The sequence below is a fragment of the Stegostoma tigrinum genome, chromosome 10 (genome assembly GCF_030684315.1).
Source record: "Stegostoma tigrinum isolate sSteTig4 chromosome 10, sSteTig4.hap1, whole genome shotgun sequence".
Classification (NCBI taxonomy): Eukaryota; Metazoa; Chordata; class Chondrichthyes; order Orectolobiformes; family Stegostomatidae; genus Stegostoma; species Stegostoma tigrinum.
Window position 1 is genome coordinate 29,008,683 of NC_081363.1, and position 60,948 is coordinate 29,069,630.

General features: G+C 42.9%; 1 long non-coding RNA gene across 4 annotated transcripts; it reads right to left on the reverse strand.

Moving 5' to 3' along the window:
- Positions 1 to 33,507: 33,507 nt before the first annotated feature.
- On the reverse strand, positions 33,508 to 57,173 carry LOC125455790 (uncharacterized). 4 transcript variants are annotated; one of them, XR_007248312.2, is made up of 6 exons: positions 53,976 to 54,727; positions 49,512 to 49,653; positions 48,028 to 48,149; positions 41,093 to 41,135; positions 39,988 to 40,102; positions 33,508 to 39,906 (listed from the first exon to the last, which is right to left on the reverse strand). It is a non-coding gene; the product is annotated as an uncharacterized LOC125455790 (long non-coding RNA). The 4 variants fall into 4 exon arrangements; XR_007248313.2 differs by lacking the exons at positions 49,512 to 49,653; positions 53,976 to 54,727 and adding an exon at positions 57,023 to 57,173; XR_007248314.1 differs by lacking the exons at positions 49,512 to 49,653; positions 53,976 to 54,727 and adding an exon at positions 56,619 to 56,793.
- Between the last annotated feature and the right edge of the window lie 3,775 nt (positions 57,174 to 60,948).

The following is a 60,948-nucleotide window of genomic DNA, read 5'->3' on the forward strand; positions in this document are numbered from 1 at the left end:
TGACAGAAAGCAAACTGCTTTCTTGACTAACAAAAACAAAGTGGCTGGAAAAGCTCAGCAGGTCTGTGAAGGAGAAAACAGAGTTAACTTTTCGGGTCCAGTGACCCTTCCTCAGAACCAAAACGTTATCTCTGTTTTCTCCTTCACAGATGCTGCCAGACCTGCTCAGCTTTTCCAGCAACTTTGTTTTTGTTCCTGATTTACAGCATCCACAGTTCTTTTGGTTTTTGTTTTATTGACTATGTGATAATTAGGTTTTACGAAATTACGATGGCCTGAAGTTTTCAAAATTACAATGTAAGCTAATTCTAGTTAATATCGGTGGAGTCTGGATATCTACTGCTTATCAGCTCAGAATGCACAGAATACATGCAAATAAGGAATAAGCACAATTCTCACTGAATGCAAATTCTTTCTGGGAATTTTCTAGCTGATCCTGGTGCTGAAGCAGGTTTCCGAGAACAGAACAAAGACTTTGTTACTCTATATTGAACGGAGTTAGAGAGAGCAGCAAGTTGAAGATGGGAAAGCCAATTGCCTGTGGATTGAATAAAATGCATCACTGCTGTTCTAGTGTTGCCAAAGCCTACCATACCATTGACTGGAAAAGGGTGATCTGAGGATTCTTTATCACCAGATATGCCATGATCTCATAGGTGGATGTCAGTCTTGAACATTGGATGGAATATAGCTGTTGGTGAATGCAACTCAAGAGATGAAATACCTGAGTGGAAAATTAGAGATTTTTCATAGCAAAGGCTGAGTTGGAAAGAGTGAGAGTGCAAACTGTTCCACAATTGTATGGGAGACAATGCAAGGGCTTGATCAAAGACAAATGCTTCTTGTATCAGTTATTTAAAGTGAACTGTATCTGTTCATTTGAAATATTTTTCACTTGTTAATGTTTGGCTTATGTTGGGCTTCGGTGGTTTTGAACAGTTCATGTTCCCAAACTGAAATCTTGTCTAGCAGTTTTCTTTCTGTCCAACTTATAGGCTCTGGAATTGGCTCCCAGGATAGCTTGTATCTAAAGTTGGCACATTAATGGTATGGGTTCCTGTGCGCAGTTGACTGCAGAATATAACCTTCAATATGCAGGAATCGTCAGAGTTAGAAAGGGATCAGATGGTGAAAAGTGCTGAGAAGCTCTCCCGTTTCTGATAACATCCACATTTCAATGAGGCTGTGATTTAGTGCAAACATCAGGCAGTCTTTTGAAACATAGAACTATACAGGACAGGAAAGGGCTCTTCGGCCCACAATGTTGTTCCAAACACGAAGCAAATTAAAGTAATCTCTTCTACTTGCCTTTGGCTCAATTCCCTCCATTCCTTGCATATTCACGTGCTTATCTAAAGGTCCCTTAAACACCCCTATCGTATCTGCCTCCACCACCACTCCTGGCAGCGCATTACAGAATCCTACCACTCTCTGTTTAAAAAACTTTCCCCTCATGTCTCCTTTGAACTTTCCCCCTCTCACCTTAAATGCATGCCTCCGAGTATTGGACATTTCAACTCTGGTAAGAAGATTCTGACTGTCAACCCCATATATGCATCTCATAATTTTACAGATATCTAACAAGTGTCCCCTCAGCCTCTGCCACCCCAGAGAAAACAGCTCAAGTTTTTCTAGCCTGCCCTTATAGCTCATACTCTCTATTCCAGGAAGCATCCTGGTAAACCTCTTCTGCACCCTCTCCAAAGCCTCCACATCCTTCCTGTAATGTGGCAATCAGAAGTGAAGGCAATACTCTCAGTGCAGCCTATCCAAAATCTTATAAAGCTGCAACATGACATCCTGACTCTTGTACTCAATTCCCCGACCAATAAAGGCAAGCATGCCATTGGCCTTCTTTGCCAACCTATCAACTTAAACAGCCACTCTCATGGGTTTTAAATGCCCAGACATTGACATTCAATTTTCTGTGTGGTTGGATTAACTCATTGACCAGTAATCAAATGTACCCTCCCCTTCCCAATGTGGTTCATACGGTTCTATGCAGTATTCCAACTTTGGGTTTGAAGCTCTAGGTTGAAGTCCCACCTGTCCCAGAGGTCTTTGAACAGGTTGCTTTCAAAAGACGCACTCCTCCCAATAAAATGCAAGGGAATCCGCCAAGAAATGAGTAGCAAAACGCCATTGTGCTAGAGTTTTAAAGAAGTGTTACAACCAATCCAATGTATTTTCTTCCTCAGGCTAGATTTTTTAAAAAAGCAAGATCAAATAAACTCAGAATTTTGGGAGGGGCCAAGGAGGCATGAGGCTTTTATCTTCATACCTTTGTCCTCCACTCCTAAAACTGACAAATTCTCAGCCAAAGTGACGTGAAATGTCACGATCACTGGTATATACTTAGTAACACCACGGTAGGAAATAGCAAACTTCAAATGAAGAGATTGATGTCATGTCTGGAGGTTAAGTACTTGAGAACCGCATAAATCACAATGGCTGTATGGTTACCTAAACATTGGGTGAGCAGAGATGCATGTTTATGCATGTGTTGAAAACAGTGATGCTAAAATATTGCTCTGAGGCCTTTATGATTGACTGAGCTTGTTTAAATGTCTCAGGCTAAAGAGAAGGCTTTTAAGTTTCCTCCATAATGTGTAGCAAGTTGAGTTATATAGGCATCAGTTAGGTACACTACTGGAATGTGATCTGTGTAATTACGAGCACAAGTTATTTATTTTGAAACTTGTCTTCATCTTGCCAATTTACTGTGTCCCTCGTCAGACACAACGAAATAAAAATGCTGGCCAAGGGATAAACAATGCCCGAAACTCTCCTATTCATCATTGAAATAGTTCTGTGGCACATTTTAAATCCACCTGAGAGGAAAGATAGAGCCTTGTTTAATAGCTCATGTGAAAGTTATCACCTCCAACAGGGCAATGCTCCTTTGGTGCTTCATTTGGAAGTCAGCCTAGACTGCTCAAATCAAGGGGCTAGGAATTAAAACTCATCATATTTCTGATTCCAGGAGGCAGGTGTACTGTTACTGGGCCACAGCTGGCACAGAGTTACAGTGTCAGTGTAACTGCAATGTGGAGTGGCTTATGGCATGTCCTGTTAGTTCAATTAAGAAGCCTTTGACATATCAATTGTGGTTGATGTAACTCTCTCTCTGGCAGGACTGCTCAAAACATCCGATCTTGGCAGCTCAGTAACTAATTAAATCTTACTTTCTGAATCCTCAACTTCACTAATTTCCCATGGTATCCATCACATTGTTCATTTGATTGCCTCCAGAAATAAAACTTTCGCCTTAATGAATGCTTTCTCAGAAAGACGTGACCGTGAAAATTTAAATACCAACTCTTTCCACAAATAATTTAATTAAAATGTTGCTTCATAATTGCTGAGGTATCCACCAGAAATGGTTTCCATTTTGGTAGAAATCTGTTGCATATCTGATAGTTCACTCATAATATTCATTCTATATGCAAACTGGCGGTGAAAATTGACTCTTGGAAAAGCTACAAAGTAGTCTTCACTATATTCCTCTCACACTGCGCATCCCATTTAACATAACTGATATTTTTTAGAGTCAATATATTGTAGAGCTGGAGGACGAGAGCAGGCCAGTCAGCATCAGAGGATCAGGAAAGTTGACTTTTCAGGTCGGAACCCTTCTTCAAAAATGGGGAGGGGGAAGGGAGCTGGGAAATAAATCGAGAGAGGAGGGGTGGGGCTGGGGAAGGTAGGTGGGATGGTGATAGGTGAGTGCAAATAAGGAGTGGTTGGGATTGGTCAGTGGGATTGGTAGTGTGGATAGGCAGGAGAGATGAAAGGGCTGTGTCAGGTCAAGTAGGCAGAGATGAGAGGGAGGGTTGGACATGGGATGAGACCAGGAGTGGGAGTGTTTTAAAACTGTTGAATTCCATGTTTAAGCTATTGGGCTGGAGGCTCCCGAGGTGGAATATGAGATGCTGCTCCTCCAATTTGGAGGTGGCATCATTGTGACACTGGAGGAGGGCCAGGATAGACATGTCACCCAGGGATAAGGAGGGGTTATTAAAATAATTGGCGACCAAAAGGTGTTGTTGTTTGGCATGTACAGACTGCAGATGCTCTACGAAAGCAGTCTCTGAGTCAACACTTTGTCTCACCGATATAGAGGAGGCCACATTGGGAGCAGTGGATGTAGTAGATCAAGTTGGTGGATGTGCCTCTGAACCTCTGTCGAATGTGGAAGGTTTGACTTGTGCCTTGGATGGAGGTGAAGGGGGAGGGGTAAGGGCAGGTGTAGCACTTCCTGCTTTTGCAGGGAAAGGTGCGGGGAGTGGGGGGTTAATGGGGAGTGTGGAGCAGACGAGGGAGTTACAGAGAGAACAGTCCCTACTCAAGGCAGATAGGATGGGGAGCGAAATATCTCTTTGGTTGTGGGGTCAGATTGTAGGTGGTGCAAGTGGCAGAAAATGACACATTGGATACAGAGATTGGTGGGGTGATATGTGAGGACAAAGGACTGTACTTTTGTTGGGGGGAGAGGGTGTGAGGGCACGAGTGCAGGAAATGCAAAAGATACGGTTGAGGGCATTTCTGATCGCCGGAGAGGGCAAGTTACAGTCCTTGAAATAGAACAACATCTGGAATGTTCAGGAGTGGAATGCTCCATCTTGGGAACAGACATGGCGGACAAAAATGTATTGAATCCAGAGGTTTGTGAGGTGATACATGAGGACAAGGGGGATTTTGTCTTTGCTTTTGTTGCGGGGAGGGGATGTGAGGGCAAGGGTGTAGGAAATGCAAAAGATGCCGTCAAGAGCAATTTCAACCACCGAAGGGGGATGTTGCGTTCCTTGAAAAACGAGGACATCTGGGATGTTCAGGAGTGGAACACCCCATCTTGGGAGCAGATACGGTGGAGGCAGGGGAATTGGGAGTAGGGGATCACATTCTAGGTGTAGTCTAGGTGGCAGTGGGAGTCAGTGGGCTTGAAATAGATGTCAGCTTTGAGACAGTCACCAGAGATGGAAATGGAAAGGTCCGTGAAGGAAGGGGAGGTATTGAAGGTATTGGAAATGATCCAGGTGAATTTGAGGTTGGGGTGAAAGGTGTTAGTAAAGCTGATGAACTGTTTAACCTCCTTGTGGGAGCACGAGGAAGCATCAATACGGTCACCAATTTCGCAGAGGAAGGGGTGGGGGATAGTGCCAGTGTAATAGCGAAAAGCAACCGTTCCACATATCCTACAAAGAGTTCTGCTCACAACCATATTATTTTTTAATACATCTTCCTGTGATCTTACAAATGGAAGCTGAGACTTAAATTTTATTTGACAATTTAATGTTCTTAAGACTCGTAATGCTTAAATGTCAGCATTATAAGGTTTCAAAAATAAACCAATATCTAAATAATGCACAATTAGGAAATCTTTTTCAGGAGTTTGAGGGGAAAGAAAGGACTGGAGTTAGCCAGTTGACCTCATTACCAAAAATATTTGCACTAATATTCCAGAATTTTATTTCAGCAAAAACTTCTAGCTGCTGGATAGATCATGAAGAACTGAATTTTTCTTCTCAAAAAGGCCAAGTCAACTGAAACTGAGTTGACAGTGAAACCTCTAAACATCAGTGGATTGGAATGGAAAGGGAATTGCGTTTTGAAACGAATTAATCCCAGTTTCTGCAGCCAACTTACAGCAAGCTCTTCTGCTCTCAGGTTCTGCCTCTTCTCCTCACAGGTCTGGCAGACAGCAGTTTATTTTTTAAATTTATAATTTCACACAGCGCAAAAAAGGCCCGTTGGCCCATCAAGTGCGCCGATATAACTGGAGGTAAAAGTGCACTAATCCCAACTTCCTGCACTTGTCCCATATCCTTTCAGGTGCTTTTCTGGAAGAAGGTTCTGATTGTAAATCTAACGACAAAACTGCAGGGATGGTCAGCTGACTTGAATTCTCCCGTCTCTATCTCCATGATAAGAAATTACTCCAATGTACTTATTTCACTCTCAAGTCCATATAGTACATGTTTTACAGCGCTTTGAATGAAAACAAGGCTTGGCTATTATTTGCCAAACCATGGCTAAAACCTATGTCTTTTAACAATGGAGGGAGTGAGGAGGCTGATCCCAACTCCACTTTAGCCAGAATGGGGATGAAAATGTAAACTGTTGGTGGTAGTCTGATCAGAAACTCAACTGGATTCACCACATAAACGCAGGGGCCACGAGAGCTGTTCAGACTATGAATACTTCGCAAGTAACTCATTTCCTGAACACCCAAAGCTGTCCACCATCTATAAGGCACAAGTCAGGAGTGTGATGGAATATTCCCCACTTGCCTTCACCTACCGTGCCATCTCGGAGTGTGTTTGGCATGGCTACACATAACTTAGTTATAATTTATCACCCATCAATTTGGTTTTCAAATTGTCTGCCATAAAGGCATCTTTCCTCAAGCACATCCGGAAAATTAAAATTCAAGCTGAACCAATTCACTGTGTTTCAGTGGCAATGGGGACTGGCCTTTGCATGTTTCAGCAGCTACACTTCTGCACAGGGCACACAGATTCGGGTGCAGCAAACATTTTAGAAGAAAAATAACATAGAATCCCTGCAGTGTGGAAACTGGCCCTTCGACCCAACATGTCCAGACTGACCGTCTCAGTATCCCACCTACACCCATTCCCCTAATCTACACACCCTTGAACACTATGGGCAATTTAGCATGGCCAATCCAACTACCCCGCACATCTCTGGACTGTGGAAGGAAGCCCACGCAGACACAGGGAGAATGTGCAAACTCTACACAGACAGTCATTCGAGGCTGAATTCGAACCCCCAGGTCAGTGTTGCTGTGAGGCTGCAGTGCTAACCACTGAGCCACCGTGCCACCTACATGTTAGGCTTTATCACAAGAGCATTTGAGTTTCAGAGCAAACAGGTCTCACAATGTCTCAGTGGTTAGCACTGCAGCCTCACAGCACCAGGGACCTGTGCTCGATTCCCCCTCACGTGACTGTGTGGATTTAGTCTGGCTGCTTTGGTTTCCTCCCACAGTCCAAAGACATGCAGATTAAGTGGATTGGCCATGCAAAATCGCCCATAGTTTCCAGGGATCATAGAATCCCTGCAGTGTGAAGTAAGCCCATTGAGTCCGCACCAACACATTGAAGAGCATTTCACCCAGGCCCACAAACACCCACTCCCTTCCCCTCCCTGCAACCCTGAATTTCCCATGGCCAATCAACCTTGCCTGGACACTATGGACAATTTGCATGGCCAATTCACCTAACCTGCAAATCTTTGGACTGTGGGAGGAAACCCATATGGGCACAGAGAGAATGTGTAAACAGACAGTTGTCTGAGGATGGAATTGAACCCAGGTCCCTGGCACTGTGAGGCAGTAGTGCTAACCACTGAACCACTATGATGTGCAGACTAGGTGGATTAACCATGGGAAATGCAGGGTTACAGGGATAGGATAAGAGGGTGGGTGCTGGTAGGATGCTCCTCAGAAGGCCAGTGTGGACTCAAAAGGCCCAATGGCCTGCTTCCACACTGTAGGGATTCTATGACTCTCATTGAACAATGGTGAGACAGCTCCTGGAATATTGTGTGCAGTTCTAATCCCTTTTGCCTTTGGAGGGATGTATTTGCCATAGAGGAAGTGCAGTAAGCATTCACCAGACTAGCACATGGGATAGTCAAACTGTCCAACAGGAAGGTTTGAGGAGACAAGGCCTGTATTTCTCTGGAGTTTAGAAGGATTAGGGACAATACCATAGAAACTTATAAAATTCTTAAAGGAATAGATAGAGTAAATGCAGAAAGGATGCTTCTCCATGCTACAAGATCTAGAGCCAAGTGTTAAAGTCTCAGAATAAAAAGCCAGCAATTTAGGATGGAAATGAGTAGGAAATCCTTCACCCGAGGTGGTGAACCTCTGGAATTCTCTCCCCCAAGGATTTTAGCATCTAGGTAATTAAGTAAATTCAAGACAGAGATTGATAAATTTCTAATTACTAATAAATTGAAGAGATCTGGAATAGCATGGGAATATGGCATTGAGGTAGCGGATCAGCATGATCTAGAATGGGACAGTAGGCTCAGGGGGTTAATGGCGTATTCTTTGTTCTCTGCTGGTGTATTTTTTAAATTAAGGAATTGTTTTCTTCCCCTCAGCAGGCTTTGTAAATGTTCTGAAGCAGCACATGACCAAGATTTAGTGTTACACAAGAAAGTGCTCCTGAGATGCTGCTTGGCCTGCTGTGTTCATCCAGCCTCACATTTTATTATCTAAGGTACTTTTCCAATTTCAAACAAGGGGGAAAGAAAACACAAACAGATATGATTCCTGCAGCCTAAGGGTTGGTATTTTGCATATCAATTGAATGTTCTCAGTTATTGAAATTCCTGCACGTTAAATACATCAAGGTTAAGCATTTTCTAGTTATTGACAGGACCTAATGCATTAAGGAGATTGCTATTTTTCCTAAGTGACACCATCAGTGTAATTGCATCTGGAGGCATCGCTGAAAGAAGTTTTATCATACAGAGTACATCATCAAATCTGTCCAAGTATATAACCTGTTACAAGGATAGTGGTATTGCAAGGCGAGACTCAATCAATCACCTGCTAATCTCTATTTCTTTTAAATGCCAGTACCTTACTAACAGGCCATTTACATTGAGCAAATCTTAACTTTGGTTTCACTATCAGTAACCAATTTTAATCTCTCCCAATTTGTTTCCATTAATGTCAATGGATACATTTACACACAGTTTTCTGTTTCTTCATTTGCAATGCATCCTTGATTTAAACTACATTCATAAAGCAGTTGGTGCAATTGTGAAAAAAAAATCACCACACAGTAGGATTGATTGGAAGTGATGATGGGAACTGCAGATGCTGGAGAATCCAAGATAACAAAGTGTGGAGCTGGATGAACACAGCAGGCCAAGCAGCATCTTAGGAGCACAAAAGCTGACATTTCGGGTCTAGACCCTTCATCAGAGACGGGGAATGGGGTGAGGGTTCTGGAATAAATAGGGAGAGAGGGGGAGGCGGACCGAAGATGGAGAGAAAAGAAAATAGGTGGAGAGGAGAGTATGGGTGGGGAGGTGGGGATGGAATAGGTCAGCCCAGGGAAGACGGACAGGTCAAGGAGGTGGGATGAGGTTAGTAGGTAGGAAATGGAGGTGCGGCTTGGGGTGGGAGGAACGGATGGGTGAGAGGAAGAACAGGTTAGGGAGGCAGAGACAGGCTGGGCTGGTTGTGTGGTGCAGTGGATGGAGGGGACAAGCTCGGCTGGTTTTGAGATGCAGTGGGGGGAGGGGAGATTTTGAAGCTGGTGAAGTCCACATTGATACCATTGGGCTGTAGGGTTCCCAAGCGGAATATGAGTTGCTGTTCCTGCAAGTTTCGGGTGGCATCATTGTGGCACTGCAGGAGGCCCATGATGGACATGTCATCTAAGGAATGGGAAGTGGAGTTGAAATGGTTTGCGACTGGGAGGTGCAGTTGTTTATTGCGAACCGAGCAGAGGTCTTCTGCAAAGCGGTCCCAAAGGCTCCGCTTGGTTTCCCCAATGTAGAGGAAGCCACACCAGGTACAATGGATACAGTATACCACATTGGCAGATGTGCAGGTGAACATCTGCTTAATATGGAAAGTCATCTTGGGGCCTGGGATAGGGGGTGAGGGAGGAGGTGTGGGGGAAAGTGTAGCATTTCCTGCGGTTGCAGGGGAAGGTGCCGGGTGTGGTGGGGTTGGAGGGGAGTGTGGAGCAGACAAGGGAGTCATGATCTAGGATTGATTGGAATTGAACATTATATCTGTATTCATTGCTTCATATGTTCAGCAATTGCTTTACGAAGGTAAATTAAATGAATGTTGAATTTCAACTGATGAAACAAAAAGGTCACAAAACAACATGGAAGAGAAGCAGAGATAGTAGGAACTGCAGATGCTGGGGAATCTGAGATAACAAGGTGTAGAGCTGGATGAACACAGCAGGCCAAGCAGCATCAGAGGAGCAGGAAAACTGATGTTTCAGGCCTAGACCCTTCCCGAAATGCCAACTTTCCTGCTCCTCTGATGCTGCTTGGCCTGCTGTGTTTTTCCAGCTACATACCTTATTATGGAATAGAAGCGGGCAGTTTTTAATTGGTAGTGCTTACAAAAAAGAACGAGTCCAAATTGAGCAGTCAGCAAAGATTTGTAACTTAGTGTGATATTTGATCAGTCCTGTTCTTTGGTGGGAATGAAAAATACCAACACAGTTGATCATTTTCTCTTTTAATATTTTGAGCTGGTACCTGAGCTACCCAGAACTACGATCACCTACTAAAAACACAACACAGAGCATGACTTGAACAAAGATCGAATGAATTCACACAACAAGTAGTTATATCTAATAAGATGAAACATCTGTATATTTTACAGTAGGATTTGATCTACTGTCAATATATTACAATCATAATGCCAGCACAATAATTCCTGAGGAACATAAAGGGGAGCTGAAATGAGATGAATGCTGCATTTGATGATGAAGATTCCGTCTGTACCCACCTTTGCTGTCATTCCACATTTCCTACACATCACTGTGTAAGGTTAAGGCATTACTAGAAAGAACATTACAACATTAGCAAACTAATTTCTGATTATATCTTGAACTGCATGTCAAATATAGAAGTTACAGCCTTTTTTAACAACTGTTCTTCCTTACGAAATGTTGTTTTAATCACTGTTGCAATTAACTCGCAAAATAACATTCAAGTAATTGGCCGATAATTTTGTGCTGAATATTTTACTTATTTCTTTCTTGTACACTATTAACAAACAAGAACTACAAACAGTACATCAGTCTCACCAGACGGTGGAGCTCACTGTACAGGCTCAACATACCCAGCATCAGGCTCAGCGAGTACAGTAAAGCACGCTTGTCGATAGTACATTTACAAAGGGTAAAACTAACATCGCCAGGAAACGTCACAGTGAATAAATCACTTCTAGCAATAGCAAAGCTTTGTCGTTGTGCAATACAGGACTTTTTTTGCAGTTTTGAACCATTTGTCAGCAGTTCAAACAAGTCTCCCAAATGCTAGAAAATCATTGATTGAAGTTCATTTTGGGCTCAAGTGTTGGGTTTAAAAATAAGTATTTGAATGTGGATTTTGCTGCTTTCCCACCCGAAAGAGTTACATTTAATTGGTTTTCCTGAGAACAAAGACAGAATTTTCCCTTCCCTGGTGTGGCGAGAAAGATGGTATGGTGACAAAATGACAAAATGAATGAATAAAATAACATCAAACAAATATCTTCCCAATTTCCCCTCAAAGCTTCAATTGCAATGCCAGAATCTTGCCCTTGAACAGTTCAACCTTACTTGTATTTGCATTAAAGCCCTGGCCTTGTTTACATCCCATGTCCAATTCTCCTCAGACTTGCCAAGAAACTAAATGCCACAAAATCCTGACAGGGAAAACAGAGTGAAACCTGGTGTCTAAGTGTGTAGCTGGATGAACACAGCAGGCCAAGCAGCATCTTAGGAACAGAAAAACTGACGTTTCAGGCTTAGACCCTTCATCAGAAAAGGGGGAGGAGGAGAGGGTTCTGAGATAAATAGAGAGAGAGGGGGAGGCGGATCGAAGATGGATAGAGGAGAAGATAGGTGGACAGGAGACGGACAACTTAAAGAGGCAGGGATGGAGACAGAAAAGATGAGTGTACGTGGGGAGGTAGGGAGGGGATAGGTCAGTCCGGGGAGGACGGACAGGTCAAGGGGACGGGATGAGGTTAGTAGGTAGGAAATGCGGGTGCAGCTTGAGGTGGGAGGAGGGAATAGGTGAGAGGAAGAACAGGTTAGGCAGGCGGGGACGAGCTGGGCTGGTTTTGGGATGCAGTGGGGGGACGGGACGAGCTGGGCTGGTTGTGTGGTGCAGTGGGGGGAGGGGACGAACTGGGCTGGTTTTGGGATGCAGTGGGGGAAGGGGAGATTTTGAAGCTGGTGAAATCCACATTGATACCATTGGGCTGTAGGGTTCCCAAGCGGAATATGAGTAGCTGTTCCTGCAACCTTCGGGTGGCATCATTGTGGCAGTGCAGGAGGCCCATGATGGACATGTCATCTAAGGAATGGGAAGTGGAGTTGAAATGGTTTGCGACTGGGAGGTGCAGTTGTTTATTGCGAACCGAGCGGAGGTGTTCTGCAAAGCGGTCCCCAAGGCTCCGCTTGGTTTCCCCAATGTAGAGGAAGCCACACTGGGTACAGTGGATGCAGTATACCACATTGGCAGATGTGCAGGTGAACATCTGCTTGATGTGTAAAGTCTTCTTGGGGCCTGGGATGGGGGTGAGGGAGGAGGTGTGGAGGCAAGTGTAGCACTTCCTCCAGCTTTTCATCACTTTATTTTGGAGCTGATAGAAACTAATGACTTGTGTCTTTTTGTCAGATGGCTTTGTGAACACAGAGAGCCAACCATCTCATGCATCTGCACAAGATATTTTTGTGCTAACATGGAGGCAAGCATCTTATACCTTGTTTTCCCAGTGCACATTCACTTCCGCGCTCACTTTGAGATTATCAGCCTCTGAGTGTTTCACATTGCTTTCCAACCACACTGTGGCTTTGACTTTGCAACACCTGTGATTCAACTTGTTTCTTTATCTCAGAGGGAGAAATGGGCAGTGGTGCAGGGACGGAGCACTGAACAGTCAACCTATTCATCATAGAAGAGGACGGACATGTCACTGTATGGCACCATGCTATGTCAACATCAGAGCTGCTTCATGTGGCAGCAACTTACATGGCAAACAGGCTACATGTGCTTCAGGTAAATGATGATCTATGACAGTGAAATGGGAAGAGCCCATTTGGAGTGAAGGGGGTCTACAGTCAGGGAGCTGGCTTATCTCATTACACTACAATGGATTGGTCACAGTTTTTTTCATTCATTCACAGGATGTGGATGTCATTGACCCAGGCAGCATTTATTTCCCATCCCTAATTGCCCAGAGGGCAACTCAGAGTCAACCACATTGCCGTAGGTCTGGAGTCACATGTAGACCATACCAGGTAAGGGTGGCACTTTCCTTCCCTAAACAACATTCCTGAACCAGATGGGTTTTTCCTGACAATCGACAATGGATTCACGGTCATCATTAGATTCTTATTTCCAGATATTTTATGCCATGGCGGGATTTGAACCCAGGTCCCCAGGATGTTATCTGGGTCTCTGGATTAACAGTCCAGCAATAATAACACTAGGTCAATGCCTCCCTAGTTGCACTAGCAAGTCAAGTGCAAGCAGTCCAGGGAATAAGGGCAGGCTTGTTGTGGTGCTGTTGAAACATCAGTCTGGGAATATTTTTAATACTCATTTATGGGATGTGGGCATTTCTGGCTGGAGCAGCATTTATTGCTGGTTCCTAGTTGCCCTTAAGAAGGTGGTGATAAGCTGCCTTCTCAAACTGCTACAGTCCAGAATGGGCCAGGTTCTCCTGCAATCGCTCTTGCTTCAAATCACTTTGATCTCTCAGCCAAAGCTAACAGGCTCAGAGTACTTCTATCTTGTGCCACCTTTTAGCGCAGACACAAAGTCAGACAGCTTGTCATGGCCACCAGCAGTGATCAGTCAAACGGGTTGTGAACATGCTATGTCAATCTCATACATGCACCATGTGCCAGCAGCATACCCAGCAATCACACTGTCTGAGCATCAAGCAAATGGCCATGTCTCTAAATCTAAATGGAATTAGTTCCTCAGTCAGCTCACAGGACATAGCCTTCAGTCAGGGGGTCCCAGCACAGTCAGTTAGGGGCAGCCTCCAATATCTGTCCAAGGTTCAGGCATGTTCAGTAATGGTCAGGGTCAGGGATTCTTACCTCTATTGTCTGGCAAGTGGGCCATGGTCAACATTTGGAACGCTGCACTAAGGATGGCTAGACTCTGTGCCTTCAATGTTGTAGTTACATCAAGACAGACATTCACTCACACACACAGTTGATGACAAACAGTGAATGTTTATTAACAAATGTGACAAACGTAAGTATGGTCAGTGTCACCCTTGCCACCAATGTGGCCTCAGAGTGTCTTCCTCCTTTCCCTCCTGTGTGTGTTAACGTGTGTCTCAAAGCAGCTCCCTGGGTTTTAAATGCAATAACCTACCCTAACTGTTTTTAGCCCTGAAGAATTTGATGGGACATGTTTAATTGGATTCCATACATCGGGTTTGTTGAAACACATCACTGCCTAATTTTGAAGGGAGCAGGAACACAAGAGAATAAAATAAATAAAACCAACCCCTATAACAGGCAGAAGAGGAGGATATTAAAAAGTAATTCAATTCACCTCTCATTCTCCACTTTTACCAAATTTGAATAATCTTGCCTCAAAAAATATAGTCAGGACTCCCAGGAGCTTTAGAGCTGCAAAGTTGTTTAGGCTCAGACATATCTTAGCACAGTTTGTAAAAGTTTGGATGTTTCTCTAGAATATTTAATCAACCATGTTGGCACTTTTTTTTTAAAAAAAGTGATCAGAATATGTATTTTTCTTTCCACACAAAGAATGATTGGTGTCAGTCCAGGTCATGGAAACACCTTCATGTATCAGTGAAATTAAAATAAAGCTGATACCACAAAGTTCTGAATATGTAAATTTGCAAATAAAAAACAGTCATCTTGTAGATATGACTGAACCTATTTACCTCCATCACTGTGGATTTTTCTTTGGTCTCTTTTTAGCTCCGCCAAGCAATTGATGGTAATTCTTTTTTCTAATGTGTGAATCATTTAGTTTTAATGCTGCTAATTAGTGTGATTAGACTGTTCAGGTGTGAATCATTTTTTCCAATACCAGTTCGTTCGCACATCTGTTAGTTATGTCGGAAGACAGTTAATCCAATGAGCGAGGATGTCTTTAAGTCTGTTTGACATTATTGCTTTGATAAACATAGAAATAATTAATTGTCTGCACAGTTACATCCTGCTCCTGCCAAACAGTCTCATGCTTGAGAACTGTCTCTGTATGTGTAAGCAGTGCTATTGGTTTACAGACTATTCAGCAAGACCATGTTGCTGTGGTTTCCCGAATCTGGCTGACCTGGAATATATCTCCAACCTGACTTTGACATAATTTGGAAGATGTTGCAAGTTGATAAAGAGTCTTTTTGGCTGTGCGTGGTCAAATATTCTTTAACCATCAAGTCCTGGGGTGAGACTCAAACCCGATCTGGTTTGGAGGCTGGGACACTTTCCGCTGCACCACACGACCTCTATAGGATGAATATGGGGTAAGATTCCCCAGCAGTTTGGAACAATTGAGTTGAGTTAATAATAAAAAAGAATTCTGTAAACAGATTATGTAAATGTGTAGGAGTAGCAGGGTGGTGGTGATGGGAGATATTTAATTTTCACAACATTGACTGGAATTCGCTCAGTGTTAGGGGTCAAGATGGAGCAGAATTCATAAGGAGCATCCAGGAGGGTTTTCTAGAGTAGTATGTATGTAGTCCAACTCGGGAAGGGGCTGTACTGGATATGGTGTTGGTGAATGAGCCCAGGCAGGTGGTTGAAATTACAGTAGGGGACTACTTTGGAAATAGTGACCACAATTCCGTAAGTTTTACAATACTCATGGACAAAGATGAGAGTAGTCCTCAAGGAAGACTTCTAAACTGGGGGAAGGCCAACTATACCAAAATTCAGCAGGAGCTGGGGAATGTAGATTGGGAGAAACTGTTTGAAAGTGAATCCACATTTGATATGTGGGAGGCTTTTAAAGAGAGGTTGATTAGTGTGCAGGAGAGACATGTTCCTGTGAAAATGAGAGGTAGAAATGGCAAGATTAAGGAACCATGGATGACAGATGAAATTGTGAATCTAGCTAAGAGGAAAAATGAAGCATACATACGGTCTAAGCAACTGAAGACAGGAGAAGCTTTGGAAGAATATTGGGAATGTAGGGTGAATCTGAAATGAGGAATTAAGAGGGCTAAAAGGGGACATGGGATACCTTTAGCAAACATGGTTAAGGAAAATCCCAACGCCTCTTACTCATATATAAAGAACAAGAGAGTAACTAGAGAAAGGACTGGCCCACTTAAGGACAAAGAACGAAAGTTATGGCTTGAATCAGAGAAAATGGGTGACATTCCTAACGAGTACTTTGCATTGGTATTCACCAAGGAGAGGGACATAATGGATGTTGAGGTTAGGGATAGATGTTTGATTACTCTAGCTCAAGTTGTCATAAGGAGGGAGGAAGTGTTGGGTATCCTAAAAGGTATTAAGGTGCACAAGTCCCCAGGTTCGAATGGGACCTAACCCAGGTTACTGAGGGAAGCGAGAGAGGAAATAGCCCGGGGCCTTAACAGATAACTTTGCAGCATCCTTAAACATGGGTGAGGTCCTGGAGGACTGGAGAATTGCTAATGTTATCCCCTTGTTTAAGAAGGGTAGCAAGCATAATCTAGGTAATTAATCGACCGGTGAGCCTGACGTCAGTGGTAGGGAGGCTGCTGAAGAAGATACTGAGGGATAGGATCTATTCCCATTTGGAATAAAATAGGCTTATCAGTGATAGACAACATGGTTTTGTGCAGGCAAGTTCATGTCTTACCAACTTAATAGAATTCTTTGAGGACATGACAAAGTTGATTGATGAGGGGAAGGTCTGTAGGTGTCATATACATGGACTTCAGTAAGGCGTTTGATAAGGTTCCCCATGGCAAGCTGATGGAGAAAGTGAAGTCACATGGGGTCCAGGGTGTGCTACCTAGATGGATAAAAAAACTGGCTAGGCAACAGGAGACAGAGAGTAGTAGTAGAAGGGAGATTCTCAAATTGGAGACCTGTGACCAGTAGTGGTTCCACAGGGATCTGTGCTGGGACCACTATTGTTTGTGATATTTGTAAATGACTTGGAAGAAGGTGTAGGTGGCCTGATCAGCAAGTTTGCTGATGACACAAAGATTGGTTGAGTAGCAGATAGTGAAGGGGACTGTCAGAGATTACAGCAGAATATAGATAGACTGGAGAGTTGAGCAGATAAATGGCAGATGGAGTTCAACTTGGGAAAATGCGAGGTGATGCATTTTGGAAGATCAAATTCAAACTATACAGTAAATGGAAAAGTCCTGGGGAAAATTGATGTTCAGAGAGATCTGGGTGTTTAGGTCCATTGTTCCCTGAAGGTGACAACACAGGTCAACAGGGTGGTCAAGAAGGCATATGGCATGCTTTCCTTCATTGGACGGGATATTGAGGTCAAGAGTTGGCAGGTCACGTTACAGTTGTATAAGACTTTGGCTCGGCCACATTTGGAGTACTGTGTGCAGTACTGGTCGCCACATTACCAAAAGGATGTGGATGCTTTGGAGAGGGTGCAGAGGAGGTTCACCAGAATGTTGCCTGGTATGGGGGGTGCTAGCTATGAAGAGAGGTTGAGTAGATTAGAATTATTTTCATTAGAAAGATGGAGATTGCGGGGGGACCTGATTGAGGTCTACAAAATCATGAGGAGTATAGACAAGGTGGATAGCAAGAAGCTTTTTCCCCAGAGTGGGGGAGTCAATTACTAGGGGTCATGAGTTTAAGGTGAGAGGAGGAACGTTTTTGGGAGATATGCGTGGAAAGTTCTTTACGCAGAGGGTGGTGGGTGCCTGGAACACGTTGCCAGCGGAGGTGGTGGACACAGACACGTTAGTGTCTTTTAAGATATATCTGGACAGGTACATGGATGGGCGGGGAGCAGAGGGACACAGACCCTTAGAAAATAGATGACAGGTTTAGACAGAGGATCTTGATCGGCGCAGGCTTGGAGGGCCAAAGGGCCTGTTCCTGTGCTGTAATTTTCTTTGTTCTTTGTGGGTCAGGAAAATGTAACATTACACCTCGGTGTTTAGATCGAGAACAGGAGGTGATTAAACTACAGAAGCCTCCTGTCCCCTTATCCTGGACTCTGGATCTACTTAAAAGTTGCTCATCTGCATCAACTTCCAGTTTTAAATTAAATGTTATCAACCGAAAGAATTCAACTTCTGTTTCTAACCCCACAGATGCAACTTCTGCCTTCATTCTAGGATCTTCAGTATTTTGGTTGTTTTGTTGCTCATTCCTGCATAGACAGTGAAGAAAAGGCCCGCACCAACCAGTGTCTCAGAGTTCAAGAATATCTTAGTAGTTCCCCAATCCCACACAGCCTGTTTCTACCTCCTGCCAAAAATCCACAAACAGGACTGTGCAGGTAGACCTACTGTTTCAGCCTGCTCATGCCCCACAGAACTCATCTCTTCCTACCTTGGCTCAGTCTTCTCCCCACAGTCCAATCCCTACCCACACACATCCAGGATTCATCTGATGCCTTACACTGATTTCAAAGCTTCCAGTTTACCGGCTCCAGCCACCTCCTTTTTACCATGGATGTGCAATCCCTTTACACATCCATTCCCCACCAGGAGGGTCTTAGGGCTCTCTGCTTCGTCCTGGAGCAAAGAGCTGAACCATCCCCACCCACCACCACCCTCCTCCACTTGGCTGAGCTTGTCCTCACCCCCAACACCTCCCCACAGCCCTACGGCACCTTTCCCTGTGACTAGCAAAAGCGCACCACCTGCGCATTTACTCATCACCAACTCATCTTCACTCCCAGAGATTTGAAGAGAATTTTCCTCTCAGAGTCACTTGATGGCAGTGTTGGACAATAGTTTCCTCTGAGTTGAAAACAACACAGAGCTTCAAACTTACATGAAGACATCAAAAAGGCATCCCTTATCATATTACAGCAGAACTAAATGAATGGACACACCCCAGAAAAAGAGACTTACAATCAATGGATATTTACTGAGAGGTTGCAATAATGTCCATGGCAAAATAGATTAGAAACAAATTGTCAAAGAAAATGTGAGAAGCCAGGTGCTATTGTACATATTGGTAGGTATGTGTTGTTAGGGAAAAGATTAAGGCTTTACAGAGTGAATAGAAGAGGTTAGGAGAAGATTACAAATCAGAACCTCAAAAGTGGTCATTTCTGGTTTACACCCCATGCCAAGCTCAAATGAGGGAAGGAATAAAAGGATAAAGATAAATCAATGGCTAAAGAAGTGTATATTGTTCAGTGAATTAGGTTTTAGGGTCATTGGAAAGATCTGTTCAAAAAGGATGGTTTTCACTTGAACTGAAAAGGTACCAATATCTGAGCAGGGAGATTTTCTCGTTCTATTAAGGGAGACTGTAAACTATTACTGGGAGGGGTGGAGGGATCCTAAATAGTAGAGTAAGTTGAAACACAGATGAGGATGTTTTTGAATTTGAAAAGAACAAGTTAATTATAAAAGGCGAACAAGAGCAAGTCAGAAAATTAAGTAAATCTGAAGAATTAAATTGCATTTCTTTCGATGAAAAGGTTGATGAAGTCAGGGCATGTTTGGGAGCATGGGATTGAGCTATCATAGGTATTACAGGGATGGACAGAACTGGCAGCTCAAAGTTTCAGGTTTCAAATCAAATGCTACAGGAAGAACAGAAAGGGAGGCAAAACAGGAGGGAAGTGGCAGTTTTGATTAAGGAAAACATTACTGCTGTAGCTAGAGAAGATACTTCTGAAAAATTGTCTAGTGAAAATAGGAAAGGAATGATCAGCTTGATGGGATTGATGGGAAATTGAGGAACAAACATGTAGAGGGATCTCAGATATATGTAAGAACAATAAGGTTGTAATAGTAGGTGATTTTAATTTTCCAAACTTTGACTGGGACTACCATGATGTTAAAGGACTGGATGGTGAAGAATATGTTATATTGTTCAAGAAAATTATCTTAATCAATATATAAATGTTCGGATAAGAGAAGGGACAAAGCTTGACATTCTCTTAAGTAGTAAGACAGGGCAAGTGACTGAAGTGATATTAGAGGAATACTTTGGGTCTAGTGATCATAATTCTATTAGTTTTAAAATAGTTATGGCAAAGTAAAAGTTTTCCATAAAAGTTAAAATTTTTAATTGGAGTAAAGAAAATTTTAATTGTATGCAACGAAAACTTTTAAAAATTGATTGGAGTAGACTGTTGGCAGGTAAAGGAATGTCTGATAATTGGGAGTCTTTCAACAGTGTGATAATGAGTGTTCAGAATCATTATGTTCCTGTTAGAGTGAAAGGTAAAAAAAGTATGATTAGAGAACAATGGATGAATCAAGGTATTGAGGTTCTAGTCAAGAATGAAAAATAATCATACATTAAATATAGACAACTAGGTTCAAATGAATCCCTTGAACAGTATAAAGAGTGTATGGCATTCTTAAGGGGGACATCACGAAGGCAAAGAAGGCATATGAGATTGCCTTGCCAGATAAGGTGAAAAATAATCCAAAGAGATTCTACAAGTACATTAAGAGCAAGAGAATAACTATAAACAGGTAGGACCCCTTAAAGATCAAAGACGTCGTTTTTGTGGTGATCCTCAGGAAATGAAAGTGACATTAAATGAATATCTTGTATCAGTTTTTACTGGAGGAAGAAATTGCAGCTACAGAACTCAGGAAAATAAATATTGATGCTTAGAAAATGTAAAGGTGGATAGATCTCCAGGGCCTGATCTAAGTTTTCCCAAGAGGTTGTGGGAAATTAGGAAAGAAATTGCAGGGCTCCTTGCAAAAATATTTGTATTATCTAACTATGGGTGAGATGCCAGATGACTGGCTAACGTGTCATTTTTTTAAGGAGAAGCCTGAGAACTACAGACCGTTGAGAATGACTTCAGTGGTGGTTGAGTCATTTGATTCCAAAAGATAGGATTTATATGTATTTGGAGAGGCAAGGAATGATTAGGGATAGTACGGTTTTGTGCAAGGGAAATTGTGTCTCATAAACTTGATTGAGCTTTTCGAGGAAGTAACCAAAAAGATCAATGAGGGCAGATCAGTAGATGCTGTTAATGTGGACTTTAGTAAAGCCTTTGATGAGGTTTCACATGGGTAGGCTACTTAGTAAAGTTGGATCACATGGGATTCAGGGAGAACTTGCCAATTGGATACAAAATTGCCTCAATGGCAGGAGACAGAGAGTGACGGTGGAGGTCTGTTTTTCCAACTGGACTCCTGTGGCCAGCAGTGTTCCACAGGGGCCAGTGCTGGGTCCACTTTTGTTTGCCATTTATATAAATGATTTGGACGAAAATATAGAAGACACAGAATATTCTTTATTATCACATGCACTCAATATAAAAAAAGTGAAAAGTGTGTACCATCACTCATACATAGAACATAGAACATAGAACAGTACAGCACAGAACAGGCCCTTCAGCCCACAATGTTGTGCCGACCATTGATCCTCATGTATGCACCCTCAAATTTCTGTGACCATATGCATGTCCAGCAGCCTCTTAAATGACCCCAATGACCTTGCTTCCACAACTGCTGCTGGCAACGCATTCCATGCTCTCACAACTCTCTGTGTAAAGAACCCGCCTCTGACATCCTCTCTATACTTTCCTCCAACCAGCTTAAAACTATGACCCCTCGTGCCAGCCATTTCTGCCCTGGGAAATAGTCTCTGGCTATCAACTCTATCTATGCCTCTCATTATCTTGTATACCTCAATTAGGTCCCCTCTCCTCCTCCTTTTCTCCAATGAAAAGAGACCGAGCTCAGTCAACCTCTCTTCATAAGATAAGCCTTCCAGCCCAGGCAGCATCCTGGTAAACCTCCTCTGAACCCTCTCCAAAGCATCCACATCTTTCCTATAATAGGGCGACCAGAACTGGATGCAGTATTCCAAGTACGGTCTAACCAAAGTTTTATAGGGCTGCAACAAGATCTCACGACCCTTAAACTCAATCCCCCTGTTAATGAAAGCCAAAACACCATATGCTTTCTTAACAACCCTGTCCACTTGGGTGGCCATTTTAAGGGATCTATGTATCTGCACACCAAGATCCCTCTGTTCCTCCACACTGCCAAGAATCCTATCCTTAATCCTGTACTCAGCTTTCAAATTCGACCTTCCAAAATGCATCACCTCGCACTTATCCAGGTTGAACTCCATCTGCCACCTCTCAGCCCATCTCTGCATCCTGTCAATGTCCCGCTGCAGCCTACAACAGCCCTCTATACTGTCAACGACACCTCCAACCTTCATGTCATCTGCAAACTTGCTGACCCATCCTTCAATCCCCTCATCCAAGTCATTAATAAAAATTACAAACAGTAGAGGCCCAAGGACAAAGCCCTGTGGAACACCACTCACCTCTGACTTCCAGGCAGAATATTTTCCTTCTACTACCACTCGCTGTCTTCTGTTGGCCAGCCAATTCTGTATTCAGACAGCTAAGTTCCCCTGTATCCCATTCCTCCCAACCTTCTGAATGAGCCTACCATGGGGAACCTTATCAAATGCCCTACTGAAGTCCACGTAAGCACCATTCAGAGAATAAAATTTATAAAAACTTAAGGAGATTCCAACTTTTCCATCTCCACTGCTGAAGCATGCCACCACCAAAGTCCTGCACCAGTCGTTCCAAACCCCACACCATTCTGCAAAGAGTGCCCTGCTCCAGTCTTTCCAACTCTATACCATTCCGCAGACAGTATCCCATTCTGTTCTTTTGCAGCACACGCCATGTCACAGAAAATATCCCACTCCAGGCTTTCCCAGCCCACACCATGCCACAGAGAGTATCCCACTCCGGGCTTTCCCAGCCCACACCATGCTGCAGAGAGAGTCCCGCTCCAGTCTTTCCAACCCCACACCATGCCACAGAGAGTATCCCTCTCCAGGCTTTCCCAGCCCACACCATGCCACAGAGAGTCTCCCACCACGGGCTTTCCCAGCCCACACCATGCAGCAGAGAGTCTCCCTCTCATTCTTTGCCAGCCCAGACCAGGCCACAGAGCATATTCCACTCCGTTCATTCCCAGCCCACACCATGCCGCAGAGAGTCTCCCACTCTGTTCTTTCCTAGCCCACACCATGCCACAGAGAGTCTCCCACCCCGGGCTTTCCCAGCCCACACCATGCCACAGAGAGTCTCCCACTCTGTTCTTTCCCAGCCCACACCATGCCACAGAGAGTCTCCCACTCTGTTCTTTCCCAGCCCACACCATGCCACAGAGAGCCTCCCACTCCATTCATTCCCAGCCCACACCATGCCACTGAGAATCTCCCACTCCGCTCATTCCCAGCCCACACCATGCCACAGAGAGTCTCTCACTCCGTTCTTTCCCAGCCCACACCATGCCCCAGAGAGTCTCCCACTCCGTTCATTCCCAGCCCACGCCATGCCACAGAGAGTATCCCATTCCGGGCTTTCCTAGCCCACTCCATGCTGCAGAGAATGTCTTACTCCGGGCTTTTCCAGCCCATGCCATGCTGCAGAGAATGTCTTGCTCCGGGCTTTTCCAGGCCACTCCATGCTGCAGAGGATGTCTTGCTCCGGGCTTTTCCAGCCCACGCTGCCAGGGACCCACTCCATGCAGGAGTGAGCGTCCTGCTCCAGGCTGACTGACCATCTCTGTAGCCACACTGCCTCGGATAACTCCGCCGCTTGCTGCATCAGACTTCATCGAAGCTGCCTCCTGGAGAAGAGCTGTCTTTATCAGATTAGTTTGAAGCAAAAGAAAAGGGGTAGAAGGAAAAATAAAAAAAAAGAAAAATGCAGACTAGGAGGACAAGCCCAGGCACGTGAGCCTGAACGCTGCCTACTCCACCACTGCCACCTTGGAATCTTGCAAGTTTGCAGACAACACCAAAACTGACGGCATAGTGGACAGCGAAGAAGCTTATCTATGATTAAAGAGACCTTGATCAATTGGGTTAATAGCATGAGGACGGGCAGAAAAATTTTAATTTGGACAAATGAAAGGCATTATATTTTAGTAAAACAGTCCAGGGTAGGACGTATACAATTAAAAGTCTGAGGAACACAGCAGGCCAGACAGCATCAGAGGAGCAGGAAAGCTGACATTTTAGGTCAGGACCCCACTTCAGAATTGGGGGACGGGAAGGGGGCTCTGAAATAAATGGGGGTTGCAGTGATAGCAGGTAGGTAGTGGTGGAGATTGGTCAGTGAGGTGGGAAGAGCGGATGGGTGGAAGAGAAGACGGACAGGTCTAGCAGGCAGTGATGAGGAGGAGGTTTGGTCATGGGATGAGGCCAAGGGTGGGGAGATTTTGAAACTAGTAAAGTCCACATTGAAACCATTGGATTGTAGGCTTCCAAGGCGGAATATGAGGTGCTGATCCTCCAGTTTCCGGGTGTCATCATTGTGACACTGGAGGAGGCCCAGGATGGACGTGTCGTCCAAGGAGTGGGAGGGGGAGTTGAAGTGGTTCGCAACTGGGAGGTGTTGTCATTTGTTGTGAACCAAATGTAGGTGCTCTACAAAGCAGTCTCCGAGCCTCTGCTTGGTCTCCCCGATGTAGAGGAGGTCACATCAGGAACAGGAGATACAACAGACCACATTAGCGGAGATGCAGGTGAACATCTGTTTAAGGTGGAAGGTTTTCTTGGGGCCTGGAATGAAAGTGAGGGAGGGAGGTGTAGGGGGCAGGTGTAGCACTTCCTGTGGTTGCAGGGAAAGGTGCCAGGGTGAAGGGGTTAGTGGGGAATATGGAGCAGACAAGGGAGTCAGGGAGAGAGCAGTCCTTGCGGAATGCAGATAAGGGTGGGGAGGGAAATATATCCTTTGTAGTGAGGTCAGGTTGCAGGTGGCGGAAGTGGCAGAGAATGATGTGTTGAATCCAGAGGTTAATGGGATGATACGTGAGGACAAGGGGGATTCTGGCTCGTTTTTATTGCGGGGAGGGGGTGTGAGGGCTGAGGTGCAAGAAATGCAAGAGATGCGGTTGAGCGGTCGAGGGTATTTTCGACCACTGAGGGGAGGATGTTGCGTTCCTTCAAATACAAGGACGCCTGGGATGTTCAGGAGTGGAATGCCTCATCTTTGGAGTAGATGCAGTGGAGGTGGAGGAATTGGCAGTAGATGATTGCATTTTTGCAGGAAGGTGGGTGATAGGAGGTGTATTCTAAGTAGCTCTATGAGTTGGTGGGCTTGAAATAGATATCAGTTTCGAGGTGGTCACCAGAGATGGAGATGGAGAGGTCCAGGAAGGAGAGAGAGGTATTAGAGATGGGCTAGGTAAACTTAAGGTTGAGGTGGAATGTGTTAGTAAAGTTGATGAACAGTTCAAACTCCTGTGGGAGCATGAGGCAGCTCAGATAGTGATCAATGTAGGGGAGGAAGAGGTGGCAGACGACCTAAAATACCTCTGTTTCTTCCTCTCCCAAAGGCCCAACCAGTCCCCCTCCATCGATACCCTTATCCACTTAACTGAACACGTCCTCACCCTCAACAACTTCTCCTTCAATTCCTCCCACTTCATCCAGACAAGGGAGGTGACCATGGTTACCCATATGGACCTAAGCTGTGCCTGCCTCTTCCTAGGTTATGTTGAACAGTCCCTCTTCCGCAGCTACACTGACCCTATTCCCCACCTCTTCCTCCATTATATCAATGTAACAGATGTTCGCCTGCACATCTGCTATTGTGGTCTATTGTATCACTGTTCCTGATGTGGCCTCCTCTACATCGGGGAAACCAAGTAGAGACTCTGAGACCACTTTGTACAGCACCTGCACTCGGTTTGCGACAAACGGCAACACCTCACAGTCGCGAACCACTTCAACCTCCCCTCCCACTCCCTGAATGACACGTCCATCCTGGGCATCCTCCAGTGTCACAACTATGCCACCCAGAAAATGGAGGAACAGCACCTCATATTCCACCTTGGAAGCCTACAACCCAATAGTCTCAATGTGGACTTCACTAACTTCAAAATCTCCCCACTCCCAACCTCATCCCAAGACCAGCTCCCCGTCTTACCACTGCTTCCTTGACCTGTCCACCTTCTCTCCCACCTCTCCATCCCTCCCACCTCACTGACCAATCCCCACTACTATCTACCTACACTCACCTTTACTAGCTTCATCCCCACTTCCTTGACCTGTCCCTCTTGTCTCCCGCCTATCTGCTCTTCCCACCTCCCTGGCCAATCCCCACCACTATCTACCTGCTATCACCACGCCTTCCCTCCACTATTAATTTCAGAGCAGCCTTCACCTCCCCTATTTCTGATGAAGAGTCCTGGCCCAAAATGCCTGCTTTCCTGCTCATCTGATGCTGCCTGACCTGCTGTGCTCCTCTAGCTCCTGTGTTATCTCAGACTCCAGCATCGGCAGTTCTTAATATCTCCCAATTAGGGCCTTGGGTAGTGCTGTAGAACGTAGCAACCTAAGAATTCAAGTATAGGATTCTTTGAAGTTTGTGTCCTTTGTAGACAGGCTGATTAGAAAAGCATTTGCACACATGCCTTCTCTACCCAGACCTTTTGAGTATAAGAGTTGGGACGTCATGTTGAAGTTGTTGTATAGGATGTTGGCGAGGCCTCTTCTGGAGTACTGTGTCTAGTTCTTGTCACCCTGCTTTGGGAAGGAAATTATTAAGCTGGAGACGATTCAGAAGAGATTTACCAGGATGTTGCCAGGAATGGAAGGAATGAGTTATAAGCAGCAGCTAGATAGGCTGCGACTCTTTCACTCAAGCATAGGAGGTTGAGGGGTGACCTTACAGAGATTTATAAAATCACAAAGTGGAGAGATAATGTTAAAAGCAGGTGTTTTTTCCCTGGGGTAGGGAATTTACCCCTATTATTAGAGAATTGATAGTGTTTCATCATGCATATTTTCAAAAAGTCATATGACAGAAAATTTCATTCAGTACACATTATTACAATAACGCCTTACCTGAAGATTTATTGCTAATTTTATTACTGCTCCATCCAAGAGGACAGATATATCTCTGCCCACAATGTTTTGACAATTAATAGGCAATGTTCCCTATAATCATGCTGTTGCCTTTTGTCTGTACTTTTTTGAGAGGCATAGGGGTCATAACTAAACATATTATTATCAATGTAGAACAAAAAAGCCTAGGGATTCAGGTACATAATTTTTTGAAGTTTGTGTCACCGGTGGACAGGGAGGTTAAGAAGCTGTTGAGCATGCTTGCCTTCATTGCTCAGACCGCACAGTATAGGAGTTGGGCTGTCATGTTGAGGTCATGCAGGATGTTAATAAGGCCTCTTCTGGGGTATTGTGTGCAGCTCTGGTCACCCTGCTACAGGAAGGACATAAAATTGGTTCATAAAGTGATTCATTAAATATCATTCTCATAGTGCATCATGTAATTCAAATTGCAATTATATTGTTAGTTTGTAGCTCCTCCATTTTTATTTATCTATTTTCCTTTTCAATAGTGGCACAAAGCTTCAAGTGTTGTATATTCTGCGTTTTTAATAATCAATTTCTATTTTTGTGGTTTGCAATTCTGTTTCACATTATGGAATTTTGTACCACTTGAGTCTTACAAGAGACATACATAAAATAAAATTGTGCTATCATTCACTGAGATTTATCTGCAATATTGACATGACATTTCATATAGAACTTACATGCAATTCTTGCAAGCATGGATTATCAATTTTATGGACTGGAGAGGGTTCAGAAAAGATTTACCAGGATATTGCCAGGGATGGCCAGTTTGAGTTATAAGGAGAGGCTGGGGCATTTTTTACTGGAACATAAGAGGTTGAGGGGTGATTTTATAGAGGTTTCTAAAATTATAAATGATATAGATAAGGTGAGTGGCAGGTGTCTTTTCTCTGGGGTTTGGGATTTCAAGATTAGGGAACATATTTTTAAGGTGAAAGGAGAATGATTTAAGTAAGACATGAAGGTCATCTTTTTTATGCAGCAAGTGGTTCATAGATTATAAAATCTCTCCTGTGTAGGAGCAGGCGACCCATCAAGTCCACACCGACTCTCCATACAGCATTCCACCTACAGCCACAATCCCTACCCTATCACTGCAATTCCCATGGCTAACCCACCGAGCCTGCCGATACAGTCATCAATATAACGGAGGAAGAGGTGGGGTTTAGGGCTAATGTAGCTACGGAAGAGGGATTGTTCCATGTAACCTACAAAGCGGCAGGCATAGCATAAAACCTATCTACGCTATAGAACAATCCCTCTTCCGTAGCTATACTGATATATATATCTATATATCTCTTATATATACTATGTATCTCTTATATACTATATATCTCTTCCTCCGTTACATTGATGGCTGTATCAGCACTGCCTCGTGCTCCCAAGAGGAGCTCGAACAGTTCATCCACTTCAACAACACTGTCCACCCCAACCTCAAGTTCACCTGGGCCATCTCTGATACCTCTCTCTCCTTCCTGGACCTCTCTGTTTCCATCTCTGGCAACCACCTGAAAACCGATATCCATTTCAAACCCACCAACTTCCACAGCAACCTAGAATATACCTCCTCCCATCCACCTCTCTGCAGAAATGCCATCCCCTATTCCAAATTCATTCGCCTCCGCCACATCTGCTCCCAGGACATGGCATTCCACTCCCGTATATCTCACATGTCCTTGTTTTTCAAGGACTGCAACTTCCCTCCGCGAAGTATCGAGAACACCCTCAACCGTGTCCCCCGAATTTCCCATAACTCATCCCTCACACCCCCTTCCCGCAATAATAACCAAAACAGAATTCCCCTCATCCTCACATACCATCCCACCAACCTGCAGATCGAACGCATCATCCTCCGACACTTCTGCCATCTGCAATCCGACCCCACCAGCAAAGGCATTTCTCCCTACTCACCCTTATCTGCTGTCAGGAAGGACCACTCTCTCCGTGACTCCTTGTTTTGCTCAGTCTCCCCTCCAGACCCACCACACCTAGCACTTTTCCCTGCAACTGCAAGAAGTGCTACACCTGCCCCTACACCTCCCCCTCACCCCCATCCCAGGCCCCAAAAAGACTTTCCACATCAAGCAGACATTCACCTGCACATCTGCTAATGAAGTGCACTGTATCCACTGTTCCCATTGTGGCCTCCTCTACATCGGGGAAGCCAAGCGGAGGCTTGGGGACCGCTTTGCAGAACATCTACACTCGGTTCGCAATAAACAACTGCACCTCCCAGTCGTGAATCACTTCAACTCCCCCTCCCATTACTCAGACAACATGTCCATCCTGGGCCTCCTGCCTTCTCTAGTTACTGATTCGTTTTGGAGGTCTTGTGGCTAAGTCGGTGGCATTCTTGCCTTTGTGTTGAGTTCCACTCCAGGACTTGGTAGCCATAGAAGGTACTTTTGGTAAAAGATATGTTGGCCTTCATTGAGAGAGGTTTTGAGTACAGGAGCAAGGATATGTTGTTGCAGTCATACAGGGTCTTGGTGAAGTCACACCTAGAATATTGTGCACAGTTTTGGTCTCCATTTTTGAGGAGGGATGCTCTTGCTCTCAAGGGAGTGCAGCAAAGTTTTACCAGTCTAATTCCAAGAATGGCAGGCCTGACATATGAGAAGAAATTGACTAGGTTGGGGTTGTTTTCACTGGAATTCAGAAGAATGAGGTGGGGTCTCATAGAAACTTATAAAATTCTAACAGGACTGGGCAGTGTAGTTGCAGGGAGGATGTTCCCAATGGTGGATGTGTCTAGAACCAGGGGCCACAGTCTGAGGATTCGGGATGTACAACTTAGGACACAAAGAATGGTGAGCCTGTTGCATTCATTACCATGGGAAGTACTTGATGACAAAACATTGAATGTTTTCAAGAGGTGACAAGTATAGTACTTGGGGTGAATGGGATCAAAGGTTATGGGGAGAAAGCAGGATTAGGCTACTGAATCAGATGATTAGCCATGATTGTGAAGAATGGCAGAGTAGGATTGAAGGGCCGAATAGCCTCCTCCATATGTTTTTGAGTTGCAGTGCACAAGTTAATAAGCAGCCTATTAACTTTCGCAAAACTTCCTGACTAGAGCCAGAAGGGGAAAAAAATGTGTGAAAGTACAAACAAATTGGCTGCACTGCCACTGGAAGCAGTTTCTCCCCATTTATGCCTTCAAACCTCTTTGTGATTATGAACAAGTTTATTCATCTCCCCTTATCCTTGTCTGCTCAAAGGGTAGTAATTCCAACATCTTCAACCTCTCAAGGTATGTCAGCCACAGCACAATTCCTAGCGCTTTATCCCATGTCACAAAGGCCAGAAGTTTGACCCCAGGGGTTGAATTTTACACTCTCCCAGGTCTGAAACAGCAGACAATAAGATATAGGAACAGACTTAAGCCATTCAGCCAATCAAATCTGCTCCACCATTCAATCATGGCTGTTGTTTCTCAATCGCATTCTCCTGCCTCCTTCATGTAACACTTGATTCCCTTACTAATCAAGATTCTAACTATCCGTGTCATAAAGACACTCAATGACTTGGCTTCCACAACCGTCTGCAGTAATGAGATCTATATTTTCATCAAATCCTGGCTGAAGATTTCCTCCTCACCTCCATTCTAAAGGGTCATCCATTCACACTCTGACGCTGTGCCCTCGGGTTCTAGTCTCTCCAACCAGCGGAAATATCTTCTGTACAGCCACTTTATTGACATCTCGGTATTCTGTAAATTTTGATGAGATTCTCTCCCCGCCTTCCCACCCCCGCCCCCCGCCCCATCATTTTAAACTCCATCAAGTTCAGACACAGAGTCCTTCATTCCTGGGATCATTCTATGAACGTTCTCTGGACCCCGTTCAATGCTAGCACACCCCTCCTTAGATATGGGGTCCAAGACTGCTCACAATATTCCAAATGTAGTCTAACCAGAGCCTTATACAGCCTAAGCTGTACATCTCTGCTCTTGTATTCTTGCCTGCTTCAAATGAATGCTTATATGGCATTTGACTTTCCAACTGCCAACTGAACTTACATGTTAACCTTAAGCAAAACAAAGACTTCTAAGTCTCCTTGTGTTTCAGACTTCCGAAGTCTTTCACCATTTAGAAAATAGGCAATGCCTCTTCCTACCAAAGTGCATAGCCTCACAATTTCCCACATTGTATTCCATATATCATTTTTGTGACCAATATCCTAGCCTGTCCAAGTCCTTTTTCAGCCTCCCTGCTCCCTCAACACACCTGCCCCTCCAGCTGCGTCATCTGCAAACTCAGCAAGGATGCCCCCTTCAAAGTTCAACAGTCACCAGTTGCCACCCTGAAAAAAAAATTTCTTCCCAATCTCTGCCTTCTGTCAGATAGCCAAGTCTCTATCCATGCCAGCACCTTGTCTCTAATACCGTGGGCTCTCATCTAATTTAGCAGTGTCTTGTGTGATGTCCACTGGGTAAATCGCTCATTACTTCCTCACATTCGAACAACTGTCTTCTTGATCCAGCCTGCTGACTCTATTTTGTCATGTATTTGCAAATATTCCACAATATCATCTTTAATAATGGACTGTAAAATCTTACCAACCATCAGGGTCAAGCTAACTGTACGTATGCTTTGATGTCTTCTACCTTCCTCCCTTCTTAAATGAGTATGTTACACTAGCCATTTTCCAGTCCTCTGTAACCTTCTTTGACTCCAAGATCACCCCTATGATCCCCTCAGCTTCTCCTTCAAAACCCTGGGGTGTCATCCATCCCCTCTGGGTGATTTATCCACTGTCAGATCTTTCAGCTTACCTAGCATCTTCTCTTCAGTGACAGCCGCTGCACTCACCAATGTCCATCCTTGTCTCTTTCTTACCTTTTATATCTAAATAAACTCTTGTAATATTCTTTTGTATTGCTCATTAACGTTCCCTCATATTTCATCTTTTCTCCCTTTATTGTTTTGTTTTAAAAATTTGTCTTTGCTGGTTTTTAAAAGGCTTCCAAATCCTCTGCTTCCCACTAATCTTCACCATATTGTACACTTTCTCTTTTTTCTTTTGTGCAGTCCCCAAATTCCCTTGTCAGTCATGTTTGCCTTGTCCTCCCCTTAGTATGAGGGGGATGAATTTCTGCTTTGCCTCCTGAATTATTCCAGAAATTCCAGCTATTGCTGCTCCACCGTCTTCCCTGCTAAACTCCCCCTCCAATCAACTCTGACCAACTCCTCCCTTGTGTCTTTATGCTTACCTTTATTCAATTATGTTATTGTTACATCTGATTCAACCTTCTCCCTCTCAAACCGCAAGGCGAATTCTACCATATTATAGTCACTGCCCCAGGGGTTCCTTCACCTTAAGTTCCCTTCTCAAGTCTCCTTGTTACATATCACCAACGCCAAGTTGATCCAAAAAAGACCATCTTCTAGACATTCCACCAATGTCTTTTCTCAGGATTTTTTTTTACCAACTTGATTTTCCCAATGCACATGCACACTGAAGTCCCCCATGATTACAGTAATAGAAATGACATGTAAGAAAAACATGATCTCCTGATTTATTTTATGACGATTGCTAAGGGGCCTATACTTAACTCCCATCAGGGTCTTTTCTCCTTTGCAGTTCCTCCACAGATTTTATACTTCTTGCCCCTATATCGCTTCGTCCTATCAATTTAATTTCATTGCTTACTAACAAGGCAGCCCATCTCCTCTGCCCATCTGCCTGTTCTTTCAACAGGATGTGTAACCTATTTAGCTCCCAGTCCTGACACCTTTGTAGCCAAATCTCTGTGATACCCCCATCATACCCATCAATTTCAATCTGCACTACAAGCTCATTTACCTTGTTTCGTATATTGTGTGTATTTAAGTACAACACCATCAGTTCTGTGTTGACTACCCACCCCCCTTCTCATAATTGTCCCCTTATCTGTTGTGCCTAAAGTTATATTCCTCACCCTTTCTCTACAGTCTGTCCTATTACTTGCTCTGGAATCTTTAACAATTTCTCCTGAGACCTTTCCCCTTTATCATTAGAAGACAAGGGAGCAAAAAACTGGGTACCAAGCCAGAAGCACCATGCCACTGCGTGCCCACAGCACAGCAGTAAAGGAGACTTTGAGCTTCTTGTGGGTCAATGAAGGCCCTGTATAATCAGGCCTCCTACTGTGACCACAGAGATGTTACCTACAGCAAGAAGAGACAACATATAGGCACCAGGCTGTCAGGTTCTAGGCTCGGGGGTGCCTCTTTGATGGGTGAAGCATGCCTGTCAGTAGCACCCGAAAAGTGAAACCAACTCCCTCCACATCCCCTCTTTATCCTTTCAAACCATAAACTCCAAAACAACTCACCCCATCATTGAGACCTGGCAGCCTGACATAAACGAGAGCCCAGATGCAGCTTGCACCTCACCTCCAACTCTGAACACCAGTTTTGCTGTAGATCATTATTCTCATCAACCAAATTGAAAGCGAAAACAATTCGGCAATAAGTCATCAGCATCTTCATATGAAAGGAAAATGGCAAGGGAAGCTGAGATAAATACGTCTTTAAAAGTTGCCTCAACTCTAAATTTTCCTTTCAGACAGTATCCTGTAATTGTACATAACAGCAAGCTCATCAAGGACACTCATATGTCTTAGAATATATTTGCGCCTGTGCTATTAACCAAGTTTAATACAGATGGAAAGATATTATTCCATTCCACAGTGGACCCTAACAGTGAACAAAAATATATTTTATTTTTTTGATGTGATAAGTTTTCATTAAAGAACACATTACATTGAACATTAAATACTGCAATTACTCTAGGAATAGTTACCTTCATTACACTTCACAATATGTGAAAATAACAACTAACATAGAGAAACTAATAAAACTTGGTCTATATGTGTTCTCACAACATTATGCCACTGTGCACATTTTACTTAAAAAAAATTCCGTTCACATTCATTACATTAAGGCACATTTACTTTAGCAAAGTACTGAACATTACCATACCTGAAGAACATATGTAACACAAGCTGTACACATCAGTTACAGAAAGCATGCTGGTCATAATAAAAGCTTACAGAACTTTTTTTCATCGTGAAACAATATTATTTAGCACTTAATGTGGTAATGCACACATTGGTTTCATACATATAAGTAAAGCTAAGAAATGCAAACTTCCATGAAGAGGCACCACAAGAAGGGGTAGCATGAAATGGAGGTCCCCAATACATCACATCATGTTCATGAATTGAAATGCTTCTGCACACTTGATTTACAATTTTAAAACTATTCTGAAGAAACTGCATTAATTGTAATGTTTTACTTTGGATCTTTAAAATATCTAAGCTGACATCAAGTGCTCACTGTCAAACAAAAGTTAAAATTACCTGAATTCAGTGAAATCTTAAAGGCCTAAAAATCCAAATTATTACGTTACTGAAAACACATCTTAAAAAATGGCTGAATTTGTTTTATTTTATTCCTTCTCATTCCATCTCGCATTATATTTCTTCACAATTGACACTTCAGTTTCCTCTCTACAGCTGGGGAATTTGGATGGTCTACAATGCAGATAATCCTGAAGTTAACTATCAATGCCGTTGTCTGATTGCCATGGCATGAGAAAGAAATATATAAAAGGCAGACCCTGTGCACTAATTCAATTTTAACAAGATAAAGGATAAGAGGGTATAGGGTTTAACACAGCAAAATGTAAACATAGGGCTAATGTAAGAATGTTCCTCACACAAAGAGTAAACAACACATGGAACAGGATACCATGGTAGTGGCAAAAATCATACACACATCAAGAACAAATTGAGATAGCCATTAGATTTTTCTGGGTGATTTCCTTATCTAGATTTATCTGTTTCTCTTCATATGACTCCAAACTAGAGCAGTGAAAGGTGAACATTACACCGACTTGCTTCAATTATATCCAGAGTGCAGAAACGCAACCGGGTCAACATTTAAAATGAGGACTATATTAGTACTTGGGCCCTGTCAAAATTATCCAAAGGAAGGCAGATTCCAAATCACAGATTGGCAAGTGAAGTCAGATTGTACTAACAAGTCTACCAACCTGAAGCAATAATGAAGACTACTGGTCCAGATATGTTTCAGAATTTACTCCAAAAATAGTACACCATTTGAACCTTTGAAGTCTACAGCACAGAAGAAGAGACAGTCACTGAGTTTAAGCCAGCTGGATTAATTTAAAATTAATGCTACTGCTTAGCTCCTTCCTATTTTCATTACCTTCCTTTGCTTAAACAGTTACCATTTATTTTGTTAGATGCAATGCCATCTGTCAACTATATTTATGGCAAAACAATCCATAATTTGATGACTATGCAAATAAAAACTTTATCATGATGCATTATAACAATCTGAAGATGTTGAATTCCACATCACTGATCTATCAACTGAAGGAAATAATATCATATTCATTTATTCCCCAAAATCTTTCATAATTTACAAAACAAAACACTTAAACCCATTCAATTTCTCTGCTACATCAGAACCTGTCCTAATAGTCATAGCGTCCCATATCTGGGGTTATCTCAGTGGATATACTCTGTGCACTCTTTATTGGAGTTTTATTTTATTGGAATAAAACACATAAATTGCGACAAAAATGGTCTAATCATTAGCTTGAAGGTTTATTATCTCTTTGCTCTTTTATAACTTTATCCACTGAAGACAATTTTCTATCTGAACTCCCAAGTTTACACAGTGATTGGTTCCCAACCCGATTTAACAAAAATGGTATTTGAGGAGACTGTATCACATCATTTGCTTCACATTAACAAAAATTACCACAACTGACATGGAGAAAACTTGAAGATCTCCAATTTTTTAAAGCTTTACTGAGCTAACTATCCTATCACTAAATATGTAAGTAGCATTTGCAAAGCACAATATGGTCCATTCATCTAATGAATTCTTGACTATTTCTGGCCAAACAATGGTTTGGAGCCAACTCAGAGACTTGCAACAATATGTCAAACTGATTTTTGTAACACAGCAGGCTCATTAGATCTCTAGGGGTGTATGAAGAATTGCTAGAACTATTTGACTACGTTTATGAGAACCACATTGTTAGATTACAGTGACAGGGAGGAATATTTACCAATGAAAAAGACCAAGTTATAGAGTTTTCAGCAAAGTAATAACTCCTTTGGTCCATCATATGATGCTGGAAATAGGTTTACATTAAATTTAGTGGTACAAATGAGTCTGCGTCGGTTCTATTAACCTTGTATAGCTGTACAGTCTAGAAAGTCCAAAGATAGCTTAGAGGGGTGGCAGTCTTGTAAATCACCATTTAAAATTTTGATTTTTGACATTAAAAAAATTACATAAACTTTGCATCAACCTATATTAATAACTTACCAAGTGGGAAAGCAGAATGAGAATACATTTAAGTTTTATCTTAAGATAGCATTATTAAACTACTGTAAAAGTAACTATGCTTTGAGAAACTTCAGAGCTGAATCTAAGCCATAGATTTGAAAGGTCCCACACAAGCGTCTGCAGATGTTCCATTTTAATTTGAATGAAAATTCCTGGAGACTGTAAAGAAACTTTTTGACTTCAGACATGAGTACTTACATGTCAGACCTGAGACTTAAACAATGATGAAACAAAAATAAAACATGAATAGATTCTCAATGTAATTGCAGTGGTGATCCAACTGTATATTTAGTTCTGACCAGACCATTAATCTTCTGAGAAGACAAAAGGCATTTAAAATGAACACAGCATGTAGCAAATACTAACGATTTCTGGGGTATAAAACATATTTGAGGAAATACAAAGGTTGATGATGATAAGAGAAAACGGTTGCAGCAAATTTATTTAAGATATTGCTACAATCGTCAAAATGTAAATTTGGTACCTTTTAAGTCCAATCTTGAAAGTTACTTAAAAGCTTGCTGGTAGAAATTCAAGCTGCATCAAAACTGAGCATTTTGTTCCATTCTTGCCTCAGGACAGAACCAAAGGGTGTAAGCCCTCTTTGAGCAGAAGCAGCTGACTGAAGCAGCAAATTGGTATCCTAATGCAGCCTGCCAAACAATTGGCTAAGCTGTCCAAGACATTGTGCAACTAGGAACCGATTGTGTGATCTACCTATTTGTTCGTGATTATTTTCATTATGATCCTACAACATAGGTCCTCAATTTACATGATGAAACTGTATGCCATGCTTCAGGCAAATATATCTATTTACAGTTCAGTCTGTACATGTATCAGAGATGTGCCTGCACTCTCTTGACTTCCACCTCCTGACTTTCAGATTCTGATTATCAGATGCAGAGGATGGCCATGAGTTTAATTTCTCCTGCCATGTCCCAAATTATTTATATGTGATTAATTTTAATATGAGCATATGTCATTGTATGGAATCTAATTACAAGTGACTAGATTTTTAAAATCTAAAACAGTTTTAATTGTAATTTACAACCATCATTAAACTTAATTGGCTATAAAGCACTTTGGGACTCCCTGACATCCAGAAAAGCACAAGGTAAATGGAACTTCTTCACTTTACTAATGGGAAATCATCTGTTGCGTCAAAGAAGGTGAGGAGTAGGAAAACCTTGCTTCCTATAGTATCACACAAGCGATGCAAATTAAGTCTTTCTGAATCTACCAAATGACATCAACTAAATGATCACATTAAGTATAAGCTGTTAAGAAACAGTTTCTGCCAGACTTCAGTTCAAGCACCTCACCTGGTCTTGGTACCTTCATCCCTGGGAGACAGAAAGAAAATCAACCGGGATTCCTGGTCCTGACTGCAATCTAATGATCTCTGCTAAAAATTACATCATGGGTGAAGACAGGGATTGGATTGAGATGTGATTCTGCCTATACACTATATATACCCACACGAGTAACATGCAACTTGATGAAAGAGCAGAGGACTATGAGCATAATTATAGTCGTTAGGAGGAGGAAAAATTGGGAGATTCACAATAGAGTTTGTATAAGATTGTCCAGCTACAAAATAAAAATTCAGAAGCTGTAAATTAATGCAGAACTCTTTGGTACAATTTCTGCTTGATCAATCCTTGACTCATGAGTGTCAACTGAAAAGTTGTTCATTCCCAACCCACTATTAAGAGTATTGAATGAAAAGACATGGCCTTGGAGGTCTTAGCTGTGCCACATTTAGTCCTGGTGTGTGAAAAGGGCCAGTGCAGTGGAATTAATTAACGTTAGTGCCCTGCTAACCAAAGCATTAAACAACTGTATCAGTAAATGAAGTAATTGATAGGATGGGCAGATATAAAATGTTCATAAAATTGGTCTCTAATTAGTTTGCAGTCTTTTCCAGAACTGTACTACAGGGAAAACATTTGGAGATGTGATGCGTTATAGAAATGTTACTGCAACATCTTGGGAAAGTTGCAAGTGAAATTGGCAATATCATGTCAAATACAAGTCAAGTCACTTGCTACTGAAACATACTCAAACATTAAGCTTAAAGGCAAATGGAGTTTTTTTAATTATAGTTTTCTTTTAAATTCTATTAGGTCTCTGGCATTAACTTCCTGTGACACACAAATATAGTTCAACCACCACTGTTTCCATACCATATCAGATAGATCAGCAGCTTGGTTCTAAGTTGCAGCAGATATAGTACAGGACTCTAGCTGGTCCCATGGTGCAACTTTAAGTTCTTATTATCTTTAAAGGTACAATATATCAAATACATTGGTTGATAAAAAGTCCATAAGGGATCAAACTAAAAAGATGATAAAGGTACAAAAGTCAACTGAAGTTGTTTTTGGATAGCTAAAGACGACAAATCAGTAAGCAGTTTTATCAATGACTCAATAAATGGTGATTGTACTCCATCCAAAAATAACTTTGGAATCAAATCCAGCTGCTCCAATCTGTAACATACCTACACAACAGATTATTTATTTCATTTCATTCTACTCTGCCTTTGGGTTTTATTTCACTTTTGAAGTCTGACCATTCAAAAAGTTATTTCTGATTTTTTAAAAATAATTCTGTATTTGGAGGTTTTAACTCAACAAAATAATCTGTTGTACACTGATTAATTAATATTGTAATGCATGTCACAATTTCCACATAGGTTCAGTTTCCAAGCAATCTCCCTTAGTGAAAAGATTGGCTAAATAAAGTATTAATTGAACAACATTACCATAGTGCTATGTTTACAATGACCCAAAAGCCCCAGAAATGGAGCATCTAAACATCCTTTGGAGATAATTGTTCAAAATGGAAGTCTCAATGGTTACCTAAGCATACTCACCTCTACTTGGGTAAAATGTGTTGGTTTCTAATCATGTGACTGGGTACTCATCATCAGCAACAAGAAAAAGCTCCAAAAGCAGCATTAAAAATGGCAGTGAAACTTCCATTTCATTCTTTTACCCAACCAAAAGGAGGGGTGAAATATTGGAAATAATGAAGAAATGAGATGACAAAATAAAAATAGAGTAACATCAATAAATCACCACTTCATACTGGTTCTATTGAAATAATCTCTACACAGTCCATACTCAGCAACAAAAACACACACAACATTAAATACACAATGTTCCAAACAGATCAGATCAAAACCAAAGATTAACATAAGTGCTCTCATTTTATGGATTTATAAAGTCACCAATTTTCCAACCAGAGCATATCCATTAGGTCTTGTGCACAAATTCACCATTACTTTTCAGTGAATAAGTTGGTTTACAAAGCTTGATCTCTGCCAAACACAGAGTGACAGAGGTATAAATCTAACAAGTCATCATCCTGTTTGGAATTCTATTTTAGAAAGTACTTTTTCCCAAATAGCCATTTGGATAACCAAGTCCATAGATGACATTATTTGAAGAAAAAGGCACAATGGAGTATGAACCAATCTCTTCATAATACAAAGATTCGGAACATTTATTACAATCCTTGATCATATACTTCACTCTCTTCTGTGCATCAGAGTAAAGATGCTTTGAAGCCTTATTGAATTGTTGAGCATAGTCATACATTTCTTTCTCTGTTTCAATGTGGATTTTCCTCAATAAATTGTTTATTAAAACAGCCCTTCGAAGATAGATTTCAGGGTCTTCAAGAATCCTTAGTTTTTCTAGTGAAAGCCTTAGAATACATGTTCGATCTTCTGGAAAGATCAGGTTCTTAAAAAGAAAGAACACTCAGGTGTTTAAAGTAACAGTGCAAAAGTGTCCAATTTTTTTTAAATGTCAAAAAATGCTTACTTTTGGAAAGTACCCATTGTAAACTTTATGCAAATCTTCTTCTTCTGCATATTTTCTCTTGAAGTACGCTACTTTCGACGTTGTTAATGTATTTGAACAAAGTTCCGCCAATCTTCTGTATGGGAATGAGAATGAAAACGTTCTTAATTGAAAGAATAAATAGAAACTTTAGATGATGACCACAGGTTTAAGAGTGAATTAAGATTGCTTTATTACACTCAATACAATGAGAGCTCCAGCAGTACCAATGACTCTATAAATAGGGCTCACATGCACTGTGACCTGCAATGCACTTTCTCCTACTAACTTCAGCAGAAAACTCCTAACTTTTACACCAGCTGCTAGAATATATCATCCATCATCATGTGAATTTTTTTTCCAAATGTATAAAGCACAGATGTTAAAACAACATGGATAAGGTAGATGATGGCCTAATGGTACTATCGCTAGATTATTAATCCTGAGTCACAGGTTCTGGGGATCTGGATTCAAATGTCGCCATGGCAGATGTCGGAAAATGAATTCTATAATAATCTGGAGATAAGAGTCTAATGATGATCATGCAACCATTGTCAAATGCTGAAAAAATCCATCTGGTTCACGAATGTCTTTTTGGGAAGGGAATCCAACATCCTTACTTGGTCTGGCTTATATGTGACTCCAGGCTCACAGAAATGTGGTTGACTCTTAACTGCCCTCTGGACAAATTAGTGATGGGCAATAAATTCTGGCCTGGCTATGAAACCCCATGAATGAATATAAAAATTGGATGGATGAAACTAGAACAGCTATACTCCTTGATATAAAAACAAAGACCCAAGTTACTTTTTCTGTAAAGATATACTTTTTAATAGTAATGCACATAATGTAAATTCTTTCAGCCATTCCTTGGACAGCATTATAACAGCCCAGATTTTTTTTAAAAAATAGCTTTGCAGTTCTTCACTGCAAAGATCAACCACTCGCTTCCAGATATGATCTATCAATTTATATCTGAGGAAGTCATGCTCCTCAAACAGTCGGAGTGCGTCATGGCCAACCAGTGACTATATTACCTTCTGACAGACAATTATCAATCAAATCACTATCTTAGGCTCAGGCCTACCTTTGATGTGCGACCAGGTGGCTTGTGAACACTTCTGCAGATCCTGAAACAAAGAGAGCAGATAACATATCTTTCATGAAGCATTTCCAACAATTAACAATTTATATAAAGTGACAGAAACTTCTAACAACAGTCTAACACAAGTTGTTATCGAATTTGCATGCATCATCAGGTTAAGCACGATTAACAACACTTATTTCATTCAGGATCACACTTCAAAGTAGTACTGAGGAAAGGTTGCATTACTGGAGACGACTTATTTTCAATACAGCATCAAATCAGGTTTTTTTCAAGGTTGCGAAAGGGTAATTGCATATTTTAAAAATCATATTCCCAAACAGTGACAGTGGATCCCACCAGCTAATGGAGCAGCATAGTGGCTTAGTGGTTAGCACTCCTGCTTCACAGTGCCAGGGGCCTGGATTTGATCCAGCTCATCTGGGGAGCCTGCAACCCTCTGGATTCAATATCAAGTTCAATAATTTTAGGGTCTAAATTCTCCCATGCCCTATCTCTCTACCCCACATACCAGGCCTTGTTATAGTCTGCTATTACACACTGCCTATTGTTAGCCACTAATTGTCTCCATTAACAGCTATTCACCCTCCAAGCCACTATTCACTCCTTTGTCTGTCCAACTATTCTTCTGTCTCTTTGGGCTCCATTTCCACCTATCATTTACTCCTGAACCCCTCCCACACCCTATCTTCTGCATATGAACCTACATTTTCCTAGCTACCACCAATTCTGAGGAAGGGTCGCCAGCCCCGAAACATTAACTCTGATTTCTCTTCACGGATGCTGCCAGATCTGCTGAGCTTATCCAGCAAATTATGTTCTTTTATTTATGTAAGGAATGATTTGCCTAGTTGGCACACAAAATAATACTTTTGACAGTATCCTATAAATACAATAATAAACCAAATCAAATCAGGTCAAATCAATTATGCTCTCAGACAGCTCCTGGTAATACTAATTGTCATTAAGTCATCTTTGGTCCAATTATATTGCAAAATAGTATCACATGAGTGATGCAGTTGTGAACTGGGGTCTGGCCCAGAAATTATGCTGGCATCAAGCTCCTGACAATGTTTTGAAAATTCAGTCCATAGTGTTTCATGTGGCAATAAAAAGTTCCAAGCTACAATTCAAAGAAGGACACACAGTTCTCTCAATGACAGAAACAATAATCTTCTCGCAGCCAAAACTACCAAATATAGAATAATTGATTATTTTAAATAACTTGCTGACTATGAAGAACTTTAGAATTTCTGAGCATTGAAAAGATATGAGATAAATGCAAGTTATGTTTATCTTCCTTGAAACCTGGTACATTCTATTGTCAATCTCACATTGAAAGAACATTACACTTGGCATGTTGGAATTTTTGCTGATGCACTTTCAGAAATATTGAGAAATACTGGGTGGAATTTACTGTGATCCCCAGAGTGGTTTTAGAGATGACAGCATGAGGGATTTTGAAGAAAAGGTTGAGGGTGTGCTCTCTATCACCTTCCCAATACCATACATTGACACACGAGCTTGAGGACAGTCTTCAAGCCCAGGCATTACGTGGCAAGTTAAGGGCCTCTTCATGCTGTAGCTAGCATTTGACCAGCTGTGGAGCAGACTTACAGTGGGGTCAATTGGGAGGCCCTCCTGTTTAGGCCCTCTGTGATTAGCTGCCCCCAGAGAAACACCCCACTGATCTCACCAACTAGCCTCTGCCTCAGTCTCCCCTCAAGGGTCAATAGTGACTTCACTTACTTTGGTTTTCAAGTATAGGGTCCATGCTGTTTCAGGCTAGATGCAATACCAGCAGTGACCAACCCCTCTAACTGGTTAGTGGCTCTTGGAAATGGGACAGGTGTATCAACACTAGATGGTTAATTGCCTGATTGTAACATGAGGTTGAGTTTCTTCCAGCTTTCTAGCCTGCCTCAGAGCCATTACTACCCCAAAAGATTCAGTCCATTAAGTAATATCCCAGTTATCTCTTTATGTCATTTATAAAGTTACAAAACAAACCTTCAAAATTCAGTATAAGCTAAGGAGTATTTTTGTCATTAGCAATAAATAAGAATTCTGTAGAATGACAACAAACGTTAGAGCATACACATGGTTTCTTGGTTTGATGGTTAACAAAGGGTATAAGATGATCAAACACTGAAATTATATAAGTGGAGGAGAAGGATGACTATTTGCTTGTGAAATTTTGAATCTACCCATTAAGATTCAAAACATATATACACTTGAAAACCTGATGTAAGTATTTGCTTCCTTTCTAGCCATCAAATTATTCCTCAAAAATCTCACACTGAGATCAATGGCTCATTTTTAACTCTATTACTTAGTAGGCTGGATATTCTTTGTTAATCGGTAGTCTATATTCGAGGTTAGGTCTTAGTTTATCTGTTTTCACTTGCAGAAGATTAATTAACTTCTAGCACATAAAACCACTTATTACATAAATTAGTTCTTATCACAGTATGTATGATCCAGAATTACAATTATCTCACAGGATACAAACATTATTCTTCTGGCCATCTTGATCAGAGCAATGACTTATCAAAATTGCCCTTTATATTTCTATTTGATTTGACTAATTTGATGAATCAAAAACTTAATATTGATCTCATCTTTGAAGGCACTAATAATATCAGCTAATTTGCCACCAAAATCAAACAAGGTATCAGCTAATGAACAGCACAAAGCAGGGCCTAAACGTAATAATTTGGATTTTTAGGCCTTTAAGATTTCACTCAATTCAGGTAATTTTAATTTATCTTTGAAAGCACTTGATGTCAGCTTAAATATTTTAAACATCCAAAGTAAAACATTACAATTAATGCAGTTTCTTCAGAATAGTTTTAAAATTGTAAATCAAGTGTGCAGAAGCATTTCAATTCATGAACATGATGTGATGTACTGGGGACCTCCATTTCATGCTACCCCTTCTTGTGGTGCTTCTTCATGAAAGTTTGCATTTCTTAGCTTTACTTATATGTATGAAACCAATGTGTGCATTACCACATTAAGTGCTGAATAATATTGTTTCACGATGAAAAAAAATTCTGTAGGCTTTTATTATGACCAGTGTGCTTTCTGTAACTGATGTGTACAGCCCATGCTGTATAAGTTCTTCAGGTATGGTAATGTTCAGTACTTTGCTAAAGTAAACGTGCCTTAAAGTAATGAATGTGATCTGAACTTTTTTTTAAGTAACACGTGCACAGTGGCATAACTATGTGATGAGAACATATATAGGCCACGTTTTGTTAGTTTCTCTATGTCAGTTGTAATTTTCACATATTGTGAAGCGTTATGAAGATAACTATTCCTAGAGTAATTGCAGTATTTAATGTTCTATATAGTGTGTTCTTTAATGAAAACTTATCACATCAAAAAAATACAGACAGAATGAAAAGATCTGATTCTCAACACAGAGAAAAAATTTCCAATTTGCCTCTCAAACCTCAAATAGCAATTTGAGAATCTCACCATGGAGTGATGACTACCTTATTTACATTTGCACTCCATTTGGATCTCATTAAAGCCTCAACTTACCTTATTTATATACCATCTCTAATTCTCCTCTCCTCCAATGAGCAAGCAAACAGCACAAATTCCCAACATGTAAATGCCAGTAGTTGCAACTCACCAAATGCTTCTCCCACCCATTAAGCAACTGCTTCTTCATGACAATATTCCTGTATAAATTCAATGGCCATCATCCTCCTCAACACCTCATTCGCATAGGTCGGCATTGGCAAACCACAAATCTCACAAAATCATGACTGCTCTCAAACCAACTTTCACACCACTTCAACCCTTCAACATTTTTATCTGAAGTTCGGGGCATCTATGACTTCGATGCATTTTCCAGTTCGCTTTGTGCATAGGGACATATGCGTACGTGCACAGTATGCACCTTATGACGCTTAGCTTGTTTTCTTAAACTCAATCTGCACTTTGCACTTTAGAGGTTGCCAGTCTCTGTCTACTTGATAATAAAATGTGAGGCTGGATGAACACAGCAGGCCAAGCAGCATCTCAGGAGCACAAAAGCTTTTGTGCTCCTGAGATGCTGCTTGGCCTGCTGTGTTCATCCAGCCTCACATTTTATTATCTTGGAATTCTCCAGCATCTGCAGTTCCCATTATCTCTGTCTACTTGATATTGTTTTCTTATCTGACCTCAGCACTGACTTACGGCTGCCACCTTCTGTGTGATTTGCATTGCTGTCTTAGCACACAGGGTCTTTATTGCTCAGTTACAGACTTCCAGCCTCTGAGGCCTGCTTTGCCTTCTAAGCACAGAGTAAAGGCAGGCAGCTTGTCATAATGGGGAGCATTGAACAGTCAATGGAGTACACATGTTGCTACATGCCAGTGTGTTACACCAACATCACACCTACAGAATGTGCCAGCATTTTCTGCAGTAAACCTATTGTATATGCTTCAAGAAAATGGCCATGTTTGAAAGTCAAAGAGGAGCATATCTTAGCTGGGTAAAGAAGGCCACAGTTAACACTGTCACAGTCAGTCTAGAGGTTCATCCAATTCCTGTCCAGTGGAGTTGGCCACAGTCAATCAGGCACTTATCCTGACAGAGTCTTCGCAGTTCAAGAATGGACCCACACTGAGTCCTGCAGGTCACAGTGCAACCAGTCCAGAGATTACTAGTAAGTAAGTCAAGGTGCTCTGGAGACATCAGTCTGGGGGATTGGCCATATTTTTATGTAATGAGATAAACGGAGGGATTGAATATGATGGAAGCGAATGGATAAGCAGTTGGTGATGATGCAGGAGCAGAAGAGGTGACAAGGTGTTCCCAGTGAGAAGATTAATAACATAAGGGCACGGAGGGCTAGTAGGTTGGGAGGATGAAGTGGATATAATGCATGCATTACTGACAGCTTTAGTCCATAACGCTTGATGGAAAATGTGTGCAGAAGCAGACAGTGTGCTGGCCCATAGGATGAGGTTGCAAAGAGAAGATGACAGCACTTACCCTCACAGAGCTCAGAAGATCAATTATCTTACCGCTTCACAAGTGACACACCATTGACCCAGTATGTAATCTGAGTCCAGGCTGCTGTGTCTGGTAGTGTGTTTGTCTATGGCACGCCTCGTCACCACCCCATCCACCAAGATCTTCTGTCCCTGTTCACAAAGTGTGAGGCAAGCTTTCCTTTCCTATAGCCCACATCCTGAATGTTGAGGCTCAAGCGCCACAGTGTAAAAAGTTGTTCATGACTTGCAGAGTCTAAAGTGGTGCACAGCTGCTATGTTCAAACACTATGTTCAAACACTATGTTCAAATCAGTTTCAGAATGCCACACACCCAAAGAATTCCTTCACTGCCTGCCTCTTTCTACCTTTTCAAATGGCTGCTATGAAGCACCTCCCCAGTTCTTCTGTGGCACAGGATTTGTAAGCAACAGTTCTCAGTTGTCCCATGATGTAAATTTTAAACTTTAAATTTTGAGTGCTCTTACTTCAATTTATTATTTAAGTTATTAATTCAATTTGGAACCCTTTAATGTTAGCATCCTCAACTTATTAATTTTAATATTACCCCACAGATCCAAATAGTTACTCTGATTATCTATATGGCATATTCACTTGTTTACTCTTCTGTTGAGCTACTCAGTATTCACTTACCCCTCTGCACCGAACTATCAATCTCCCAAATTCCCATGGAAATTGTTCGCTGATTCTCCCAGCTGTGTACAGTTGACAATAATAAAGGTTATAACTAGATTTGTAATGAAAAGAGTCAGTAGATGTGAAGCTGGAAAAGCACAGCAGGTCAGAAGTATCGAGGAGCAGGAAAATCAATGTTTCGGGCCGAAACAATTCATCAGGGCTGGGTAGGGGGAGGGGAGCCCAGAAGTAAATAGGGGGAGGAGCTGCAGCTGGAGGAAGGGTAGGTGTGATGGTTAGGTGAATGCAGGTAGGGCTTTATTGTAACTGGTCATTGGGAAGGGTGGAGCAGATAGGTGAGGAGGAAGATGGACAGGGTAGGTCAAATCAGGGAGGCATGGAGGAGAGGGGAGGGCTGGACATGGGATAAGGCTGGGGGTGAAGGGATTTTGAAGCTGTTGAAGTCAATATTGAGACCACTGGACTGTAAGCTCCCAAGGCGGAACATCAGGTTTTGTTGCTCCAGCTTAGGTTGGCACAATGTATCTTTGAGCAAAACTGGAATGTACAATCTAATCCTATAATGATCTACTGCCCTAGTTGTTCCTACTATAAGTTTTACCTCGATTATTTAATTCTATTGAGAGAATGGGAAAAAATATCCATGACCTGTGGCAATGCAGATTATATTTTGCCCACTGAGGAATGCTCTTGTCAGGTCCCATCTTTTGTTCTTGACCTGACTGTAAGCTGCAGAAAGATACTGACAGACCAATCCAGGAGGTTGAAGATTGGGAAAAGGAGTCCAATTAGAAGAAATGTACAGTAATTAATTTGGAAGAGACTAACAAGGCAAAAGGATAAACAACAAATGGCAAGATGTGAAATCCTCCATGGTAACTGGATAGATAGATAAGGTGGTCAGAAATGCATGCAGGATCCTTGCCTGCATTCGTCGAAGCAAGAAGTCGGTTGGGACACTGCAACTGAATAATTTACTAAATAGGCCATAGTACTGAAATAATTTTTTAATTGTTCAAAGCATATATGATTTTAATCATTTTGTTGCATAGTATAAGGGCGATAATTAACCACATATCCCATATCAAAGCACGTGCAGAAATGCTGAGATACAACAAAATGAAAGAAAGGCATGATGAATTTCCAATATCAGGTTGTCGGAAGAATGAGACTTAAAAGTAATTCTCAGTTATCCCAGCAAGGGATAGAAAGGTAAGTCTAATATTGAACTTTTTGGTCATGTAAAGGCTGAGCCCAAACACTAACCTTAATAGCTTCTTCACTCTATCCCATTCGGTCTTCTACTTGACAAGCATGCTATTCGACTGTCCAGTCTAAATCTCCCACCACCTTCGTATGATTAGGTGCCTGATGCAGTTTCTTGGTTACTGTGAAAAGAAGAAGAGTCTGATAGCTTCCAATTTCTAACATCTGGACAGTCAACGCTCAGGTCTGTCATACTGAGCTACACAAAGGAGATATTAAGGTAGATCACCAAAAAGTTTGCCAAAGGAGATAACAAGGTGTGGAGCTGGATGAACACAGCAGGCCAAGCAGCATGTTAGGAGCAGGAAAGCTGATGTTTCGGGCATAGACCCTTCATCAGAAATGCTGGGGCCAAATTGTGAAGGCTTGAATGTGGACTGTAACCCATTGGGAATGATCTGCTTCTATAGGCAGGTACTAAGAAAGATGATGTGGCTGTAATATCTGGTTTGCTTCAGGACATGGCCAAGCAGTTTCAAGGCCGAAGAGATTACAACAGAATTGCAACGGGAGAGAGATTCCCTGAGGTTTGTCCGGAGGGAGGAGAATAACTTCTTCGGGTTAGGCATCCTTAGAAGAGGCTTCACAGTGGGGTTAAAATTGTATCAGAGAAAATAGGAACTGCAGATGTTGGAGAATCCGAGGTAACAAGGTATGGACCTGGACGAACACAGCAGGCCAAGCAGCGTCTTAGGAGAAGGTAAGCTGACATTTCAGGAAGGGTCTAGGCCCGAAACGTCAGCTTTCCTGCTCCTAACATGCTGCTTGGCCTGCTGTGTTCATCAAGCTCCACAACTTGTTGTCTCAGATTCTATAGCATCTACAGTTCCCATTATCTCTGAGTACAGATATCTTGGTGGGTTCTGGGGTTGGAAGAGATAACAGAGATTGGGAAGACTGAGGGGAGGGATGTAAATCCAAGGACAAGAATTATAAAACAATGAGAATGGAACCAGGCAAATGCAGTCTCCACCTAATTAACTGATGAAGCTGAGGTGTTGGAGGTGGACAGTTTAATCAATCACATCAAAGAATGCAGATAGGTTGTTATATCTCTGACGAAGGGTCACTGGTCTCAAAACTATTTTCCTCTCAACAAATGCTGCCAGACCTGCTGTGTTTCTCCAGAACTTTGTTTTTGTTTCAGATTTCCAGCAATTGCAACTCTGTGTGTCTATGTAAGCAATAGTTTACTATTGTCAGTCACCAAAGAACTTACTTGTGACCTTGGTAACAGAAGTTTTGATATTGTGACAGGGGCATAATCCAGATTGGCGGGATGCAGACATCAAGTTCATGTAAGATTTGCACAAACACGGGTGGTGACATCATGACTGTGAACTATGGAGAGGAAAGGGTGCTTAGATGTGGAGGTATAGTTTGACAGAATGGCAAGGATGGTGACAGAATGCAGTTTTTGAGAAGGGCGATGGTGTGTATGAAGGACAGGAGGCACGTAACCTGCGGAGATCATATCAGCTAACCTGGGAAAACAGGAATGGAAGTTGGGTCATCATTGCAGTCAATTTGATTATCTTTCTTAATTAATTCTTTTCAAGGATTTTAAGGACCATACCAGGAAAGACACAGCTAATACATGACATAATCCAAATCCATCTTATTTACCTGCCACACAAACAGAAAGAATTAAAGAAGCTCAGCAGGTCTGGCAGTACCTATATGAAGACAGAGACAGACAGACCGAAAGTAACATTTTGATTCCAGTGACCCATCCGCAGAGCATCTCTATGAAGAAAGGTCACTGGACTTGAAACTTGACCTCTGCTCCAGTATTTTCTGCGTAGGTATCAGATTTCCAACATTTGGACTTTTTTGTTTTTATTTTTAATTTACTGGCAGTTTGTGTCTGGATTACATACTATTTTCTACAGTCAAAACAAATAGGCAATAAGCTTGAATGAATAAGCAATCAAGATAAGTCACCGTAGGTGGCAGCAGATCTGTTGATACAGATCAAAATCCAGTGAAAATCTGCAAGCAATTCACATTTCAGATTAATAGAGCACATCAATCTTGTCAGAATTATTCAGATTATTAATTATTGGTGTTAGACAAGGCTACCACTTTGAACAGACAGTCCCAATTTCAGCTCACCCACCCCATCTATCAATAAATTGTTTCAGAAATGTTACATGTTCGATTTGTGACATTGTCTGGCTGTTGCTAACAGGTGCAGATGCACAGATTTGCAACATGTTGCTTGGAACTACAACCTACAATTTAAACAACTGTCACCTGGTATATTATCTTGCAAAGCAATGCACCAGGCAAATAAAATCCACCATTTGGTCATATGATTACTTCATGTTACAAATTAATTTTTGGACCATGGTTGAACATTTTCAAAACAGTAATGAAAATTTATTTGGTTGACAACACTGCCAGTTTTTTTTCAAGTAACTCAAAGTTAACAATTTGACAACTGCCTGTACTTAGCAAGATCCCTGTGCTTGTTTCACAGGCTGATTACTGAGCAGATTAGTATAAAGAATTTACATGAAGATTACCTACTGAACTCAAATTACCACTGTCATGCAATCCCAATATAAAATCCATGTGGTTTTTAACTGAGATTAACACAGTTCTCTAATACATTAGAAAACATGAAAAACTTGCAACTTTGATTTCTTACCATGCACACAACACAGCTACTGTAAAACAGTGATGCCAGTGAGAGTAGCAGTCCCTGGAGAGATACACTTAAACTGCTTTAACAGATTTAAAAGTGAACATAAGACATCATCGGCTAAAGTTACTAGAGAAACAGGCATGGTGATACATCTCCCATTGGATTTACTCAAAAGTAATTCTTGTTGGAAACAATATCCTTCCGTTTATGAACAAAGTACAGAGAACACACATTTTTAAAAGACAACCTGAAAGCATCCTAGAGGTTGCAGTGAAGAAAGAGCCAAGCCATCAAGGGTAAGATTTTCGAATCAGCCTTCTGACTATCTGTAAATCTCTGGTGTACATATGGAACTGGGAGGTAAAGTCCTAAACATGACCCTACCAAAAGGCAATTATGATATCCAAACTATGGCTGAAGACATGAGCGTGTATTCACTTTTCTGTCTGTACCTGGATTCTTTCTGTTGTGCATCTGTATGGTGACTACCTTCTGCCTCTAGCTGTCATTTGTTCTTTACAGGAGTAGCTTCTTTGTTGGTCTTTTCTTTGACCCTCCTGCAGAACCTTTTTGTGCCCCTGGCTGAATAGCTTTTTACTTATCCTTTCCATTGGCAGTGCTTCCAGGTCAAGGGTTTGCAGGTCACATAAACCAGTGTTTCTTCTTACCCAAGCAAACTATAATTGATGAAAACTCTTAAATCCTTTTGAAATATTCCTACGAACAGTTACAGATTCTGCAGCTACTTTAAATAAATTAAACTTTTTCCTTTCTACAGATCTTCCAGATCAAAAGCCCATCACACATCACAGGTGACAGCAGTGAGTTTCACTCACAACTGTACAGCTGAAATAAACAACTTATTCAGCAGCAGATAGGAGACATATACCAATAACCATTGCCCACTGTAGCATTCATACACTGCATCGTCAACTTTCAATCATTTAGAGTAATGCAGCAGTATAACATTAATAAAAATATACATGCAGTTAAGTGCCAAAATTAGGAAACAGAAATAGTTAAATGAATTTTATTGAATGTCAGTTTTATTTCTTATTTGGGTTCCTACAAGACTTCCTATTATTAACTAACTGACTCTGAAGGGGCAAGTGAACAGTTCAACTAATGGCAGCAAATGTTCATCTCAGTAAGAATTTCACTAAAGCTGTGTGTTTCATCTTGTTAAGTTATTATGCCATCCTTCAAAGATCCACCATTTGGATTCCGTGTTGAACAGAATCCACCCTGCAAGCACTTCTTAGAGGCTTTAATTATTCATTCTCAAGGTATGAGCATCACTGGCAAGGCCAATACTTACTGTCCATCCCTAAATGCCCTTGAGAATGTGGTGATGGGTAACCTGCTTGAATACAGCCATTTCAGTTTCAACCATATTGCTGTGGGAATGGAGTCACATGTAGGCAAGACTGGCCAAGGATGGCAGATTTCCTTCTCTAGAGGGCACAAGTGAAGTGGATTTTTGACCAGCTGGTAATTTCATGGTCATCATTACTGCTGGTAGCTTCATAATTCAAGAAAGTGCCATGGTGGTATTTGAGCAGCCATCACCCAGACCCTGGATTACTAGCCCAAAATCTTAACAACTGTGATCCATCTTGCCATAAAGCCATGGAGTTCTTTGAAACAAATAATAATTGAAATATATGTTCAATCAATAGCTGCTATATATAATCAGTGGGATTGTTGGCCATGTCAATGTTACATATCTATCATGAGGAATCAGTGAACTTAAAATTACCACCAACACGGTCCTGCTATGCTGATGAATAGGAATTTGCCTCCAGGAATTTGTGAGAATGGAGCACAAACACTAAAAGAAAACGTCTCAACTTAGGCTTCAACTACTCTTTTGGCCTGGAACTCATGCAGGTGGTATAAATAGAGGCCACTTTAAGTTATGGGGATTCCTCTTTTCCGGCATGCTTTCAAATCTTCCAAGTTGAAGAAATTACTATTTCCTATCCACTCCCGCTTGAGATTGCTATTATTTTCTCCATTCCTTTTAGCAACTGAAATATGGCAACCATTGATACAAGTACAAATGTCCAATCCCAAGTTCTTGTCTTATTTCTCTGGTGCAATATTTGCCTCACTTTATCCCACCCCAAAATCACGTCATTCATCATCAGCTTTTCTCTAAAATCACAGCAACCATTTGACAAAGTAATGCATACATAATACCATAAACCCATAGTTTATACTAGTAGCCTATCACCAAAAAGAGGCTGCAATGTGGGATTATTTCCAGAATTGCATTCTCAGACCACTGGCAACAGTTTGTCTCGTGTCTCCTGCCAAAACCTGATGCCATGTCCTTAAACCAATGGCCCATCTGCCTATACAAGCAGGCATAAATGATCCCGTGGTGTAATTTCAAACACCAGTGCAGTTATCTCTCATGTCCTGGCCAATGTATATTCCTCAATCAACATAACAAAAACAAATTACCTGGTCATTATCACAGTGTCAACCATATTCACAGTAATAAAAACGTTTACAGAAATATAAGTGTGAGTGACTCCAACACAACCTAAGTAAAAGTTAATGTCTGGAGTCCTATAACTTGATCTCTCTGCTTGGAGATGACTGGCTATCGGCTACATCATATGGGCAGTATCTAGCTTCCCAGCTCCCAGGCTTCATATACAGCGTAGCCGATTGGACAGTATAAGAGAATCTTCAAGCTCAAAGCTGATTTTGTGTTGACATGATTCGATTATCTCGCCACCAGCTTGTACGCTACTTCACCGAACACTTCTCACTATTAATGGATAGATCCTTTTATAAGTTATCTGATTGCAACTAACAGCGCATTTGAAAGCAGGTTTCAGTGTCGATAGTACAAGACTTTCAACGCCTAAACGCCAATTAATTTCTTTTCAAAGTTGCGGAGAATTAAGAAATCGGAATCATATGCAAGAAAAAATACAGATCAAAACCACCCGTTCTTAAAAAGAAAGGCGTAAAACCACACTTTAGGAGACAAGGGCGAATAGTAAACAGAAATCAACATGGCAGAAATATTCAATTTATTCATTCAAATGAATTGAAAGTATGTGGATTTTACTGCACTCCCGCTTTGATCAAAAAGTTGCTTGAAAATGCACCGACGCTCGAATTCATTTTTTAAGCCGATATAGTTGTCAGTCAATTTGTTCGAAATTGGAATTTTAAAATGTATCTGCACTAATTGAGGTTAGGTGGCAACCGGTCTACAAATAGAAAACCCTCTGCTACAATCATTTCTTCCACACCCCCGAAAATACACAGCACTTACCTTACGAGAGCCGAAGGATTCGGCTGAGATCATTAACGAGCAGAGCTGAAAATTAGTCCGGGGCTGGAAAGGACGGCACGGAGTGGGTTTGACTCGCCGTCAGACCCAGACAGACAGCCCAGGGAGGGAACTGAAGCACTAAATCAAAACCCCGCAATCACAATCTCACACCGATACGTGGCCCGATTCCCAAAAGTACAAACAACCCTCTGGGGGTAAAAAAAAGACCCTGCTGTTTGGAAACAAATTAGCCCGTGAGACAGATGATGGACCAAACCAAACGGGTTCAGCAGCCGAAGTCCCATCCAAATGCAGCAAACTGAGCAACTTTCTGGTGTTTTCCCACCCGCTCACCCGCACGCTTCCCCTTCAACTGTTCATTCAATCATTAGAGTTAGTTATTCTGAGCGGGCACATAAAACCACCCCACACCTCCCCATCTCGTCGTGAACGACACTCGATCCTGGGGCAGGGAGAGGCACGTGGGAGCAGGCACAACAACTACCTCCCCAACCCCCAACCCGCACCCCTTCAACTACCAACACACATCTTTCTCCAAAACAAAATCCGAAATTGGGCGTCGGGATCCCACTCTGTTCTACTGCCGACGCGGGCAGCGCCGTTACTGCCATCGGTGGGAGAGGGAGCGGGGAAATGTCCAGGTGGCTGCTCCCGGGCACACAGTCTGGAGAGCATCACCCCCACCCCTCACGTACCCACCTCTTCACCCCTCCTCACAACCACACACAGCCCTCACCGCCACCCCTCCTCATCACAACCCCACATTGCCCTCACCCCACCCTCACCCCTCCTCACACTTCCCTCACCCCACTCCTCCTCACAGCCCCACACTGCCCTCAACCCGACTCCAAACCCCTCCCCACACCACCCTCATCCCACCCCTCACATCCCCACACCACCCTCACCCCACCCCTCCTCACATCTCCCACACCACCCTCACCCCTCTTCACATCCCCCACACCCCTTCCCCCCAAACACCTTCCCTCTGCCCTCTCATCCCCCTCCTCATTTCCCCCTCACACATCCCTTATTCTCCTCCTCAACGCCCCCATCCCCTCACACATCACTTCAACTCCCGCCACCTCACGCACACCGTCAGCCCTCAAACCCCACAGCGCCCCACACCTTCACACCCCCACCCCACTCACAGATGCCCTCAACCCCTCACAGACCCCCACCGCCTCCACACCTTCACTGCCTCCAAATCTTCATACCCCTACCCCACTCAAACTCCCCTCAACCCCCACTGCCCTCTCACCTTCATACCCCCACCCCCTACAACCCTCACACCTTCACACTCCCACCCACTCACAATCTCCCCTCAACCCCCACCCCCACTGCCCTCTCACCTTCATACCCCACCCCCTCAACCTTTACAGCCCCACCCCCCCAACCCTCACACCTTCACACTCCCACCCCCACCGCCCTCTCACCTTCACAGCCCCACCCCCTCAATCCTCACACCTTCACACTCCCATCCCCACTGCCCTCTCACCTTCACACCCCCAACCCCTCAACCCTCACACCTTCACACTCCCACCCCCACCGCCATCTCACCTTCACACCCCTACCCCCTCAATCCTCACACCTTCACACTCCCACCCCCACCGCCATCTCACCTTCACACCCCCATCCCCTCAACCCTCACACTTTCACACCCCTACCCCCCTCACACTCCCACCCCCAACCCCTCTCACCTTCACACCCCCATCCCCCTCAACATTCACACCCCCACCCCCCTCAACCCTCACACCCCCAAACCCTCACACCTTCACACTCCCATCCCCACTGCCCTCTCACCTTCACACCCCCAACCCCTCAACCCTCACACCTTCACACTCCCACCCCCACCGCCATCTCACCTTCACACCCCCATCCCCTCAACCCTCACACTTTCACACCCCTACCCCCCTCACACCTTTACACTCCCACCCCCAACCCCTCTCACCTTCACACCCCCATCCCCCTCAACATTCACACCCCCACCCCCCTCAACCTTCACACTCCCATCCCCACTGCCCTCTCACCTTCACACCCCCAACCCCTCAACCCTCACACCTTCACACCCCCACCCCCTCAACCCTCTCACCTTCACACCCCCATCCCCTCAACCCTCACACTTTCACACCCCTACCCCCCTCACACCTTCACACTCCCACCCCCAACCCCTCTCACCTTCACACCCCCACCCCCCTCAACCCTCACCCCCCCACCCCCCTCAACCCTCACCCCCCACCCCCCTCAACCCTCACACCCCCACCCCCCTCAACCCTCACACCTTCACACTCCCGCCCCCACTGCCCCACCCCCCACACACCCCCTCAGCCCCTAACCCCTCACACACCCCCTCAGCCACCCACCCCCTCAGCTCCCACGCCCTCACACACATCCTCAGCCCTCAAGCCCTCACAGTCCCCCACCTCCCCCGCCTTCACACCACCACCCCGCTCACACACACCGTCAACCCCCACCCCCTCGGCCCTCAACGCCTCACAAGCCCCCCCCCACCCCTTAACACACTCCCACTGCCCTCTCAGGCCCCTCCACCGACACTCCTCCCCAATCCCCCCCAGCCCTTCATCCCATCCACACACACCCCCGCCCCCACCCCCACCATCTCACCTGACACCCCGGTCGCCCCGCCGATTGGCCCCGGGGTTTTTTTTTGCCTGGTTTCCACGGCGCGTTGCTATGGCGCTGCTTGACGCTCGCGGGGTGACTCTGGGGGTGACCTTCCCCCCTCCCGCTAGCAAGAGAACCCCGTAGAAACTGACCCGGGTTTAAGACCCTTCTGTAAGTCCAGCCTGCGGCTTCAACCTTGGGGGGGAGGGGGGGGGCAGCCGTCCCGCCGGATCTATGTAGGATGTTTTCTTTCGGTTTGTTTTCGGCGGCTTCGTTTTCAATCAAACGAAAGAATACAATCACCCACTGAGTTGATGTTTCAACCTATCTCTCTCTCCCCCTCCCGCTGCAAGCAAATAATGAAAATCCACTCGAACAGTATGAGCCCGTTCCAGTTAAGTTACCTGCAAGTTCAGCTCCAGAAAGGGCAGACGTCGATTTGGGTCGCCGGTTAAAAAGAAATGTAAATGTCAGCTGCAAAGAAAAGCAAACATCTGCGCTTCACCTTCAGCCCCACGGTGCTTCACCTTATGTCACTGCTGTGTATCCCGATCGCAAGAGCCTTCGTGGCAAGGCTAAGAAGATTCTTCCCGCACAACGACCAAACACAGACTTTAATGACCTTCCTACCGCCCCCCCTCACTTGTTGATAAATTTGGGCTCTAAAATTAAAGCCCCGAGGGTGAGAAAGCATGAACTCCGAGGAAAAGTCAGATTAGACGCCAGATGTTAACCCAGTTTCTTTCCATACAGATATTGTCAGACTAGATGAGTTTGTCCAGTTTTCTTTAAATTTCAGATTTCCAGCATTCACAGTATTTTGCTTTTATCTTAAGATCGTGAAGTTGTGTTCATTGGCTTTTTTTTGCATACTCTGAGTACTGTTACAGTTTCAAGTTGACATCTGTGGCACATAAACCCTGTCAAGGGTCAGAACCGTTGAGTGCCATATTTTTGATGGTGCTAACGTGCACCGTGAGCATCCACCAGACAATGCCTTTTAGGGTCATCATGACACTAAGCAGCATGTCACACTAATACGACACTAAAGATGCGATTTAAGAACTCAACATCCAACCAACCACCCCCCCTTAACGTTGCACTGCTGAGCACATGTTCAACAGCAGAAAGGATCCCGCAACCCCAGCACTATTTGAAAGGGATTACCGTCCATTTGCAGTTTAGCCCCAACTTGATTTCTAATTATTGCTATAGTTTTGCAAGTGTTTGCAGCTTTTTGCAGTTGCCTCAAGTTGCAATGTTTATTATCAGATACTCACCAACACTTTCAAGATTTTAAAGCTTCTGTTATAAACCAGTTACTCCTAGACATGAGATAATAGGAACTGCAGATGCTGGAGAATCCGAGATAACAAGGTGTGCAGCTGGATGAACACAGCAGGCCAAGCAGCATCATAGGAGCAGGAAAGCTGATGTTTCAGGCCTAGACCCTTCAACAGAAATAGGGGAGGGGAAGGGGATTCTAAAATAAATAGGGATTGAGGAGAAGATAGGTGGAGAGGAGACACAGGTCAAAGAGGCGGGGATGGAGACAGTAAAGGTGAGTGTAGGTAGGGAGGGGATAGGTCAATCCGGGGAGGACGGACAGGTCGAGGGGGCGCAATGAGATTAGTAGGTAGGAGATAGGGGTGGGGCTTGAGGTCGGAGGAGGGGATGGCTAACCTCAACCCGCCCCCTTGACCTGACCGTCCTCCCCGGACTGACCTATCCACTCCCTAACTCCCCAACTACACTCACCTTTACTGGTTCCATCCCCACCTCTTTGACTTATCTGTCTCCTCTCCACCTATCTTCTCCTCTATCCATCTTCTATCCGCCTCCCACTCTCTCCCTAGTTATTTCAGAACCCTCCCCCCATCCCTCATTTCTAATGAAGGGTCTAGGCTTGAAACATTCAACTTTCCTGCTCCTAAGATGCTGCTTGGCCTGCTGTGTTCATCCAACGCCACTCCTAGACACGAGCACACTGTTCGACATTCTTCATGTATATAGCACGTATTAAAGAATGAACAGAGGTTACACAAGGAAGGATAGCATGTGGAGGATAGAGGAGGAAGTAAGGTTCTCAGCAGAAGCGACAAACACCGCTGCTGTTCAAGGAACAATTCTTACAGCCCAACCTCAGTGAGAAACAATATGTGAGCTGTTTATGTTTCAGTAATGATCCACCAACTGAAAACTCTTATCTTCTGCAGCCACAGCTGTAACATTAGAGTAGGGAATGTGAGCCACGTGGTCATTATTATGAAGATATCCATAGCAATGAAACCAAAGGCATCTAGCTCCTTCCAGACTGGAGTTTGAGACATTTGCACTAATGCACCGTTTAGCATTTAATTTTGTGCAAGGGAGGCCACTGAGGCACTCTATTTAAATCAAGTTAATTATATTGAATTCCTCAGAGAGCTGTGGAGGCAGATTCATTGAATATTTTAAGACAGAGGTACGTAGTTTGTTGACTAACAAGGAACTCAGAGGTTATTGGAAATAAGTGGAAATGTGAAGTTGACACCTTAATCAGATTAGCCTTGAGTTTATTGAATGGTGGAGGAAGCTAGAGCAGCCAAATGGCTTACTCCTTCTCCTAATTCATACGTATGTTTATATGTTCTGTTGCCAGAGAGAAGCAGGTGGAGTGAGCATGTGACTTCACTTGGATTTCAGACTTTCCTGTGGTGGTAGGTGACGTTGATTACATATGTATTGCTTTGTGAGTGTTAAGTATCAACTCTGCTGTACACTGGAACCAAAAACGATTCCAGGTGGTGCAGGACCATTGGTAGTAAATCATACAGGCCATGCCCAGGTTCCTTGTAGCAGTCATGATGCAATCATTCGTTGAAAGTCTGGCTTCTAAATAACCAAGAATGGTTGCCAATGACATGACTGTTTCCTCTGGTGGTCAACCACACACTCACGCATAGCAAGTATACAATAAAAGTCAAGTTGCATAAAATATGATAGAACAGGCCAAGCTTTGCAAAAGCGATGCTTTCACTGCTTGGACCATTTTGGAGGAGTCTTGCTGTGTTCAGTAAACAGATATCAAGATTTGTGATGGCCTGCTATATGTTGCTCAACTCCCTTATAATGAAGGGCTATCCCTTGCTTCTAAGTAAATGGCAATCAGTTGAAGAACAGGAGTAGAAGATGAAGGAAGAGACACGGAGAAGGTAACATGGCCAACCTCTTTCTGCATATGTTATTTGTGAAGAACCCATCCAAGTGAGATGACAGTAACTCTAATCCCGGAAAAATCAGCTTTCCCTCTGTCACTGACCATCATAGTATCTTGTCATTTTCTATGCATCAAAGAAAGTATTCATTGATTATTCAGGCCAGAACTTCAGTCTTAAACAACTGCTTCTTATGTCTCCAATGCTTTTTCCCACCTCAGGAGTTTACTTCCTGCCCCCTCCTCTTGTTGCTTTCTGCCGTGCTTTGGCCAGCTTCTCATTACTATTCTTGCCATTTGATATCTTGTTTATTTTTTGACTATCCTTATTAGTTTGAACAATGGACCCTATCTCTTTGTGCATTTTGCTTAAATGTTAAGATGGCATTGAGCCTTATGATCTGAAGTTTCATCACCAGTAGGAAAACAGTAAACATGTCCAATGAAGAAAAATGCAGAAGGACTAATAGTAATAGAATTGATCAGATATGAGCACAGATGCCTTTTAATATCTCCAGTACCTAAAACTAATGCTCCAAGACCGTAGATGGACAAAAATGTGCTCTATTAAAAAAAACATTATTTCTTTAATATGAAACTATATGATTTTTTCTCCTTTTCTACATATTGGTAGATATTGAAAATAATGCATCAAATAGCTCAAAAAGGAAAATTCCAGAGTGGAAACACAGTTCATTGCATAATAAGGGTAACAAAGTGTGAAGCTGGATGAACACAGCAGGCCAAGCAGCATCTCAGGAGCACAAAAGCTGACATTTCGGGCCTAGACCCTTCATCAGAGAGGGGGATGGGGTGAGGGTTCTGGAATAAATAGGGAGAGAGGGGGAGGCGGACTGAAGATGGATAGAGGAGAAGATAGGTGAAGAGGACAGTATAGGTGGGGAGGTAGGGAGGGGATAGGTCAGTCCGGGGAAAACGGACAGGTCAAGGAGGTGGGATGAGGTTGGTAGGTGGGAAATAGAGGTGCAGCTTGAGGTGGGAGGAGGGGATAGGTGAGAGGAAGAACAGGTTAGGGAGGCAGGGACGAGCTGGGCTGGTTTTGTGATGCAGTGGGGGAGGGGATGAGCTGGGCTGGTTTTGGGATGCAGTGGGGGAGGGGGAGATTTTGAAGTT